The sequence below is a fragment of the Dermacentor variabilis genome, chromosome 4 (genome assembly GCF_050947875.1).
Source record: "Dermacentor variabilis isolate Ectoservices chromosome 4, ASM5094787v1, whole genome shotgun sequence".
Taxonomy (NCBI): Eukaryota; Metazoa; Arthropoda; class Arachnida; order Ixodida; family Ixodidae; genus Dermacentor; species Dermacentor variabilis.
Window position 1 is genome coordinate 140,877,400 of NC_134571.1, and position 60,948 is coordinate 140,938,347.

Below are 60,948 nucleotides of genomic sequence, written 5' to 3' on the forward strand. Positions count from 1 at the left end.
ATGAAGTTTCCATAGTGAGCGTTTAGTATATTCTAATTATCCCATGGATGCGCAGTTCTGAGTACTCACGGAGTGAATCTCGACCTATATATACAAGTGAAGCCAAGTTTAAACTCCTTCAAAATCAAGAAAATATAACTTCATTGTGGTGAACGGGCGCCAGCAGCTTACTAATAAAGCACAAAACAAGAACACATAGGTTAAAGGTATAGTGCTGGTCGATGTAACATGAAACATCTTGAGGTATAAGTGCGCACGCGACAGTATTCTAGAAAGAAGTCTCTCTGACTCTTTTCATGCTGCTTTTTGCTGCTACCTACGAACAGATAAAACAATGAATGAAAGCTGCGAGTTTATAATTGTGAAAACCGCGCACACGGATAAAAGCAGAGGTCGGAGTGTGCGTCGTTCTAACGATCTTGCGGAAGCGCAGGTTTGAAAAATGACTCAGTAGATCTGCCGTATAAGTAAAAATTAAACCAATAATAAAGCTCCTGCCTGATAAAGAGGACCTGATTGCGTCGATGTAAACGCGCGTCAATAGTTTCGAAGCAAGCAACAGAACATGAACGCATTGGTTAATAATACCGCTAGCCATCACAAACTAAAATTTCAGGAGTGTGAAGTCACTCGGAGTGAAGCACTGGTTGCTGAAGGCTGGTTCTGCAATATACAAATACTTCTGATGTTGAGGCAGCCAGTTTCTTTATTTGCTAATCTGAAAGTTTTCAAGCACCAAATCTTATATTTTCGTACCCAAAACAACTTGGTGCGATATAGTGTGGCCTTCTTACTTGAGATAGCACTCCAAGTATTGTTAACATGAAATTCAGTGTTGTGGTTTAAAACACACAAGACACTCGCGATAATGTTTTTCTGGTACCACCTTGAGAGTGAAGCCTGCTGTGATGTGAGAGGAGTTACGACAATAATTTGTCACATATTTGTTCTATGGATAGCACCTGCATCGCAAACAAAGATTGCAGGTTTAGGTGCAATGTGGCTTCTTCGGAACAAAAATAGACAGAGTACAAGGACGCAAAACACCACACTGTCACGCAAATTTAGCAAAAATTATTTGTAGTAATGCGTAAAGTGTGAAAAGTTTACAAAACTTTGTCAGTGCGGCGGGACACATTAACGGGGCCTTATCACTACCTTTGATGTCAGTGACGAAGGAACAATATGTGTCGATCCGCCGATAGTCACTGGCTATAAGCGACAAGGAATGCAACTGACATGTCCGAATGAGACAGAATGAGCTACTATGCTTTTCTCAACACGCGCTAGTGCAGTGTTTGTGTATCCTCACTATGACTGCTTGGAGAAATTTTTGTTGCTTACTTTGTGCATCTTCGGAATATGTGTAAATGAAGAAATTAGGCAGTTGTAATCATTACTATATTAGATAAGATTAGAAGGAGGGTTCCAAACGTTTTTGGTGCATGACAGAAATACTGCAGTAATCCCTACGCATGAGTGATGAGCATAGAGGGCTAAAGATAGAGGGCTAAAGACGTCCGTTCTAACTCGTTATCTTCCTTTCTCCTTTAGTGCATTGGGTTGAGTTATTGAAATGGATTACACATCCCTTATTGGATACAAATGCGTCTAACTACATAGTAACAGTAGCTTTGTTTAACTAAAAGATAGTTTTCTTCCTTTGAGTGTTTGGTTAATGTGACCTATATTGCGATATCGCTGTACTATTTAGGGATGTGCTTTCGTCCTTCCATCGTTTTGTTTTGCCTGAAGCTAAATTCCTGTTTTGTTTTTCTGCTTTCATGGTAACATATTGTTGCGGCTCATGATATCTTCAGCTTCCATTTGTATTTGCATGAATCATAGGTAACGGTAACGTAGGGGTGCTCACATAATGTATTTCTGTATTGAAATTGTATACAGCAATAGAAAGCATGCGCGCTTTTTTAATATTTAGTGATATTGAAACTACGATAAGAACTATTAGGATAATTAGGGGCAATGAAAAGTTTCTTTCCTACACACCTGAAATTCACTCTGAAATTACGTTCTATTCTCGACTTTTGAGGTAGCAAAACATAAAAAGTAATCAGAGTTCTCGTTTCCACATGGGGGGCATTTTCCGTGGAAATCAGAATACTGTAATCACTGTAGCTCATGTAGGCAGCCATTATCAAACACTTGTTTCAAACGAATAACAAAGGTCGAATCGAGTAAATTTTGGAAATTCACGCAACCACAGTGAGAAGATCAAGCCACATCGTGTGCCTGCATTTGCAGACACACTTCTCCCTTGCAGAAATGCAAATCTTGCATTTCTGCAAGGGACACAGTACGGTTCCGATTCTTGGCACGAGCACAAATACAACACTGAGGATAAATGAAATGCTCACTCTACGCCTCTGGTTTCAACACCCAATGCCATATTTCATTTGTATTTAAGGAGCTGACGACGAACCTTTCTGAGGAAGTAAAGCATAGAGGGAACCTCTCTAATGAAATCTGGAAGTCCCCCGATCCTGTGCAACCAGCCGTTGTTAATAATACAATCGGGCGAATATCGAATTTTGAAAATACGAACAGTAAGTATCGAATATCGAGTAGTCAAACGCAGGCGCATATATTTACTTAAGGAATGTTTATTTCACTTTAACTATACGTAACACGCTTGTACTGACTAGTGAAGGATAGACACCCAACAATCAAGGACAACGAAGATCAGTTTTAAACACAAGATCACCATAATTGTCATCAAGGTAACTGCACGATTGGCAGCTTGGAATTTTCAACGACTGGTTACAAATAAGCGCACGAAGAATGACGGGCTGGTGCACGAATAGCCTTCCTAAAACGATAAATGAATGGTTGTTGAAAAAAAAAATCAAATGCTGTCGAAATAAGAAAAAAAAAGCGGCTGAAGATTTGTCTGTAGTAAACACAATGAAGGGCCCGTTATAAAGAAAACATCACTGGCTATAGGGTAAAAGATAGGAACTGCTACATAAATAGACTCCATCAAACACAAATTTGCAGACCAGCAGTAAAGAATAAGGGGTTTTTGAATTTTAAGACTCATATGTGTATGTCTACACCCAGGTCGCTATGAGGGGCGTTGTAGGTGAAGGAACCGGAATGTACAATGCTGCAGAGAACTCGTTAAGCGGCAGTTTCCTCATGGGGCTTCCGCATGGCGTTTACGCAAGGTGGTAGTTGCGGACGGAAGTCGATCCCGCACCTTAGTGCTCAGCACAAGAATGAACGACGCCTATGAGGGCTCTCAATCACAGGTGCCACAGCGTACTCTTTAATTTAACCTGACCGTGGGGATACCCAGGCAGCACACCAGCAATGGTTCAAGCACGGTCCGATTCTGGCAGAAATTGATACCAATTCGCAACCAACCCTGGCATATTGGCAAATTGCTACCCAATCCAATGCTGGACCAGAGTTAAAGCTAAGATTGAACGAAAATTATGCCAATGCAGCAGCCATTGCGCTGCTAGCGTAGTACCAGCGCTGAGCCATATCGTTGCCATTATTAGTGTCAGTTTTGAGCCAATGCCCTTTCTTTGCATGACGAGTATTGTAAATACGCTCGCTCTAGTGTGCGCAGCCATTATTACTTCGAACCTTCTGCTAGCGGCATTTTTGATGGCACTTACCCTCATTAGCTACGAGAATTCGGAGTGGCACCCTCTCGCGAGTGACGTCACGGTCAGGACGCCGTTTGTTCCGGCTTGCTCGTTCCCTTCGTGTATGCTTAGGATATGGGTGACTCGAGCCGTACTTATTTAAGGATATGTCGGCTTCTTTCTGCTGCCATGGCTGAACCACAGTTCCTTCTTCCATAGCGCGCGAGTCGAGAAAATTTGCGGCTTGGATATCGCATGCTATGCAGTGTTGAAGGGGTCTACTGGTATTGCAACGCATATATTTGCAATGCCATAAATTTTGCGTAAAAGGAATGTATGCACATTTAACACGCGAAGTTGTGTATGATGCTTCGCTAAACGCTTAACATTCCCTTAGTACTTAGCTATGAGATAGATTGCACTTTACATGGAAGAAAAATCTTGGTAATTGGTGTCAACATGTTATCCTTGTTAGAAAGATGCTGCCCAGGGAAGCTGTGATAATGATCCTTATTACTCTGGTGAGTTGTTCTAGTTGAATGTGGCCACTTTATTAATGCGTAAAAGGAAGGGTTAGGCGCGCATTTCGTATGAAAAAGTTTGCTGCTACTTTCAACGCTCTCTAAAACAGGTCCACATAAAGTGAATTGCTCATGGCTGCTAAGACGATGGCGCGTCACGTAGAGAATTTACATAGTTCATTCACAAATAGCATAGTATCAATCAGCTGAAAGAAAACTTTCATGGTTAACATCGAGAGTCAATCAATTTCAAGCGATGAAATGCTTCATGGTGGCCCTCAGTAGCCTTTATCGACTAAATGGCACGTCCCCCATGCAGCGGTACCAACCGACTGTCGTTATGACGAGGCAGGAATTGTTCGCGAAACCAATCACTTCACTTCAACTTCGAATTTAAACCATGAAACAGTTTTGACAGCGCAAATTGCAATGCCTAAAGTATACTCGAGGTACTGCAGCGCAGCTTAGGCTGTCTATAAAACGAAAATTCAAGCGCCTTCTGCCTCACCATGTCTCGATCCAGCGTTGTTTAATTATACAAACGGAGAACTATTCGCTTCGTCGGTACATAAAAGAGAAGCTCGCAAACCTTCATGAGGAAGACACCACAAGCCTTGCATATTTCACTTGATTTTTGACTGTCCACCACATGATATCCTCCAATATGTCCCATACTACTAATGAATGACGCTTCGGCTTCTTTCTGGCTACAGCCATACGGTCCGAAAGGCATATCTCACAAGAAGATTGGGGCCGAGCAGCCTGTGTCAGTTCGCCAAATAGATTCATCATGTTTATTCCTCAAGCAACGAGCACCAATAAATTGCCCAAGTGAGTTGAACGTGTAGCACGGAAAAGGGAATATATATTGGTACAATCCTTTTCGTATTCTGCAACAGCTGTAAGCCTCAATTAGCTTTACTTCAAATTACCGCCATTTAAAATAAACAAGTGAAGAACCGCCCAATTTTGAGAAGCAGTTAAAGAAGCAAGTGGTGCTGGTAGAATTTAAACTGCAACGTTAGTCGAGTCCTCGTGTCACTGCCGGGCGTTTCTGTGAAGAAATGCCAAAAATTCGATGATACTATGAACTACTCGTAGTGAGCAAACCTGTTTAAGCGGATTAAAATCAAGTTAACTGTTGTAGAAGTCATATAAAGGCAGTGTTTATGTCATAATTGTTGCACCGCAGCAGGTATGGTATCATAACTGGATTCTTATGTGCTATGTTATTGCGGTAGTCGATCCGCGCACGAAAAACTCGCAATGGGCTGGTCTGAGCTCCTTCGGCTGGAACTGTAGCATCGCCTTTTTGAATGGTATTGTTGTCTAAGAAATGAGCTCTTTGAATAAATCTTCGTGAGCGAAGATGTCGTAAAAATATATTTGAGACACGAACTAACGAAAACACTGCAGAAGGCGCCCGGACACATCCCGAACTGCAGCAGACGACAGGCGCGAGACCGTGCCCTGAGATCACGCGAGCGGCGCTCGCGTGATGTCAGGGCACGGTCATGACAAAAATTATGACAAAGATTATGATTATGACAAAGATTATGGGGTGCGCGGGTTCGGGTAATTCACCATTTAGTGGCAAGAACTGAGAAAAATAAGCGCAAGTTTCACTAGAATAATGCAGACAGAACGATAATTCGACAAGAAAAATCAAGTTACAGCGCCATTTATTGCTTAAGTATGGTAAAAAAGAAAAAAAAACATACTTGTGTTCATTTCCTCCTTCTCGGGATTGCTGCTTCCTGCATGATTGACATGGTTTTCGACTCCTGAGCTCTCTACGCGGTTTATTACAATGCACACGCTCTGAAAGGAAAGGGTTGTATACGCATTTAAAATATTCACGCACAAAGATTCCATATAAAGGGTGTCCCATGTAATTTTAGCCAAGAATTTAAATATGAAAGGCGCGTGGAAGCGAATTGAACCGAACGCATACTATTCGCGATGTCCTATAGTAACTCAGGCAATTTATTGTTTTCCCCATAATGCAATAACTAATTAAGTTTAATTACTCAACTTTGTCTTATATGCCCATGCCTTATAAGCAGATTTGTGCAGCACCTTCAGAAACCGTTGATCGAGTTGTTTTCTGTACGATACGTCCCACGTAGTCTTTTTCTGGGTTGCGAAGAAAGCCCGCAAATTGGTATCGCTGTGGTATCGTGCTGCTCTCAAGCGTGCGTTCGGTGAACATGGTCGGCTGCATCATGACTGGCGACGGGGAAGCGGCAGGGCGTTATGATAGTTATGATAGTTGTAGGCAGCTAGGCCGGCGGCTCCCGTCGGATGACGGCGCAAAAGCATGCTGCTGGCTGAAAATTGCAGAGGAGATAAAGAACGCCCTGCCGATTCCCCGTAGGGATGGGCCAACTTTTAAATTTCGGGGTGGGCCAAAAAAAATTTTGTGTTAAGCCAAGTAGAAATTTAAGCGTGGGCTGAGTTGAAGTTTGGGGGGTGGGCCGACTTGAAATTTGGGGACTGGACCGAATTGACATTTGGGGTGAGCCGAATTGAAATTTGGGGGTGGGCAAACTTGAAGTTTAGAGGTCGACCAACTTGAAATTCGGGAGTATGCTTACGCACACTTAGGCAACTCCGCTGGAGCTTATGCATTATTTTTCAGTCGAATTTGTTTTGAATTGGGCTGCCACCTACGCATGAATAGGTTATTATTTGGTTTTCTCGCGGATACAGGCTATGTGCAGGGGGTGTTCACATGATTGCCCACGCTTGCTCGCACTGAAATTGCACAACCGTCCTATTCAGTTTAGCGACCACAGCAAGAAAGCTACTACACATTGAGAAGATAAACGCACGGACGGACGATGCACTCGCGACCAATTCATTACAAGAAGGCACGCTGAATATGATACCTGCAGTGCACATGCGCGCACAGGCAAGAAGAAAAAACCAAAACACAGAGGGTTGTGCCGCAACCAATACTAGAACAGATGGACTAGAATAAATCTTATCGTGTGGTAGAAAAAATGTCTGGAGTATAGAACGCGCCTCAAAGTTCCTTTTACATAAGTGTGTCCCATTCACACGGCTTTAAGAAGAAAAAAAAAACTGCTCATAAACATCACATTCAGCATCCTCGATGCTGCTATCACGATTCAAAAATTTTTGTACACCACTGTGGTGCGCAACTGATCCAAAATAATGCGCCTTCATCGAATACTGCGGCCAGGCTGCTGGAGCCAAGGAGGAAGAGCGTGCCGTGCGCAGTGCGCGCGGCTGGCGCGCGAAGAGAATCGAGGAGGAAAGCGCCGCGTGAAGGAGAGTGGCGCTACTGACAAATCATCGAAGGGTTTTAGCTGTTGGAAGAAAAGGCTACTCCATTTTGCACCCGAGTAACGCCGCCGTTAAGTGCCGTTAGCAGCTAGGGTGCCTCGATGTCCTCCTCCGCAACCGCTGCAGATTTTGGGAAGGAGCAAGTCGAGGCACGCTAGCTGCTAACGCCACTTAACAGCGAGGTTACTCGGCCGCAAAAGGGAGTAGCCTCTCCTTCTCTGGCTAGGCGTCGCCAGAGGGCGCGGACTTGTCGCGCGCCTGTCGGAACGCTCCGTGGAGCAGTCTTGCGGGGCTTTGGAGCGGGGCACCCGAACGGGCGAACTCGATCCTTCGAACGCGACACCGCTCGCGTGACTGTACACGCGATTAGGCGCTGGTGTCGAGTCTGGAGGCGAACATATTCGCTCAATATCCGGTCGCGGTGAGTCGGACTTCATCGATTCGTCCGGACCCATCGACATGTGCTATTGATAGTAAATCGGCTTAGTGGCATTGGTGTACGAAAGGTGCGATAAACGCACTTGTGATTATCTGCACTACTGTATTGTCGTTCCTTTTTCTGGAGTGCACGTTTGAGACCCCCCACAACATATAAAAAATGCATGACAATGAATGCGTGACCATTGTGGTGGATAAACAAACATTCCGTGATAGGATGAACGTAAAAAAAATTGTACGCATAACCCTCAATTTTAAAGCATTTAGTTCTGCACTATACGAAAGCTTCTCGTCACATAGATTCCAACGTGTGCGTTGGATGTGCATTTTGTTTTGTGAATCGCCTCTTGGCGATGTTTATCCCTACATAATGAATATTTCATATTGCTGTCATGAGATTTACCTCAACTTTGTTGATTACTCGCTTCAAAAACTACACGAGTTGCCCTTATTTATTTATCATGAGACTGTTCACTGAAGTAAAGAAAATTATGCGGATCCCACGCACTGTGGGAATCGATGTACGAGAAACTTTCTGTGCTGTTGGCTTTCATTGATGATAACTAGCAGTGATTTTGACGGCAAATGTTTTATTTTTTTCAATGTTTAGTCTAATGCGAGAGTGGCGAGCTTGTGTTGAACGTTACATTGCGTGCCCCACTACTGTTTGTCTGCGTCGTGCACAGAAGACACAGGGAGACGTGTTTGTTTGAGGCGCTGGTGTGCGCCATTGTTGATAACTTCTGAGAGGGTTGAGCATTGTCGTTGCCTCAGATGGCACATCGCATGGGGGCAGAAGTGCTAAAACGTTAATTGAATTATGGGGCTGTACGCGCCAAAACCACAATCGGATTATGAGGCATGCCGTGGTGGCGGACTCCGAATTAACATTGACACCCTGGTGTTCTTTAACGTGCGCCTAAATCTAATTACAGAAGCGGTTTTGTATTTCGCCCCCCCCCCCGTCGAAATGCGGCTGCCCCGGTAGGGATCGAACCCTCGATGTCGAGCGATGCCATAGCCGCAAAGTGCTGATTTGACGCGCGATCGCTTCCGTAGTGTTTTTGCGTCCGCGCACTCTCCGTCTGTTGTGTACTTGACAAATCTGCATGATGTTTATTTTTCAGAAATAGCAGAAACATACCTTCAGTTTTCCCGCAGCCGCTGTCAGGGCTGTAGTATAGTAGCGTTTCGTTTAGCTTCTCGTGTCACCTTTTTCCTCTCCCTCCCGCGACGCCTTCCCTATGTTTAGGAAGTGCGAGCAAAGAGTGGCAAGTTTTGCTATTTTTCGCGATGCGTCGGTCCTGCCCATTCTCTGCCTGCTCTCCCCGCCTCCACTCTACCATTCTATCTACCTCTCCTATGGACTTGCACCTTAGTAGATTGGTATGCCCTGCAGTTTTCTCAATGCTTTTTCGGAAGCTCACGGATAATTACAGCCGTCAATAGGCTAATGTAGCAACTCCCAGGGAGCTCCAGAGGGCATTGCGTGCATGTGACGCGATGGAAAGATTTAAACGAGTTTCTGGCATCGAATTTGCTCTCTGCCACGCTCCTTCCGTGTAGACACACTCTCTGAACCACTCCCCCCACCCCCGACGTGGCGTGCCAGACAGTAGCAGTGGTAGTAAGGAAGGCGAAGGAAAAGGCAAAGAAAGCTTCGCTTCAACTTTTGGGTGAACTGCGCGATGACGGGACAGAAAGGAAACAAATATAAGCGCAGACTATCGACTCATGATTTATTTGAAAACACACAGAGCATACATACTGACGCGAATGCGCACGTGGTCAGTCGGGGAATGAGTATCTGTTATTCAAGGTAGTCAAGCTGCTTATCTGTCAGCTCGATTGATGGGATTCTGACACATTTGTCTCTTCGGTGGATCGCGTGGGTCTCAAATATTTCGCGCGTTAGGCGATTCTTGTATGTCTTCAGTATAGTGCCGCGCGCAAACTCTCGTTTGCAACCGCTGCACGTCGTACGTGCAAAGCCAGACTGCTTCCTTGGCCGATTCTGATCGAGCATGAATGTTCTCTGAGGCGGTCACTAACGCAACGCCCATTCTGTTCGATATACGAGGGACCACATGACAGAGGAACGCTGTACACAACATCGCTACGGCAATCGATGAATTTCTTCACGTGTTTCTTCTTTCACCTTTCGGTCGTCGCATCGTCTCTGTTGATTAGGCTGCATAAACCTGTTATATTGTTGGCTACTGAGAAAACAAGCCACACCTCGGCCCTTCCAGCAATTTTATTGATGTGTTGTGAAATCTTATGAATGTACAGTCTGACCGGGATCTTCGTAATCGTAAATTGTTCGTAATAATTGCAATCGTAAATAGGTGTGTGTAAATCGTAAAGTACGAATTACACACAACCTACAGACAAGATCGCGTCGGATTGTAATTTGAATATACGAGAAAACATAATTATGTTACGGAAAAACTCAAACAAACCCCTTTGCCAGTGTTTCTAACATTCATAGACCGGCCACGGCGTTCGCCATTTGCGCACGCTGGTGCGTGAATATCTCGAAGTCCACGAAGCGGCGCGCCCGTCTCCTTGAAACACTTCCAGATGGCGCTCGCATCTGCCGCATCGCGGCCCACGCAAGAGGCCGCGTTTCTACCAGAAAGCCCACCTTCGTGCATAGCATTCGCCGCGAGCGTTTCCCGGTAAACATTACGTTTACATACGCTACCGCTGCCGGGAAGCTTGAGGAGCATTCACGGATCTTTGAATGCTAACGCGTTCCACTCTTAAAAGCGAAACTTAAGCGTCCTCCAAATTTTTGAAGGCATACAAGAATCACCTCAGGCGCGAAATATTTGAGGCCCACGCAATCCACCGAAGAGACAAATGCGTCAGCATCCCATCAATCGATCTGACGGATAAGTTTGACTACCCTGCACCGACTAACCACGTATGCATTTGCGTCAGTATATATGTTCTGTGTATTTTCAAATAAATCATGCGTTGATAGTGTGTGCTCTTGTTTCTTTCCTTTCTTGTCCCGTCCTCGCGCAGTACACCCGAAAGTTACTATGCACCAACAAACTCAGCTAAAAACATTTCTTTGTTTTACATACGTCGTGGAAGCTTGGCACGGCGGGATTCTAGGTACCTTATTGCGCTTAGTAGTCCACAACTACGGCCTTGGAAAGGCCGGACAGAATCGATCTAAATATAAAGCGCTTGCGATCTGCTAAACTGATAAAAGTAGGAATTCTCCGTGCAAATGGCACAATGGTCGCCTCACCTTGGCCACTGCGGACACCAAGAACAGGAAGCCTATTATTGGAAGCAGTTTGCCGGTCACAATGACGGCGTTCCTCAGGTCTTCCTATCAAGTGCAAAAAATAAATAAATAAACCTTCGTGCAGCATTAGTAGAATGGAGTCATCGCTATCAAGTCTAGCGAATGTGAGATGAATGAAAAATTTCATTTCGTTTGGAAACTCGACTAATCTCTCCGCCCAGTGGTGTAGAAGTTAATATTTTGGCAAAGCAGAAATCTCTGGTGCGAAGCCGGAACTATTGCAACAAATGCCAAAGAGGTGGAAAACAGAATAATAAAACTTTCTGAAATGCGCGAAGGTACACTTGAGTTGGAGAGTTCAAAGAAGTCACACTGAAAGCGTTAAGATTTGGTATTGTAGGCGCAGAATCTTAAGCACTGTACAGCGCAACTTGACACAGAAATAGAGACCAGATGCGCACAGTGTTGTCTGAACTAGTACAGCACGCTTGAAAATGAAAAGTATCTCATGATCACTTCGTGCGTACCGAACGTATCCCTCAGAAGAGATAAATAACAGTGCCTCGAATTGTGGCGGAAACATGCTAGGCTGCTTACCTCGCAGTCGGCTCTTTCGGGTGGAATGTCGGAGCGGACCTGAAAAGTGAGACAAAGAAAAATCATTCCGAGCAACATGTCGCTGCATTCTTGTCTTCGTTTTGGGCGAAAAATAAAAAGTTACCTTCCTCGGATTCATGTATATCGTCGTGGGTCTCGGATATTCATGTTGTACAAAACTAAACCAGAAATGATCTTCTAGAACCTTTTCCTCTAACCTAAAGCAAGACGCACGCGGCAGTTCGAGACAATGTTTTTTTGAGTTGTTGAGAAAATTGACACTACTTTAACTCAAAAAAACATTGTCGATAATGTTTGATATTTCTGGGAATCGGGAATTTGTTGCATTGTGTGTTTGCACAAATTAATTAAGGAAAACAGTTCTAAACACCAGTCGGGGCAGCTGCCATGGATCTTAGAAGGTTGACGAGGTTAGACTTGTTGTTGGTGTGCGACGATTTGGGAGTTGAGGCGGACGAACGGATGAAAACGCCAGCTATCATAAAGGCGATTAACGATAGTGGCAATGATGACAAAATCATTGAGCTTGCTTGGGAGGTGATACAGGAGCCACGGGAGCGTGAGCGTCGTGAACGTGCGCGTGAGCGTCGTGAACGTGAGAGTGAGCGTAAGCGTGAAGAGCGCGAGAATGAACGGAAGCGTGAGCTTCAAGAACTTACTCTTAGGCGTGAACGTCACGAACGTGAGAATGAACGCGAACGTGAGTATCAGGAGCGTGAGCAAAAGTATGAGAGAGAGAAGGCAGCACTGATCAAAGAGATACAGTATTGTGATCAGTTAATGGCACAGAGACAACGGCTGTGTGAGAATCCTGCAGGTAGTACAGAGCGAAAGAATGAGGCAGCATCGAGCGGATTTTCGCCAAAAGCCGACGAGAAGAGTAGTGCCTGTGAGATTGGCTGCAGATTCATAAGTGAAGGGAAAAGGCTAGCTGCTAACGATGCCTTAGTGGCAACAGAGGCCGTTAAAGGCCGCAGGGAGAGCGACGAGGTGCTGTGCCAACAGATGACTGTAGAGACAGCTAGGCCAGCTGCGAACAAATTGGCACAGTTACCGCGCGTGTGCGTCGCTTGTAATGTTAGTGAGGTTGCTAGCGAAGAAAAGGGTACTGCTGACCCGATAGACACGAGCACCCATGTAGAGCTAGATCTGCGTGCAGAAGTGAAGTGCGAGCTGAGCGATGCAGGTGAGGGTAATTCTCAGGATTGCGAGCTGCGTAGCTCAAGAAATACAACTGCATTGTTCAGGGATAGGTGCAGCTCTCCGCCAGTCTAGATAGCCTAGAGATGGACGATTTAATTAGGAATCATTCGGACCGTGCGCGTGAGACAGCGATCGAGACCGACGGGCTGTGTGTCGATGCACATCGTGAGTTGGGCAATGCAGTAGAGGGCAGTTCGCAAGAGTGCGAGTTGCATAACTCGAGTAAAGCGTGCTGCATTGTGCCAGAGTCGGTTGAGCTGTCCGCCAGTCGAGGCAGAGAGAGTGTTGATTTAAATGAGAATCACTCAGACTGTGCGGGTAAGAGACTGATCCGGGCCGACGAAATGTGTACCGGCCAGCACGAGGCACGAGAAGGCGACATGAAAGCGAGTGCAAAGAGAAAACGCCATAAAAAGAAGCGCGGTAAAGACCGAAAGACGGTAACTAATGTAGCGCCGCCAAAGATGGCGAGAAACCCAAAAGGGCAGGGCGCGAGGAAAAAGGTGCGGTCGTCACGGACGATGTTGACGCATCCAAAACGTTCGAGCCACCGGTCAAAAGGAGACCGAGAAGCATGTTCTGCACGCACGCGGACAAAGGGCACGGGGCTGTTAAACTCCTCGTCGTTCCGTAGTTCTTTTCATAGCTCAGCGTGCAGTACAAAGAAGCGCAAGGTGGCAGGACGAGACCAGGTGGGGAGTAGCGACGCGGTCAATCGAGTTTGTGAGGAAAGCGGGGCGCCAGGACACAAATTGGCAGGAGACCGTAACGTCTTGGGGGAGCTGATAGTGAGTCAGCCTTTTTGTTGTTCCTCGGCAGCCAGAGTAGCTTTCAAACCGCGACCACCTCGGGTACGACTCAAACTATGAGTCAGACGTAAGCATTTGGAAAGGGAGGCCAAGAGCGCTTCCGTAGAAATGAAGTGTTTTGCTTTTTATTTTGAGCATAGGAAAGTTTTCGCGAATTGAGACTAGGATTTCTTTCAATGTGTAAGGTTTAAGCTTTGTTTGTGTTTTTGTTTGAGAAGCTCGAGATTTGAAAGACGCGTTTTCTTTTGTAAACATGTAGTCTCGCGGGGAGCTCATTACTAAGTAGATCGGCTTTCTTTTTGAGTGTGTGAGTAACCCGAGGGTCAAGGTTATCGGTGAGAGGCCTATCATACCGCGCGTGTGTTTTAGTTAACCTTCTTTTTTTATATGTTTTTTGTTTTCTAAGGTTAACCGCGTGGGTTTTCAGTGAGTGCATGATTTGCACCGAGGAGCGTTCTTAGTTCCATTAGCGCGTGTCCTGTGTGGACGGAAGGAAGCAGATTTATGACTGGGTTGCTCGTGTGTTGAGGGAAGCCGTATTCTGACTTCTCTGATAAGTATGCGTGGAACGAGTTATTAAAAGACGCATTATTTTAAGGGTTTTGCGGAGTGTGTAAGTCCCGCAAGTTTAATTGCTCGTTTAAGTCACGTGTCCTGTAGGACTATCAGGGAAGAAACGTGAGTAAGCGTAAATGAAAAGTTTGCCTACAACGCAAGTACGCATTCTGTTTAGTGACCACAAGGCTAGCGTGCTTGTGATTACGTACTTGTGAGGTTGACCAGACTGTTCAGTGGCACCATTACGTGCGATAAGTACGCCACTGCGATAGATTGGAAACATGCTGTTCGTGTAGTTAGGCCACTTAAGTTATGTTCGGCTGTTTTCATTTGTTGTTTGCAACGTCGACGACCCTTTGTTTTGCAACAACAATAGTACTCTGGTCTTGTCGGCATTCGGGGACAAATGGATAGCTGTTTGGAGGGGTGGTTGGAACTGTTTTGTCAAAATTGGGGAAATAAAAGATCAGGGTTCATTTTGACTCAGTAATAGCGTGCGCTTACACGTGGTGCAGCGCTGTGTTGTTTTGTTTGTTTGACGTGTGTTCTCCAGGGCCCAGGATCCCGAAGTTCGCCAAACGAGGCTCGACACCAATACCCTGCAGGTTCTTTCAGCGTTCCTCATGGCCGGCGAATTCAGTTCACCGGCCATTCAGAACAACCGGGGCGAGGACGAGCTGTTAGATATGGGGCTGTTTCGGGCGCCTAGTTCGAGTTCCCCAGACCACATCGAATCGCAGCACAACTAATTGAGAAGCGCAGAAACGCGGAAAGCACATTCCAGAGGAGCGCTCGAACAAACAAGTTGAAGGCCCCCACTCCGTACCGCCGGGAGTAGGTGGGCCCTCGAACAATGGAGCCTAAGCGTGCCCCCCGTCCGCCTTTGAAGAAGGCATTTGCAAGCCAGCGGGGCCGTACCGCCGGGAGTAGGTGGGCCCTCGGACAGTGGAGACCAAGCGTCCCCCCCCGTCCGCCTTTGAAGAGCGCATTGCTAGTCAGCAAGGCAAGACCGCAGAGAGCCGCCGGGTGTGACACCGCCGCACGGGCGCCTACCATTGGCCGAAAATGGCGTCATCTGAGCGGACTCTCCCATTGGCCGAACATAACGCGACTTCCAGTCCTCGAAGGGTTTAAAAGAAGCATTCCAGAGATTCCTAGAGCATTCCCTGATTCTCCTCTCTCGAACTTCTTGCCGCGGGCCGCAGCGTCCGAGTTGCTGCCGGCCCGTAATGATTGCACGACTGTTCATTGACGTCTCAATGTATATAATGTAAAATAAACCTCCCAAGTATTTTTCATCTCGAAGTCCGTCCTTCAACCCCTACAACGTGTAGTAAAATGCAAGTCAACGAGATAACTGATAACGCTGAAAGTCGGGATGAAGATTGAACACATCCGGCCACTAGATAGTCCTAAACTTTCATGTTTAATTTTATTTTAGGGTAAACCATTTTTGGGTGTACACAGGCGGTTCTAACTTGCACAATCTGAACGAAAGTGATTTTGTCGGCTTACATGTCTATGCTATTATATGTATGTGCTCGTGCCACTTGATCAAACAGTAGGTTATGCAGGTTCGTAAGGAAGCCGTTGGCGATAATAACGGCCCATAAAAGGCTGCTATGCTTATGTTTGTGCAGGCTATAGAATGAGGGGTTCAAGAGCAAATTGTGGACATAACTGCTTCACGCGGCTTGTTTTCACGCCGCTTTACAATCAATGCCGAAGGAAATAGTGGATATAGAACTCACAAAAAGGTTTTTGCTCGCACTTTTATTTGAGGGTGTCAAAAAGTGACACTAAGAAGAATGTTGACAGATTTCAAAATTGGTCCTTTACAAGTACATATATGTATAGTCCAAAGTTCGACGAAAACCCATCAGGCGAGGGCGGTGAATTGATGCATGCGAACCGGCACTGGCCTAAGGTTCAAAAGGAAATGAAAAATATCTAAACACAAATAAACATAATCTCCCCGAGATATAGATGCTCACTTTGTGCCATCTATCACATAAGTAATAATAATAATATTTGGGGTTTTACGTGCCAAAACCACTTTCTGATTATGAGGCACGCCGTAGTGGAGGACTCCGGAAATTTTGACCACCTGGGTTTCTTTAACGTGCACCTAAATCTAAGCACACGGGTGTTTTCGCATTTCGCCCCCATCGATCACATAAGTAAGCGGCCACTGTTGCGCTCATCATCATTGTGAACAAGGGACCTGTAGCGGTCTCAAAACACCATTATATGCTTTATTTCCTTTTCAACTTTGCGAGTGCCGGTTTATTTGAAAAAATATATGTCTTTAAAAGAGTCCGGATTTCTTGATGAAAAGATCTGCTAAAAGAAGCCTCAGTAAGCGTAACACACGAAGGAGAAGATGGTATAGTAGTGGTGATGTCTACTAGGTGCTTAGAAAAAGCGGCAACCTCAATTTCTGCGGCTTGATGAAACAGTTTCGAGCGAAGTAGAAAGATTTGGCTCTGCCCTCGTACTTTTATCAATCAATAACCGCTGCCTATAATTGTGAATATTTCTCGCGGTGATGAGAAGAGATACATGCGAATTTATGGGATCAACTTCGGAAGTTGCATAGAACACCTTCCGAAGAACCTTTCGTTCAGATTCCCCGGGCTCAAATATACCTATAGGTAGCGCAGAAAAGTATTGCTTTTTAGGCAAACGCTCAACGAAATTTGAATGAAATTTGTTACATAAGATGCTGAATTCAAGTGTTAAAAGAAACAATTATTTCGCCTACGTTTATAACATTTTATACCTGAAACTAAGCGAAATTGTGAAATCTTAAAAATTTTAAGGAAGGACCTTGACGTCACAATACTGACTAAGCACAAACAGAATGTTGACCCCCACGGTTTCATTAAGGTGCACACAGACCAAATGTGTGGATAATATTGCGTTTCCCGGAAACCTTTCTGGCCAAAGAACACACCATCGTTGGAAATTAACGCTTTGAAACGAATAATAAAGAAAGAAGCTGACGAACAGTCTCAGCAATTGTCTAAGCTTAGAGTATCCTCCATACATGTTAGAAAAGTTTTCAAGCAGAAACGTTAAGCTGTTTTGCTTACATCAATTAAAAGATATATTGCACTGATTAAAAAAATGAAAATTTGTTATGACGTGAGTCCGGAAATTTCTCGAGGCCGTCCACGAAGCACCTAAACTCTAATCTACACTTATTCCAGTTCTGAAGCGCAGTTTATCGCGCCACGTGTCCTTTTCGTACACTCAGTATCTTGCAAAAGGTGTACGTCCCTCGGCAAGCGCAAACAAAGAAAGCCACCAATTAACACAAGTCTGAAATTTGCGTGGAGCTTTTAAAACACGTAAAACTTGAAAATTGAGTTTTAAAGGTCGCTGAATTTTTTTTTTTCGAATTATATGTTGATATTTGCGGTAGTCCTGAAGCGTAACTCTTTTTTGAATATATCACGAAAGTCAAAGGCTCAATTAAGACAAACTGAGTAATCTCCGGCAAAGCGCGTGAATCCACTACGATTTCACAATTCTGCCCAAGCGTGACCTTTGGCCGTGCCAAATATCACCATCAACGTTTAGCGCGCTAGCTACAGTGGTCCTTGAAGTGAATTTTCATCCATGATTGGAGGGGACAGTCTGCGTCACGTCTGGTTGCAATGCGAGCTTGACTGTAGTAAAACACTTCGCGTTGTCATGGAAATTAAATTGGCTGTGCAGGCTTTTGTGCTAACAGCCGCCTCGCACCGCTTACTACGTCGACAAACAGTATCGTCGCGAAATGATAGTTGTGAATGCATCTAAGTGCTGTATGGCCTTGACGTACCCATGTCCTGAGCATGAAGCTTGCCAAAGCAACTCCGACTTCAGCCAGGGTTAGGACTGCGAAGATGATGTCCAACTGCAGGAAGAGATATCACGGGTAAGGGTCAATGATTTAAAAAAAAATATGCGTGCTTGAAATCGCTCCGTCCGCGACCTGCTTGGTCAAACCAAGTGTCTAGAGGTTTCACGTAGGCTTTTCTAGGGAAATAACGGTTTTAATCATCATTATCATCAGCATCATTACCATAGTTTGTCTATGTCTACTTCTAGGATGAAGGCGTCTGCCAGTGATCTCCAATTTCAGCTGCCTGGCGCCAGCTGACCTGCGAATGCTTGCGAATTTTCCAATTTAATAATATCAGCCAATTTTCTGACCGTCCTCGACTGCGCTTCTCTTGGCGCCCATCCTGTAACAAGTAGACCACCAGTTGTCGACAGTACGCGTTAGACTACCGAATTGCCCCATTTTCTTTCTCTTAACGTCAACTGGAATGTCGACTGCTCCCGTTTGCTCTCTAGCCCACACCACTGTCTCCCTGTTTCTTAGCGTTATGCCTGGCATTTTTCGTTTCATTGGTCGTTGCACGGTCCCTAACTTCTCAGGCTTCTTTGTTACTTCCGGTAGAATCGAATGTTTGCACACTTTCTTTTTCGAGAATTGCGGTAAACGCACGTTCATGACTTCGGAATGCCTGCCGTACGCGCTCCAACCCATTTTTAACTTTTCATGTAAATTTTCTTCTATTAATTATGGTGCACTGCGAGTAATTGGCCTAGATAAACGTATTCTTGCGTGTACTTAGAGGCTGACTGCCAATCACGAATTATTGCTCTCGAAAATAAACGTATTGCAATTCAATTCCGAAGGTTTCTCAACCCATTCTGGCCGAGAGTAGATTTCCGGTAACCAAATTGAGATGCCATACAGAACCTCAGATCGAGAATCAGTCTCGTTGTCGAATTACCAACACGCACGCAATCAAACTTATTAAAATCTACTGCACTGGTGAGCCGAATTCATTAGTGTTGTTAACATGTTGTCGCTACATGACCCCCGGCTAAACTTTTGGAAGCGGATGGGCATGGTTGCTTTCCAATCGAAATAGTTACGGCCCTTCACTAGCGGCCGATCCTCGAGCTGTATAGTTTCGTTATGATGTAATAGCAGCGTCTGCTAGAATCCGCCTGAGTGAAGATGTCCTTTCCAAGCAAGACCTCATCGCACGACTCATAGGGGAGTGTTCCTGAAGCAGAGTGACTAGTTCTGTTGAGTCATATGATAAGAAGCCAACAAACACTGACATTAAGAACAACACAGGGGGAATTACTTGTGCTTAATAAATGAAATAAAAAAACGATAAATGAATGGAAATTAAAGCGTATGAAAAAACAACTTCCCGCAGGTGGGAACCTAACCCACAACCTTCGCATTTCGCGTGCGATGCTCTACCAATTGAGCTACCGCGGCGCCGTTTCTTCAGCCACTTTCTTGGGTATTTATGTGTCCTAGTAGAACCCTGGGAGTGTTTGCCAGCGCCGCCGCTCATAGACCTTGGCGGTGGACGTGGTTCAGCCATCATCTGATTTATGGGAAATACACGGGTTGGCATAAACCTCATCCTTCTGCCTTGAAATGGCTTCGTGGCTTTTTAGGCTCGTGATTTTCAAGAAAGTACTGCCTAATAAACAAATTATCACTACTTAAATTACCCAATGGCAGGATTCAAACACGGGACCTCTAGCACATAAGCCAGATATTGAAATCATTACGCCACGAACGCATGCATCGAGAGGGGACGCGAAACGCCTTTACGAATTCATCGCGCGCAAGCCATTGTCTTCGGTCGCTTGGCGCGTTTCGATTTGGCCAGCTCGACAGGCTGAATCGTCGCAATTAGTAGCGATTGTGCGTGTTCGCAGCTTCTGCTCTTCGAAGAGTATAGATTTCTATGAAGCATAAGAAGCTTCATAAACAAAGCCACAAGAACGTCTGAATGCGCAAGCACGAAGGTCCGACAAGTTCATGTACGTCTCTTATGGAGGAAGGAAAAATGTAGGAGGGAGCATTATGTGTCGCAGCCAGCCCGGTTGGCAAGCGAACACTCTGTCAGGCCACAGTGGTGGCCCAACACGTGAACTCTTTCATCGGGATCACGGAGCAAGAATCGAGATTTGCTGAGATGTTTGGTTCCCAGTATAGCTATGCCACTAGTTTTTATTCAGTGCGCGTTTGTGCGGCTGTCCTGCCGTGACTCTCTACCTGCAGAGCGCGAACACTAAAACCAACCGCGCACTTTGAAGTGCGATCCCGTGTTTGGCCGACAGGTTTGGCGTCAATCGCGGTGCGATATGCTTCCTCCTGTCTTTGTCCTTCCTTGACATCCAGTAAAATATGTTAACAATAATTGGTTTACACATGGGAATATTCTATGCAGCGGTATGTCGTGGTGATTTCAGCCATGTGTGACGGCAGATGTATAGTTTCTTCGTCGCGAGGCCCGAGAGTGAAATAGGCAGGAAACACGTCTTAATGTCGTTGCGGCTGACTAGTTATTAGGCGACAACATTTTCTGACTTCGTAGAAAAACAGATGCGAGAAGGAAATTCTGGTCGCTGAAAAGATTGTGCTACCAGTACAAAGTTTCTACTGAAAAACAAAATCTTATCAAATAGCTGCAGTTTTCAACAAGAGAGAGAGAGGGAAAAAGATCGAATCGAAGAAAAGGCATGCACAAAAATTAGGAATAGTAAATCCGGTTTTATGTTGTTAAGACAGCAGACCTCCATATGTCCGTACTTTTCAGAACAGAATCATGAGTGTTCTCAGCCAGTAGTACATAAAGCTGCTGCGTTAATATAGAGCCTGGATGATGATGGTGAACTTGCGTGGCAAATCTTCATTCTGCTATAAAGTATGAAGAGTAGACTGTTTTTGAACCTGCTGATTGTCTATAGGTTCCACGCTGTTTAAGTACGCGCCTTGCCAAGATACTCTGGGACATTTTCAGGGACACAAACACATTGAGTGCTAATATTAGTTATATGTAACTTTAAAAAAGTGCTAGCTAGAATTTAACCATGACAGCTCATTTGCCGTAAGAAACGTTGTTCAAGTAAACAACATAACTATACGTAAAGATATGTCAAGAGAGGACCCAAGAAAAATCCGAGCACAGCGAATGTTGGTACGTCAGTCAAACGGAGCTAGCACCAAACCGCGGCGCAACGATAACCAAACGAAACTATGACGGAGGGGGGGGGGGGTAGTGGCTTTGTGGGATACACTTACCGTTATGTGGGCACTCAAATCCAGCAGCAAATTCAGGATACCAAGAACGCCGGTCAAGGTGCACATGAAACCCAGCACCATGGTTGTGGCGGCCAGTCCCACCAGGTATTCCCGTCGCCCTTCCAGTTCCCAGTCCCGTCTTTCCACGATGCCAAGCACTTGGAGTCGTTCTCGAAGGCAGTACCCGAGCACGGCCACCAACAAACCGCTTCCCTGCATTGGTAATGAAGAACACACGCTTTGAGAAAAGGAAACGCCTGTTATCATTCTCAGCCCAAGTCTGCCACTTGAAATGAAGTTTCTCCGAGGGATCGCCTTCTGCCGCTGCCTCGAGTCCGCCTAATTTAATGAATCCATTTAAATGCCCTACCAACCTGTCATGCATAAAGGTATCGTGCTTTAGACGAGGAGGGCGTTGTCGCTTATAGTGTGAAAAAACAGTGCAGAAAACTTGCGGGTGCGCAAGCAAAGCAAAAATGGCCGACAAACATTGATTCTACCATTGAAGATTGCACCGCTCTGAACAGTAATATACAGGCAGAAACTTTCAAAAGTATGCCCCAAATAACAGGCCTTTTCTTCGAACATGGAGCATATCAGTTCTCATAATTGTACTCCCACAGAACCGTGCCAGTGTCTCATTCAATGAGCTCGGCTACCCTTTCTTTACCTCTGTACCAAAACTGACGGTAGCTGCGTCGCGTATTCTTGCCGTGATGTTCCGCAGCTGGAAGTGCTCACATAAGCGATAGTGACATGCCTGTTTCAGTGATGCTCTCCAAGTTTCGGAATGTCGTACAGAAGACGATGCGCCACTGGTTTCCAGATAAGCACAAAGAAAGAGAAATTTGCGGAGGTACTCGACGGGAAAGCGCTGTTCGTGCGCATAATGGGAAAAGGTCGTTGCTTTCGGTTTGCAAGGAGGTACACCACGGCGGTAGGAATAGAGAACCTGGGCCCGTATTTACAAAAAGTTCTTTCTCTGTCTTCTGACTACCATCTGTCTGTAAGAGCAGATGGTAGTCAACCGTGAAGTTGAGCGTACTGCTAGCGAAGGCGGCCGGCCAATGGCAAACACTCAAGAAAGAAAAAGAAAATTACACGGTCTCATAAGATCTCTCGTAAGAGGTGAACGGCGAAAGCCTGCTCATCATACCCTTATCATCCGCCTCTTTCTCTTTGCGTCTTCTCTTTCCATTCTTACAGGTCATTTCAGTCATTATTAGTAATTATTATTAGTAATTACTGGTCATTAGCATTTTTAGTAATCCAAATGAACTGTAGTCGTTACAAGTTGTCGTTAGACATATTGGTAATGTCGTAGTCATTACTGGTCATTGCAACTAATTTCATTCACTATTAGTCACTACTGCTCCCTACTAAGCATCTTCGATCATTTGTAATCAATTGTGGTCATTACAAGCCGTCGTTAGACATGTTGGTCATATCATGGTCATTAGTAGTCATTACAAGTCATTTCAGTGATTATTAGTAATTACTGGTAATTAGTAAACATTTTTACTCATTGCTAATGAATAGTAGTCGTTACAAGTTGTTAGCCGCATTGGCCATCTTATAGTCATTACTAGTCATTTCAGTCATTATTAGTCATTACTGCTCATGACAAGCATTTTAGTGATTTGTAATCAATTGTGGTCATTGCAAGCCGTCGTTAGACATATTGTCCATTTCGTAGTCATTAGTAGTCATTACAACTCATTTCAGTCATTAGTCATTACTGCTAATAGCGAAGCATTTTTAGTCCTTTGTAACCAATTGTGGTCATTGCAAGCCATCGTTAGACATATCCATGTTTTCGTAGTCATTAGTAGTCATTACATGTCATTAGCAGTCATATTATTCATTGCTACTCATTAGTCATTAATAGCCATTATTAGTCAGTAACCTCTGCCAATCTCTATTATAACGTTATGACTCACTTTAACGGCCACTATCAATCATTTTTCATTCATCAATCTGTGTTCATATGGCGTGATGACGCTTGGGCGGACACTCCGGCGGTCAGGTCTGATGACAAACTTCACCATGAGCCTAGAAAGGCTTTCGCCTTATTACACAATCGAGACAATATGGAAATTGAGCGCATCCCGCTCTTTTGTAACTTTTGTATAGGCTATTGTAACTTGTATTGTTCCTGAGGGCTTAATCGGAAGTCTTCTGGGAAGCCTGTTTGCAAGCATAAAAAAAAGGGTATATTCAGCATGTTCAGCATGCTTCAAAAGCCCGAATCAACATATATTTTACATGGTGGCAGAGAGAATCAGATAACTTCAGAGGGAAAAAATTTGGAACAGTTTTGAAGAACAAAGAAATTCAGATGCCATTTTTTATGCGACATCCAATTGCTAAAAAAATGCGCGTTTGATGCCCACTTGCCCATCGCCTTTATTTCCTCTAAGTTGCACGAATCCTGTGGTGCCGGCCATCTTCGTTGCAGTGATATTTTAGCAGTCCTTACGTGTCACGTAACGCTCTAGCGTGTCCCCAGCGTCAATCTCAGCAGACGGCACGTGAGCAGGGGCTACCATCCCTTTTGAAGCAGCGTATGGAGACAAACTATGACTCTGCTAGGCCGCCCAAGAGCGTACTTACTACCTACAGCCCCATAGCACTTAATAAATACCGAGTCTGCGCGTTCTGTAAGCGCGTCTGTACCGCGCATTGAGTTGACGTGTGGTAAAGAAAGTTTCCTGGGCACAAACTTCGACGCAATCCTTACTTGAACTGCAACGTTGTAGGCGACCAGTACAGTGCGGTGGTGTTCCCATTTGTGTCTGTTCGCGCGTATGGTTTCATAATTGAAAGTGCTAAAGCTTGCTCAGCAGCGCACGGAAAGGGCAGTTCAGCACGTGGTAAACGTCTGAATGCCAGTGCTGTCGTTGACGGGAGTGCGCCGAGTTATTATAGGCCTTCCCTTTCTTCATACCAACGATCGCCTGCGGTGGCACTGCAGGTACTGATACTGGCGAAGACCGGTGGTCGTGGCGCCAACGCTTAGGAGCTGGCATTTGGCGGCAACGAAAGCGATCGCCTGCTTCCTTTTTGCGACCGATTGCGCGCAAGGAAGCTGCTTGAAGCACACTTACCAGGGACACGGTGTGCGCAGACAGCTTGAGACAATGTCCTCTCTTCTTTACATGTTGGGTCAACATTTTTTCGAGGGACGGCATGAGTCTCGGCGCCTGGGCGAGCTGATCGAACTTACAACGGGCTACTTCTTCTGGACCGCACAAAGCAGGGCTGCGGCCCGCGGCTTCATTGTATCCGAAGGCGCACTGGGATTGATTTGCTGCGATAGGTTTCCACTCTACGGCCTCCTTTCCCATGAAGCCCTTGCTACGTTTTCAGTTACCTTCCAATCTCACTTGGTCCCAGCGGCCATGTAGATAAGCCTGCGACTGCGAATTGAGCTGTATCGCATCCAGTCTTCAAACGATGATTATCGAAGCGCGCAAAAAGCGAAAAAAAAAATATAATGAACGAAATGGTAAAGCGCGAACACGCATGACGCTAAAATATTTGTCATTCTGCCTCCATAAAGGTATAATCGTTGTGTGCTTTAGGAATAAAATGGAGTTGGAAAGTTTTCTTAACTGGAAGTTTGCAGTTTACAGAAGACGAGTAAAACGTATCGATTGTAGCAGCGAACCTCTGTTTTACCTAGATTCACTTTAACGTTCCTTTTTTGCCTAACGTAAAGCCTATTTGTGCACCATTTGTTTAACCATACCATCTAAGGCATTCATACACGTGCAGCGAAGGAACGCAGCAGACCAATAAAGCAGTGAATATAACCTGTCCGTTGTGCCCTCCCCTTCCACTTGACCTGGATACGCTCCTGCCCTGGGGGTCAAAATTAATCCAGTCGTCAACACGGCGTCTCTCATATTCAAACCTTCGTTTCGGTACTTAACATCCCAGGATTTAATTTTAATAATATCGCATTGGAGTGTCATGTCATGTCAACATGTGGCATGACATGTTGACATGACAACAGGCATGTCAGCAGGAAAAAAAATTCACCTACGATTACGATATTCCCTAATGCGAAACTTGTGCGCAACTGTATACGTGTTTTCATTTCGCAACATGTTGGCTGGCGCTGACGATAGACAGTCTTAGAATAGGGGCCCCAAACGTTTTGGGGCCCGAAACAAGCAGCGTCGAAGCCACTGCGCATGCGCGAGACGCAAACTTCGTTCGGGTTTATCGTTGTGAACGCTATTTCACCGATCTAGCGGGATCCCAAATGGCGGCCCCAAGAGCTTTGCGTCAACAAACATGGCGGCACCCATCGAAGAGACGGCTCTAAACTAGCACCAAACTGGGTTTGATTCGCGGTAACGCGTGAAGTACGCAAGCTAGAAGTGACTGCGGTTATCGCTTTCTCTCAACTAGCGTGTGTTATGAAGATTGAGTCATTTGACACCGCTGATTCCGAATTCAATTGTGGATTTTATGGCTCGTAGGCCTAACACGGCAAAGCTTGGCTGGTGAAGGCACGTAAAGTTGGTTTTGTTGCTCAAAACTAAGCGCTACTAATTGTTTGCTGCTTGAAGAATAACCTCTAAATTGTAATGAAACGCGAATACACGCAAATCAAAATTACTATTCCTATCATAAAATGGTATATTTTATTTATTTATTTCTAATAGTTTTTCTTTGACGCCGTAGTGGCGCTGTCAGCGCAAGACGCTATCCGCAAATGCAAAACCCTATTCTAAAACTCTTCACACCTGCGTTCCCCAACGCTAAGACCCGCAAAGCTCTATGGGGTCCCAAAATATTGGGGTTATTCCTATTCTAAAACTCTCTAATGTCTCGTACGGCACATAGCAAACGGAGCGAAGACTGGCGCGATGACTGCCTCGCTAGCCGGGAGATCGCGAGACGCAGTTCATGGGTGACGCGTGGGCGTGATTTACAGCCGCCGCTGCAGATAGACATCCGCTCATGCAGCGCTTTGTTTCCATATATGGTATATGGTTGACGCGCTCGCCGCATGCCATCGGTAAACAGACTGCGGCACGCTACTATGGCGCCATCTCGTAGCGGTCGTCGCCGCAGAGCCCGTCTTGCGCGGCACTACGCTTTCCTCCTCACACTTTGACCATACTCTCCTCCTCTGCTTTCCTCCTCGCGCTCTCTTTGCTATCGCCGTATTTCAGCCCACGCTGCGCTCCGCGTTCGCTCTTTGGTCCTTCGTTGGGCTCGTTCACTCGATTACGCCGAGGGAGGCTTAGTCACGCAGACGCTCAATGCAGGAATGGGCGCTTAGGAGCTGCGCTCTAAAGAAGCTAAAGACATACAATAACAACACAAAGAATGTTAAGAAGGAAAAGAGCTCCGCAATGAATGGCTTTCTTAGTTCACTAAGTGAAAATATTGTTAATGTGAACATGAACTTCGCCAATTACTGCATGATCAGCAATATTAAGGCATCTGGCTTCCTAGTTTATGTGGCAGTTTTATACCCGCGACAAGAATAGTTATGCATCCTTATTCAAGAGCTGAGTGGATTTGACCGCGAATCTTGATGCTAAACCTATGTTCCTAATTGTGCTGGCATAGTAATGCCGGTCCTATTTTGCCAGAGCTTTGAACGGGTACAGACAGAATAAATTGAAGCACTACGCTCAGAAGCCACACGTAAATCATAACACATACACTTGGAATGAACCGGAATGAACGGGAGGTATTTTGACATCACTTCTGAACAGTGTTTCAAAACGCTAGAGATGTTTTACTGTGTGGTTTCGTGACTTTGCATTTATAAATATTTTAAGACGCTTTCTCATATGATGAATAGAAGATACTGAAAATGCATGGGCCTCCGGCAACACTTGTCGGGTTGCCTGTTTTTCCAAGGACGCACTTGGGATGCGCATGTATGCTGAGAGGGCCATTTAAAGCCTCCAAAATGCAATAATCGCCTTCATCGTCCAACGATTTCCAACAAGTGGACCACACTGCGCTGCCACGAGTGAACAAAGCCATCTCGCACGCGCAGACATAAAAATCTGCAAGCTTTTTGTTTCTCCCGCCTGTTCGTACGGACCGATAGACTTAAGAGGCATGCTGCTTTGAAAAGAAAACCTGCGCCCCGCATCCTTTTGCAGCAACTTGCGCGCTGTACCGAGCTATGAGCCGTGGAAAGTTGGTCACTCGCTCTTCAGTTTTCGCGGCAAACTGCTAAAACAGCTGTTGTCGGTTGTGGCCTCTCGGTTCGCGCGTGGAGCGTGCGATCTGAAACCGTGCAAGGTGGAATGCGCGCGCATGCGCCAGCAGGACAAGACGGAGACGGCCAGGCCGGTTATGCAGGGGGTTCCGAGGCGGGGCATTGTCTCCGAGGAAAGGCAGAAGACGGTGGCGGATGGGTTGCAGCCGCCACCTTCCTGAGCAGGCCCACAGTTGCCTGCGTGTGCCTCGCGTTCTGCCCGACCCATAGAGTTTCTCACTATAACACCTAGAGGGTAATCTGGCGCCACCGTCTATGGGAGTTTCTTAAGGGGGCACCGTGCCGTCATGGGAATGACGGTATATGTGTCTGCGAGGCTCGTGTTGGCTGGTGTTGTAAGAGGCTTCGTCTAAAACGTGGATATGGCTACGCAAATAACGCGTTCTCAAAGTAAAATCTTCATAAAATCTTTCCATTCACGCATATTACATCTTTACTCACCCACGATGCATGACCAAGCGAAGAGAAAGCAAGAACAGACGACCAACTGTTTCAAAGCGAGCGCGAACCTTGTCGTCGGTCCTCCAACTTTAGTGGCCCGCTGATACTTTTTACGTAACATGTAGTCGTACACACAATAACAAGTTCTCATAGTTAAACAAAACATATTTTCGCGTAATAATAAAGCTAAAACAGTTTTTCACGTGCTCTTCTAGTAGAAAATGAATCATTGTGACAGACGGAACGGTACTTGCCAAGCGCGTCTTCAAGGTGTCCTGTCTCTACGAGAACGATGCCAATCCGAATCCACAATATACCGGCATTCCCATGCATACCACAGCGCAGCAGCGCCAGATTTCCCTCTAGGTAATGTAGTGAGAAACTCTATGGCCCGACCTAACGGTAGTGGGGCTGATTCCATGTGTTGCTTTTTTCCGTTTCCCCAAAAGGTATCATGTGCCACTGGATTTGACCGGGTTGACGTTCGTCCTGGTTGCCGTGACGCAGTAGCAAACACAAAACGCTTTTTCATCCCCGTCTCTTCGATTGCTTTATATCTGTTACTGTACCACAGGATGGGGCGTAAATCTCGGTCTATCTCATTCCGCACTCTTTGTGGCGGGAAGTATCTGATCGACGAAATGTATTTCCAACAAGCGAGCTCTCAGGCCTATCTTGGGAAAGGTACATGGTTCGAGGACGCATGCGCAAACTGTTCCCCTCCCTCGCTTCCGCCACACTCGCACACGCGCACGCACGCACGCACGCACGCACGCACGCACGCACGTGTACACACACACACACACACACGCACACGCACACACACACTGCAGGACATTGTTACAGTGACACACTTTGCAATTACGTGAACTTTTTGGTGGCTATGTCGCAAGAGGTGTGGTAATATTCTGATTACCCGCCGTGGTTGCTCAGATGGTGTTGTGCTGCTGAGTACGAGGTCATGGGATCGAATCCCGGCCACGGCGGCCGCATTTCCATAGGGGCGAAATGCAAAACACCCGTGTACTTAGATTTAGGTGCACGTTAAAGAACTCCAGGTGGTCAACAATTTCTGGAGTCCCCTACTACGGCTTGCCTCATAATCAGAAAGTTGTTTTCGCACGTAAAACGCCATAATTTTTAAAACTCTGATTCTCCTGTGCCATGCTTACGTCTGAGAGCTGATGGGCAGTGGGACCCTTATGTGCGTGTAAAACAAAACAAACTGAATTGAAACGTTTCAGATCACATTATTGCTGTACGTTTTACAGCGGAGCTGCCTATGGCTACCCTCCGCAAAAATCATGGCGGCGAACAAAAAACGCCTTGCGACAAAGCCAACATTTACGAGAATGCTCTGTAGCTCAATCTTATGTAGGTATCTTGGAAGCAAATAATACCGAAATTGGTCGCTTAGACGACCCTATCATTGTGTCGATTTTAATTTACTTGTCATTATTAGTTAGTTCACAGTGAAGTTCTAAACGTTACAGATTTCTCGTCTGCTTTCAGCACAGGGGCATCTAGGGAAGGAGTAGGGTTACAGGAAATGGCTGTAGCTCTTCTTTTATGAAAACTGTCCCGAAACAAATTATCTTAGAATTATCCACGAAGGCGACTGTAACATTACGCCGAGTTTCATTTAGTTTTCGTCATTACGTTTAGTTCACAGTGAAGTTGTAAATATTGGGGAATTTCCGTCTGCTGTCAATACATGGGCTTCTACGGGACGGAAACGGACAACCCCTAGTTTGTCAGTTACAGTAAAACTCTAGTCCTTCGAAGTTTCATTAAGCTAATTAGATAGGAAATCTTCTCAATCGCGATTGACAAACAAAAATTTTTTTTTCGTACACTCCCTCGAACTGCGCCCCGGTCAACGCATACGGTCACTGATGTCGAGGCTTGGTTTAACGGCCACCTGCGTCTAAACGGCACTCCTTCAGATGCGTCAACAACACATATGTCTTTAGAGCGGAAGCATAAAAACCCTTTGGTGGTCGCTGTGCGTATGAATGACGTAGTGCGTGACGTAGTGCACGCCTGAGATTTCTTTGTACTTCGCATTAACGACATACGCATAACTATATGTGTAGTTCCATACCAACGAAACTCTATGCTAACATAATTTATACCACCATAGCAGCTTCGCTGGTCAACCACCTTCACTGGGTGGAATGGCTCCTCATTTCTTTCTTTCTTTTCGATTGGGGACGCCCCAAACGAGGCGGGACAGGAAGCTACCTATACCTATAGATAAGTGTTTGGATTGCATTGATAAGATTCTTGATTTAGTTATCCAAATACACTTGCTCGGGGTGAAAGGGCTGCGATGAAGTGAAGGCTTCGCAGGTACACGCGAAAGGCGATGCGTTTGCGTGTGTGTAGATGAATCATCTACTGATTTAACAACTCGTTGTGTATGCGTGTCGTGTTTCGCGGCTCCCGTGAACGAAGCGGCAGACCGTACTTAAAACGTGCTTTACTGCATGACAGCCAAAGGATGCAAGGAAGGAATGCGCAGCCCAGTCGCCCAGCGTTGCGGTCAGTGCTACACCCACACAGTGGGCGAGAGGGATGTAATCGCGATATGGGCCGCGTGACGGAAGGGGGAAAGCGCCATCACGCGAGGACACGTGTACAGATACGCGAAAATGCGCTGCTTGGAAGTGTGTACGTGTATACTTGCGTGTGGCAAATAGGCTGCCGTGTGTCGAGATTGTGCTGCTTGAGTGAGAGAGTGAGTGAGTGAGTGAAGAACCTTTATTGCAGGTCCGGCGAGGACGCGAACTCGTCGCGCACCAGGCTAGTGCCACGTCGGGACCACCGGCCCGGCCGCGGGCAAGCCGGACAGCCAGGATTTGCTTTTCTAGAGCGGGGCTGCGCAGAAGCGCGTCCCACTCCTCCTTGATGAACTTGGGGCATGTCGACCCACACTCCCAGAGCGTGTGCGCTAGAGTGGTCATAACTCAATCAACTTAGCACCGCTATGACCGAACGCAAGGCACGTGACATATTCGTCTGAATGCAACGCGAGCGTCATGTAGAAATGTGCACGATGAACGCGGAGCACCTCAACTACTCTCATGCAAGACATGCGAGGCGCACAAGCAACAGGGAGCAAAAACTGCAATTACCGCTTCGTTGATCAATTTAACCGGTTTTACTGCACAATTTATTGTTTCCTTGTAATATTATTCATGGAGTTGTAGGGAAGCATAACAGTAGCTGTAATACCATGGAAACTAACTAATTTCTGTGATTTGAATTTGCACAAAAAGGGTATGTTGCATATTTGCAACAGTGTGCAAATAAAAAAGTTGAAAGTGAAATATAGACTTAGTGCGATTCACACTCAGATGTTTATTTACACGTGACAATCATTGGTGCACTTATGTTTTAGTGTGGAACAAACAGAAGCAATAGCACTTGCTTGTGCAGCACAGCTTGCTTCCACACTTCCTGCAGTACGTCATGCAGATTCCCGTGCAGCCAGGAAACAATGCAGTGTTTTTGCATTGTCGTCGAAATTTAGAACATAGACGCACGGACTTGGGGCTGTGAGCGTGACGACGCGATACGGCAGCGTTCGGATGCACCGCATCCTTTTGAAAAAAATTAAATAAAGGAAATTCGACCAAAAAAACATCTTCCACACATATTGAACCGAAACTAACTTACACTCGTGGTTGTCGTCACTTCCGGAAAGGTCGCTGCTTTCACTACCAGAATTAATTGCTCGGCTATAAAAGCGTTTAACAGCCATTTCACTTTTCCGAAGAAAATAAACCACGTCCACGTTGTTGCATTTGCGCAACATAGCAACGTTCCGTCGCCAGGGACTAACTATACCGAGATAACAATGATTTCCTTTTCTAATGGACAGGGTCAGGAGGATATGGATCTTAGCGTAAGAACTTTTCTTGCGCTTTTTCTTGTGGACAAATACATTCACAATTGGCAAAACTTACCTGCATCGCTTCTCGCGGCCAGGCGCAGCCTCCGCCACGTTTGTTTTGGTGGAAGATGCGAAGGGTGAGCACAGATGGCAGCACAAGGCGACGCCTTTTTTTAGACGAATGTTGCGGAAATGCAACGACGTGCACGGGCAGCTCTAAACGAACTTTGCTTCTGTTTTTAACGCCACTCATCGGTATGTTGCGCAAATGCAACAAGGTGCAGTAAAGGGCCAAGCCTGCTGCGCCGAAGAACCGGAATTGCAAGGCAGGACCACGACACGAATGAAGAGCTAGGCAACGCCAAGACAAGACGAGTGAGCAAGGGACGCAGTACGCCGCCCGTGCCCGCTCCAGCTCATTTCCACCTCTACGCGGAAGGTCGTGGTTTCCTTCACGAGAAAGAAGTAACAGCAAGGGATGGGAAGACGCAAGCAAGCCAGAGAAATAGAAGATAGAAAAAGCCCGAGTGCTAACTGAGGATTTATTGCACGTCATTTGAAATATATACCACACCATAACAGCAAACGAAAGGAGAGAAAGAGAGAGAAATGAATGTTTATTTCTGGGTTAGCGACAGAGAAAAAAGGATCTCTCTTCGTCCCCAGGTGGCCGGCTTCCTCATTCCAGGAATCCGCGTGCTCTTGCTGCTACCTTGCCGCGGTCCACCAACTCTCGCTGGGCATCCAGCCGAAAAAGAGATAATGTGAAAAGCCATGCTGTCTCACCTTCCCTCCCCCCCGCCCCCCCAAAAAAAATAAAGAAGAAAGAAAGAAAATAAGAAAAGAAGAGGCGATAAAGAGCGTCACACAACCAGATCAGCCGGGCAGTACACACACACAAAAAAAAAAGAACTGATTTTGCCGACAATGCCACCGACGGAGCGCTATGTCTCGTCATATTTGTCGACGTCTATGTGTGGTTTGCGTTGAACTGTACAAGAAACAGTAGGTGTAGTAGGAGGCGTTTGTCGTTTTAGAAAGTTGGTCCGCTCAACAGATCAGTGCGGCAGCAACCCAAGGAACATGAGTTGAAAGAGTGACCAGACTGGCCTAGTAGCAGTGCACCGGAAAGTTTTGCAAAGTATTAAGATGGCGACATGAAGTCTGTGGGAAAGAGTGGGGTTGGTGTGAAGCTGACGTAGTGGATGACAGCGGGTTGTTCTTTAAATGGACAACCCCCGGATCAGCGTAAGCGCCGTCGCTGCGTTATGCATAAGTGACATGACCCTGTGTCGTCGAGGTGCCGAAAAAAATATGCTGACGCTTGGTACCCTGGCACGTGTCGGTGGCGGTTAAAAAAAATTATAAGAATGAGAAAAGGAAAACAATAAAAGAAGCGGGGGAGGGCAGGTGTACATGGAAGAACGGCTCGTATGGTTGATCTATGCGTAGACGCCTGGAAGCAAAATATGTAATTGAATATTAGGGGAGGAGCAGGGAAAGCTTTAAAAGGAGGAATAAATGTGCTAAAAATTGAGGTTAACTGGTGGCATAATGTGTTTTTGTGCATTCTCCAATGATATGAAAATTTCTGAAGTCGCAACTTTTAGGCGATTCCAAGTTACCACGTGCCAAATTAGTTCCGGTTGAGTTAGGCACCCAAACTTGTGCAAGAGGTATGTATAATTCCGTGGTAGAAGGAAAACCGGTGGGTTTCCGGTGGCCCAGGTACTTGAACAGAATACCTCCCACATATGAGGCTGATGTTCTGCCACAAGGTCCATGTACCCGTGTAAGGGCCGCGCCCCCAACTTGGCAGCCCAAAATTTGGAAGAAAAAAAATATCAACGGAGAAGCAATCGCGTTCGGTGCAGCGATGACGCGCGCGCGCATCGGAGAATTTTTATCACGCTGTGTACTTCCGCGTGCAGCTACTAGATGGCGAGAGCTGCCTCTTGACCTGTGATGCAATGGTACGTCCGACACCATTTTGAGTTTTGTGAAAAGTGCGGCTCTTGCACGAGTCTATACGGTATATCAAGTCATGCATGTGCTTCAAGTTCAAACGCATCTCTGAATGGGGGTGGGGGAGTTCATTTTTCGTACAGACATTTGATGATGACTGGCAGGATCAATCAGGACCGGCGATATTCGAAGCACTCGTTTGTGTTTCGGAAAAAGTTTCATTGCAATAGCAATTCTACGGACATTTGAGGCACGTTTTCACCGTTGACTTTGTCGTGATGTCATGGTATCGACGTGTAGCGACGCAGCAAGCGCGTGGAGTGTAAGGTTTCCAGAAAAGCTCAGTGCGTTTGGCCAAGAGGCCAAAGCGGCCAAGCTAAGTGGACGCAACCTTACGCTGCACTCAACCACCTCTACTGGAGGAGCGTTTTAAAGGACTGACAACTGGCCAGAATGTGTTGTGAGACGTTTATGGAAGTGAAATGACCATGATCTTTAGTTATAGAATCCAGCGTGCTGTTCGCAATTTGAGTAGGGAGTACACTTATAAATTGGCAAAGAAAGTCTCAAAAACCAGTAAGTGGCGAGGCCTGGCGGTGACATCTCGGTACTTCGGATGCAGTCTATGACATTACTGCACGTAAGTTGGGCGTTAATAAGTACGACATAATTATTGCTTAAATTGCAGTTGCTAAATTACTAGGCACTTACAATTTGTTCTATGCTTCGGAAATCAAAAGCACATGCGCGGCTGCGGCAACACGCTTAACATGGTATCGCATGTAAAAGCGTCGTTTCGTTATCCATCCGATTGATTTCGTTTTGACTGGTTAAACAGTGAACAGTTGGACAGAAAACCACGAGAACACGAAGCTATAATTATCGCAGAAGTACTTTAACGCTCGAAAAAACATGAATCGCAGGAACATCGAGTGGAGAAACGAAATAATACTTTCTCACAGTTACGGCCGCGCTTGTCGTCTGCCTCCCATTAATGCCGGCGTTTAATCGCCATCGCGCTCGCCTATCATCGATTTCAGCATGCTTCTAGCTCACGACTACATCGAAAAACTCGGATAAAAAATGTTCCACGGCGTTTTCCGCCTTACCCCTTCGCGATCAGACACTGACCGGTATGCTTTCTGTTGCATTAAAAAAAAAAAAAAATAGGTACCCTGAAAACTGGTTGTCACTCGCTCCAACTTCCACTCCTGCAGGGTTAGTTTTGGGCGCACAACACATTAACGTTCACAGTGAGCAGCTGTGCGCATCCTACAGCGCATTGGTCTGAGCGGAACGAAAAGTAAACGGCGAGGTGAACTTATTCAATCCTTCCCATGGGCGCCGACGAAGGGCGGTGGTGCTTCTTCGGTCTCATCTCGTGCACCATCGAGATGCGACGGCAGCAACAGCGTCCGCGGTGCCCGCCCGTGAAACGTGCCGCACAGGTGAGCCAGCCACACCACACCATCTGCCACGGACATGTGCTGGCCTATCCTGACTGCGAAGGATCTGCCTTCCTGGGCTACGGAGAGCAGTCGTTACACTAAACCACTGGATCCTTCCAAGAGGGACCCGCTGCCCACCACGGTAGAGTGATATGCGACAGCTTGCTGCTCTACCTATTAAGAACAATTAACCTAATTTAGGCACATCGCCGGAAAAGCCACGGCGGTTGGCTTGAAATATATAAATACTTTCTTTTTTTCTAACCATAAACACGGTTCCCTCATGTTTCTTTGTCCTCATCACGGCTCCTTTCTGACACGCCTTATGTGCAACGCTAAACACTGATCTCGGTTTCAATGCTTGGACTTCGAGGAAACCGCAAATTTTCGTTTTTTTTAATCCTTACTCAAAAAGAGAATTCTTCACGACGGTGTTAGCTGGATATCAGTATTACTTAGAACAGCCTAGCCAAGTGAAGTTTGCTGAGATATTGCACCTACCTCATGAGGTGTACTTGACGGATCTTTAGAGCTTCCTTAAAGTTTTCATACCACCTTGGAAAATCGCCTAAAAAGCAGTTTTATATTTCTTTTGCGCTGTGTAGCTATTAACCGAAGTGCTAATAAATAACAAGGCTTTCGTAGAACACTTTTTTCTCTTTGGGAAAGTGTAGGAAACTGGAAGCATTAGACAAGGATCAGATTTGCGGCATTTTCCGACGACGGCTATAGGGATTTCCCACGAGTACTGTTTCCTAACACTCCATATTTGCGTTAGCTGAGATTCGAAAATACATTGGAAGCTAAATTATTTTGTGCATAATGGCAAGCACACGTGGAGCGCCAATCGCTACTATCTCTTGAAGGCGCGATGTTCCGGAGGGATCGTGACTGTCGTGTTAACTCAGTGCAAGTTTTGGCTCCCTAATCACTTCTGATAGAAATATGCGTTGCTTTATTTTTCCAATAATTTTTCGACATTAGTTGTGGCACCGAATTGCAGCCCACTGTCAAGATGCTGTGAGCAGCGCTCGTTTCGTGTTTATCACGACATATTTATTAGCAGCGAATCGCAGATGGACAACTTCCCCGAAAAGACGCCAAGAAAGACGTGCGCGCAAATATCTTCCTGCAAACTGCAATAAAATTATTCTAATTGCTGGTGGCTTGAACTCACATCACGCATCACTGGGCAGCCGTGAATAATCGTTTCTGTATTTTTTGTGTTCTGTTAAATTTCTTCCCGGACAGTTTCGACCTCTTCTAAACCTTCCATTTACGCGTCCTGAGGAGAGAGAGAGAATTTATTAGAGCACAGTGGAAGATAATGCCCTGAGCTAGTATGCCCTAACTTGCTACTCTGCACAGGAAAAAAAAAAGGAAACGGTACAAAAAAAAAAGAGTGATGTAACATGACTGTCTTTCTATTTTCTCTTAAGAGATTGAGGCATATGGGAGAAGCAGCGCTCACGTTCCAGTTTCTTTTTGTCTTGAGGTGGTATGCCCGCAACCATCTAGAAAGCTTCAAATGCGTTGTTTTGTTGACTGCCACTGATTTGAAGAATGTTTGCGGACCACTGTTGAGTCGCTGACTATTGGGAGCCATGAATGTATGACTCGCAATATTTGCTCTATTGGAGGCTTCGCCAAAGAAATCAGCATTCGAGGTGAAGGTGTGTAAAGACTACTTCTAGTAATTGTTGAAATGCGAAATAGTTACGGAACTGTAGGTGACAGGAAACCGCGTGTAAACATACAATGCATAATCAGTCGTCCAGGAGTTCAAACAAGTTCTTTGCAGGAACGTTAAAACGCATGGTATCCAAGCCAAAAAATAACTACAGTGCTCGAGACTTCCATTATCTTTCGGAGTCAAATAACAAGCGCGCTTTCTTTTCGTTCATGGAATAAAAAGAAATTGCGACACGTAAACGTAGCCGTAGAGTTGCTAGTGCTACCATTCAGTCAAATTGCTGACTATTTTGACGTGATTGCGAAAGGGTTGGGTACTCTGTTCACGACCTCTCTTCTTCTCTTCGGTGGCTTGGCTCCATATATGCTTTCGAAATGATTTCTTCAGTAGAATTATTCTCGGTTGTTTCATGTTTACATGCCACAGTCGCAAGTTCCGACGAAGTCACTACAAAGATGCTGGAAAATTTGTTTAGAGTCGTTCCTATCGTTTCGTTAACCACTGGTAATCGTTACATATCAGATAAAGGGATACTTAGTATGCGCACAATTTCTGAGGTGATTCTTCTGCTTGAACAAAGCGGGGAGTGCGGGCTAAGCAATACTCTGCCCATTTATAGGGTAATAAAAATGTTCTTGCACGCACGCACGATGAAGTGTGTTCTCGAAGGAGGATCGCCGAGCCCCTGAACCGCAGTTTGTCCATTGTACTGAGAAAAGCCAGCACTAGTCGATTTGGCATGCAGCGAGACATACTGATAATGATTTGCCGTATGTACATGTGTACTACCTACTTTGGACTCTGTATGTGTCGCATTCTGCGCGGAGGTCGCCTTGTAGGTAATCTGCGGCAAGTACAAAGAGTTGGCGAGTTGAGATGGCTGGTCGCTTCGTGGAAGCTGTCTTCCCGCGCGTCTGGTGTTGAAGGTCACGTAATCCCGAATTTTGGAGATTCGTTGAAAAGAGCGGCAGCACAAAGCATTATATCCCCTCTGTTTGTGCTCTTCATCACATCAGCGCTGAGAGAGCGAGTGTTCTCTTTCACCGAGTAAGGTCTGTTCATGTTCACCTGTGCGTGTGGGACACCATGCTTGTTAACTTATTTAGTAAGCGAAATGCATACTGAAATTTATAGGTCCAGGTGAAACTACAAACCTTAAAACAGTGGTTAGCAAGGCTTCTTGGTCCATGGACAAACTATTGCAAGCAGCGTGAGAACGGGACTAAGATTAAGGGAACACAGCACCTGCATAATGTGCTTCCTTAATATGAGTCCCGTTGTCGCGCTGTTTGCAATGGCAAGAACGTTACTTCGTGTAGTTTAGTTACTCATTTCCTATCGAAATCAATACATCGCTTTTCGGGAGAAAGTGTGACATTCTTGTACATGCTTCTCAATGAGAAGAAAAAGACAGAGAAAGAATATTTTCATTGCGTCTGAATTCATCTTTGCTTTCTTGGTCCCCGCACTTCACTCCGACATTCACGGCGGAATTCTTAGTCATAATTATAGACGTCTGCAAACTATACTTTTGCATACCAACAGCAGTAGAAACAAACGATCCATTACAGTAGTGCTTCTCTCTGCAGTAAAATACGTTGTGGGGCTAGTTGGTGCATACCTTTCAAAAATGAAGCGCCAACGGTAACGGCACGCTAAGAAGGAAAAAGCACCTTGTCCTGTCTTTTTATTCCTTCTTAGTGTGCCGTTACCGTTGGCGCTTCATTTTTTGAAAGCTTCTCCCTGACTGCATCCAGTCACTCACATATGATAGTTCTCATACGGCGTGGCGCCTCGTCATTTGCGTGCATTACGTGTCGCATGGATGCCTGGACGCAAAATTCAATTTTTACAGTGGAGCTGTTAGAACCTCGTTAGGTTTCTCTTGACGTCTGCAGCTTTGCCGAGCTGGGGAAGAGAGAGCTGAGAGAGAGTGAAAGCAGATTGTCAATATAGCATCGCGCAGCATAGCGACGCGGCGAGTGTGGGTCGAGCGTAGCGGTGGCGAAGGATCTGCGAGGCGGGGACACAGGTAGTGTGACGCCATTGCTCTCCGATAAAAACCCGCGCACTCGCTTCGGCGGATTTCACGAAGGAAGCAGGGTTCCTATAACGTAAAACTATTCCAATATGTTTTTATTCCAATCTCCTGACGTCAAATTTGCGTTATCGCCTACGAATGAATCGGGCGGTCACCCACAGGATTGTCTCAACATACCAATCAAACGCTCTCCTCCTTCATAGGAGATCACTTTTGTTTACTTCAAAAACAATTAACATTGCCTACACTGAGCGGCTTGTCTCATCTAATTTGCTCACAAGAGGCAAGGAGCACGCTCAAGTTGAGAGGAATTCGATGGGGCCGAGCCACTGCATTGAAAATCGATAACTGGATGAAGAGGGTGGTGCTGGCGTCTGTGATTGGTCCGCTTTCGCTTACTTAGCTTACGGTAGCCCGTCGACAATCGCGGCGGCATGCAACGTAAAAGGATCTTCAGCGAAGAAGAGTTGGCAGAACGAGGTTGTAAACGTGCCGAAAGTACTCGAAAACGTTACAGGGCCACACATAAAGATTTATCACACGCAAATAAACCCATCCTCTCAGGCAAGCGCGAGTAGCTAATGCGGGAGCTATCGGCGGCAGCCTTCTATTGTTTCTTTCGGAACGGGGCAGCCTGCGGCTATTCAGAAGAAAATTGAGTTTTGTTCGGCGTATTAATGCATCTTTAACGCGTACACGTCACTTTGACGTCACGTCGCCTGACAGGCAGGTGAAGTGGGGTGGTACAAGAATGTTTTCCACCAATCGCGGAGGGCTGGTTGCAGAATTTGAACAGAAAAGTTTGCAATAGTTTTATGTTATAGCGCCCAGGTACACGGGGTGAGAGCTTACGTGTAGCAGAGCTAATGCGCGGCGGTCGCAGCTTCGTCGGGTCGGTGCAGCGTCTGTCACACGACATCGACGTATATGGCGTTCAAACGAATCGCTTCTGTTACTACGGGCGCCCCAAATACCGCGCCTCCCAGCCGAAACCACCCACAGAGGAAGACGGTATGGATTTTTCTGAAGCCTTAACTTCACTCAACTGGACTGGTCTACTGGCTCCACTGGCGATAGCAGAATCACTCATAATTTTATTTACCTGGTGCTAAGTTTGACTTCCCTTGCGCACATTATTTTTTCTATCTTCAGGCGATAGATTACATCACTTCGGTCATGTTTCCTAAGTACACACAGTAAGTGTGTACACGTCTCAGAAGACACACGTCTCACATATCTTAAATTAAGTACTAACGCGATAGCGTTAAGCTCCCCGTGTCGCAAGAAGATACGGCGTCGGCGTCCCGCGTCCTGCGGCGTACATAATATCGGCAAAAAAAGAATTTCGAACCATGCACACCCAACCGCTCTTCTATCACCAAGGTTGCTCATGCCTTCCCTTTTATTCCAAACAAAATTATTCCTCGGAATTTTCTGATGACAACCAACAAGCAGATGTCATGAAAAAAAAAACCGACAGCGCATACCTATTATGTTAGATCTTCTCAGACTGGAGTATGAAAGTGTGGAACAATAAAAGGAGATCAGGGGCGGTATTCTTTAATAAGAGTCCACCTAGTGGACTGTCCATTTCAGCTGCAGCTGATTGGCTAGGGCCGCTCGTCTCCTCCTCGCTCGTACAGCTGCATCTAATCAGCAGCAGTCGAAATGGATAGTCTCCTAGGTGGACTCTTACAGAATACCCTCCCAGCTCACGGAAGAGGCCGCATTTCTACCAGAAAGCTCGCCTTATGCACAGCGTTCGCCGCTAGCCTTTCCCGGTAAACATTACGGTTACATAAGCTGCAGTTGTTTACGAGGCCTAAAAAGCAGCCAGGGATCTTTGAATGCTATCGCTCTGAAAGGCGAATCTTGAGCGTCTTCCAGTTTTAACCGGAGTACCAAACACGTACGTTTGAAGCTACATTGACGAGACGACAGTGTCGGGTAAGCCCCGCACACTTACAAACACATAAAGTGATGCGGGCTGGCTGTCTCTGCGTTTTGTCACAACTGCAATGAATTAGAAAGAATCGACCACTACTTGCTCTTTTGTCATCATTTCTCTTATTTGACGAAAATAACTTTGCAAATCTTGCTGCGACAGCTTGGCCTTCCCTGTAATTCTCCTGCCTGGATTCCTTTTGCAGCTATGGCACTGAGTCACAAAAGTGACTAATACCTGCAAAAAGCGGGCCATACTGCCCGGTACGCTTGTACAGATATTTTTTTGAACAGCTGAGACGGGCAGGCATCAATACAACGGCTTCCCTTAGTCGGGGATCCAGTTCGGTCAAAACAAAAAGCTGCCACAAACCCAACCCACGAAAGGATTCATTGCCATATGCATTAGCGGTATGTTCGGAAGCTTCCAATGGATAACTTCGAACAGGTACTGCCGTGACCTCTTTATTTTCCTGAAAACAGCACTCAATGAGATCCTTGTCTTCAACACTGCTTATCGCATCTCGATGTAACAGAGAATTACATTTTGAGATGAATTTGATTCAAACTATTATTCCAAGAAACAAAGAAAAAATGGGAAATTTCATGTGAACTTTTCACCTTCACACCTTTATTTTTTATTTCTCATTTAACGCCGCAGTGGCCTCTTCACGTATATCGCTCCAAAGCTCCATCACTGGCGATATTTCTTCTACCTTCTTTATCTCTTCTTCCAAGCGCCGGAGCTGTTCCCGTGAAAAGTACCTTTTCCACCCACCCACCTTGGCCTCTCTTACGAAGCAGTACTTCTTGCTGTCTCCGTTGTGCCCATCTTTGCAATTCTCGTCAAGGCGCCGCAGCACCTTGTCGATACCAGGATTTGAGTTTGTGCTGAGGTCCAAGACCATCGTTTCTTTCATGTGATCGGCCGAGCATCGTTCAAGCAACTCACTAAGCATCCGATTATCCTTTTCCAAATCTACTGCATAGCTCTCTCCCAAGAAGCGCGCAAGCTTCAGAACAGTGCCTCGGGTGTCTTTCGTCAAGTTCTCATATGTCACGAAAAACACGTTGGGTATGTCCTTGAGCTCATATCCGGGAACCACGTGATCGAAGTAGTTCCCGTAACCTGCGACATCTTCGCTCAGGAAAGCATCGAAGAACTGGTCGAATGTGCCATCTTGGAACCGGTAGGCGCTGAGACTGGTCACCATGTGGTAGAATGACACGCAGACGTCCCATGGGTTCCGCGCCACGTAGATGTACTTTGCCTCGCTGCTCATGAACTCATTTCTCAAGGGATAATGCGATGAGATCACACGCAGTGGCAGGCTTGGTTTCAAGTCGTCAGGGTGTGACACGCCTAGATATATCATGTTTTGCATGAACTCATCGTAACTTGTGATCGGTTGACCTTTCTTTAGAATAAGCTGCACAATATAAAGGACCCAGTGCATTCCGGCTTTGGGAAATGAAAGCTGGACTATATCGCCTTCTCGTGCGCGAAACTCCAACGCTCCTTTGAGGAGTTCAGGGTTGCAGTGTGGGTCTCTAGGGACACCATCAACGTTTTGAGTAAATGGCTTTGTTGTCGACATGACGTTGATTTGCACACTGTGGCTGCGAAAAATGAGCATGAAAAATATGTTAATTACGACACTTTCAGTAACAACATTGGCTTTATATCACGTCCTTACGCCATCAAGTTTATATTATCTTCTGCAGCATTTTTTTTTCAAGAATCCCCACTGGCATACTTCCTTGACCTGCATGAATTTGTGTCGGCAAATAGCAATTCACGTGAAGTGCACCAAAAGACAATATATTTCACGAATTTCACTCGAAACTATAAAAAAAAACGATCACAAGCAAGGTAAGGAAGATTTATGAACGGGAAAAATTCACCCACTCGACTGTAGCATATAGCTGCAAATGAAACCCGTCAGGGGTTTACAGAAGGAAAGCTCATCAGGCGAAGGAAAATACGTCCTGGTCCGGGTTTAAAACTTCGAAGCAGCGCCTGACCAAAGCGGTCACTATATTTTCCGACCCAACCGTCATGCTAGGGTGGTTTTTGTTAACTCAGAGTGTAGCTCAGATACATGAATAGCCTTTGACGCAGTCAAATGAGTGACAGGCATGCTCGGCCATTTTTCGGGCATCTGCTGTTTACGTTCGCAACGCGTGTCCGCCTCAAGAATGTGCACCCCCCACTCCCGCTGACCGAAAGACCGCATCATCGTTAGGAATCTTCCAAAATCCTGATCTCCGTCCGACAAAGTTGATTGTTACATCAGGCATGCAAGAGGAAAGAAAAAAAAATTCGGAAGGAAATAATAAATAATGTAAAAAGAGTGAAGAGGTTCAGGTCGGAATAAGATAAGAAAAAGAGTTGTCCGTGGACCGTCAGTTGAGGGAAGGGAAGAAAAAAAGTCCGCGTTGAAGACAGCTGACCTGAAAAGGGTAAGGTGTAAAGCAAAAAAAAATGGCTGAGGCTTAGCTTGGTTAAGCCTAGTCAGATGCGAAGCATATTGGTGGCTAAAGTTGGTAAAGAACGTTGTCGCCGAGCCGCATACTGAGCACGTTGCTTGGCCAGACGTTTATCCCGCTCTTCATCAGTCTCTGTAGCACGCCGCAACCTTCGCTTCTCATTCCAACGAGTAGCTCTGTCTCCAGGAGGCATCTCACCTCGTGAGTGTCTAGCAGAGGCAAGCGCAGCTGCTTATATACCGCCGCGACGCCGCGAGCGACGGCGCGAGTTGGAGCCCCGTTTCTCCTCTGTCGTGACGTCACGGTGTCACGTGGTCAGCCTTGAAGGTGACGCCGCGAGCGACGGCGCGAGTTGTAGCCCCGTTTCTCCTCTGTCGTGACGTCACGGTGTCACGTGGTATGGCATGGGGTCGCTAAAGGTCATTGAAGGCGACACCGCCGCGCCTGAGGAGCTGGGTTGAGCTCTAGTAATATGCTTCGCATAAAAGAAACACTGAGAGGTATCGTCAGAGAAAGTAAGAAAAAAAAAGACGGAAGTGAAAGTGCCACTTGTCCTCCCGTCGTAATCCCACAACCATGCTGAACGTTTGTTGACTTGAGTAAGAGGTACGACAGGTTGAACGCTACAAAAACTTATGCTAAGAGAAGTCCACATACGTCATAAGCTAGAGGTGAAGTCGGAAAAGTGAAAGAGATTTTGATAGGAGAGAAATTGGAAGAGCCCTCTTCCGTTTATCTCTTGATAGTGACTTGTACATGTCAGGGGTGACTTATACGGATGCATCATCCTTTAGAAATCATGCGGTAGACTATGTTAACGTGCAATCATTGAAATGATGTGCTGCGGAGTCGCAATAGTTTCCGCAAGCGCATGTGTTGGAAGATCAAAATTGAAAAAGGTGATAGTAAGATGTAAATAGAACTTGTGACGTTATGATGTGCATGAGTGGTAGAGGAGGTGGAAATAACGGCCGGATGGAATACGCACTGTTTGCACATAGATAGATATCTGTGTGAGAATGGTCCTTCGTTCAAGTTGCGTGCCGCTTTGTGTGTTAATTAGAGAATAAGCGGGAAAGAAAGGAGCTCAAAGATTAAAAACCGGTACAGGTCACATCCGAATAAGCTGCTGTTGAAGCAGCTGCATCATCATTTTTGTTGCCAGTGATAACATGGTATACGGGTATGAAATAAATAAACAGCCCGTGTGGCCGACATTTCAATAGGAATTAGTTGTATGGAGTCTACTTATGGGATTGGTTGTAGTATGTTGCGACAATGCTATTGAAGTGGGCAGACCGGTAGTGTAACCATGTAAACGTACCATGCCTGCTTTCCTTTGGGTGTATAGAAGACTCTCCAGTATTGCAGCACTTTCGGCTACCTACGAACTTGTTACTTGTGTAACGAAGACCGGCACTAAGCACGGAATTGGCGCTTGTGCACGGACTTGGTGTTTTGGTCTTACAGTCGCGTTAGCCGCTTCGAATTGTCGGCGAATAAACCTCATTACAATTAGTGGAGGTGAGGGGTACCTTCAAAGCGTCCCACTTGGCACTTCAATGCCTCACGCTACCACCAACCACACCCGACGATGCTCCTGAGGAGGTTCCTTCTGGATCCGTCATGTGCGCCGATGTGCTCCCCCAAAAGGACCCTGCTGTTTTCAGCGGCGCGGATGACAACGACGTAGGGGAGTGGATCTCGTCATACGGGAAAGTAAGCGCGTAACACATGGGACATGCCACAAAACTGAACAATGTGATTTTATATCGCGAAGGCGTGAGAGTCCTAGAACCATGAGACGGATTTCCAGACGTTCCAGACGTAGTCGGCGTTTAGGACCTCTTTTGTGGAGCTGTCTGGCAGACCTGCTGTTGGCAATTGTGCGCAGAGCAGTGTTCGCAGTAGCGAGCGCAGCTCGCTACTGCAAATTCTTGATCATTCGGATCATTCGCAAATTCCTGAAATTCGGATCATTCCTGATCTACATCGAAGACGTTCTGGTCTTGCTCAAGATAGTGAGTACGACCGTGTTGGAGTAATAAAGAATCACCAATGTTATGGAGGAAATGTAAGATGGTGTGTTTAATGTGCTGCTTACAAAGAGTCCACGTGCATTAGCAGAAACCATCACTCTGCGCGAAAGTTGCAATAAAATGCTCAGTCACCAATATTTGACATGTCGCGCTTCTCCACACGATGAACCGCGCGCTGGAGTGGCTGCCATTTCCAATCAATCGAAGTTTCTCGAACCGATAAAGGCGTCTGTGCGTGAGGAAGTTGCTTGCTAGCTCTCCTTAATGCCATTCGCTCAGCCGTAGCACATGCAGCAGCCTATTACGAATTTTAAGGCCACGCTCCGCCACGCCATTGAACAAGAAATCGCCGAGGTCCTGCCGGTGCACAGTGAACAGCTCCCTGCAACGGTGCCTGTTAATTATGCTGAAGCCGTCCAGAGGCCCCGACAACTCTCTGCAGTAGCAGCTCCGCCTCTCACTTACGGCGACGTCGTACGTAGGCCCGGACTACCAGCCGCCGTCCCGTTCTTTCATCAGGCGCCTGGTGCACCGCGTCCTGTGACCTAGATTAGACCTGCCGTCGCAAACTCGTGACGCACGTCAGATGACTGGCCTATATGCTTTCGTGTGGCTACGCCATTTATATCGTCGGCATTGTCGACACGCTCAATTGTCTGGTACCACATCGGCCGTGGCATCCTGTGATACAGCCGTGCCGGGTCCACTTTGAGGCTTCTATGACACTTATACCGTCGCGTCAGCAGCTGTTCGTCGCATGTCACTTGCCAATCATTCACGTTCTCCATGTCGCCATTCGCCATCGTCGATGCGGCCTCGTTCTGTGGTTTGAGAAGACGAAAATTGATTGTCGTTGTCCGCGAGGCAAGTCCTAGAAATTTCAGATGAAGGTGTTCGCGCATTCTGTCTCGTGGGCACTCGAACCACTGGATCTGATATGGACTAATAATGCTGTCGCTCGCTTCGCAAAGTCACCAATACACTTTCGGGCCAGTCCATTCGCACACCAAGCGCTGAGCATATTGACCTTTTAGCCACGTGAACGGCGCGTGTAGTCTCTGAGGACGTCCTGTATAACATCAAGTTTATTGTCATTTCTTCTTGCACTTATAACGTTATCCTCGGGTGCAATTTCCTCTGAGGCCATAACGCTGTCATTCATTGCGCACATGCAGAAGTTGAACTATCACCGATGTTTATCGTGACCTTGGCCGATGTTCCTCCCATTGGCTGTACATGACTGTAAACTTCTTATGAAGGAAGGCACGAACATTTCTCCAAGGGCTGAGCGCTTCGTCCGGTGTGCTGCAGCAGCGTCTATGATGTAATCACACTGTTCTCTCCATCTGTCCTGTTCATTAGGCGAAAAGCTTTTGCGCAACCTCTTGGTGCTGCGGACATTACGCAAGCCTGCTGAAAAATTGTTGCGTGCCCTCTGCCCTTTTCTGTGACACTGCTTTGAGCAGAATGCCTTGGCGATGAGGAATACATTGACGACGTGCAAGTCATGGACCCGTCGGATGATACAGCCTCCACCAGGTACCCTACCCTCAGTGAGTTGTCTACGTCGGAAACATTGTCCACAGAAGTGTTTAGTCTCTCCACCGCCAAAGGCCTCACACAGGTTAAGTATTCCTAGCTTCGGTGCGTCTCAGAAGAATTTCCTTATTTCGATTTCATATAAAGTTCTTCAGGTCGTACCCCCACTGTTACGCAACACATCGGTACCAGCTCGCACCAGCCATTGCCACAACGTCCGTATCGCGTATCTGCAACAGAGCATCATGTTATCAACTGGCATGTGCACTACATGCTTCACCGCCAAGTGATTCGACTTTCATACAGTCAATGGACGTCTCCTGGTGTTCTTGTTACGAAGAAGGATGGCTCTGTTCACTGCTGTGTAGATTACCGATGCTTTAACAACTTCACTCGCAAAGACGTCTATCCCCTGCTGCTAATAGATGACGCCATAGACTGCCTAACTAGAGCAGAATTCTTTCCCGAATAAGATTTGAGGTAGGGCTATTAGCACGTGTCAGTAAGAAGTTGATCGTCCAAAGACAGCATTTGTTACACTTGATGGTTTACATGAATTTAACGCCATTCCCTTTGGACTTTGTAATGCGCCCGTAACATTTGAGCGCATGATGGACAGACTCTTGCGTAGCTTGAAGTGGGACACGTGCCTATGCTATCTTGACCATATTATTTTTGCTCCGGACTTGACCACACACCTTCAACGGCTGAAATTTGTCCTGACAATGTCAACCACCGCTTACCACAATTGAAATTGAAAACGCGCTGCTTCGCAGCGAGATAGCTTATCATACTTGGTCATGTATCCAAGGACGTCCTCTTGCGCAAATTAGGCAACCTTCGTGCCATCGCTAAATTTTCCTAAAGCAACGTCCGCAACAGTACTACGCAGTTTCGCTTGACTTTTAGTACGGATGGCTCATTCAAAATTTTGCCGCAGCTATTTCACCCCTGACGAAACTACTCGAAAGCAAAGGCACTCTCTTTGTGGTCATAAAAGTGTTTGGACACTTTCAAGGATCTGTACGTTCTTACTTCACTTTCCATTTTCCAGGGGGCGTGGAAGCTAGCCGTATCAGCCTCGCCGCTGTTGATGCGCAAAACAAGCTCGAATTCGCTGAACATGCCGATGCAGACGAAACTCGAATACTGACAAAAGCAGTAACCAACCACAATTTAACACTGAAGGAATGCGTAGCCATCGTCTGGGTCCTTACTAAGCTCCGTCCTTATAGCTATGGCCGTCCATTCGATGTCGTCACAGACCATCATGCACTGTGGTGGCTTTCATCATTGACGTATCCCTCAGACCGCCTTACCCGCTGGGTAATCCGTCTTCAAGACTATGACATCGGCGTCGTGTACCAAAATGGACGCCAACATTCTGACGCCGATGCACTGTCACGCTCGCGCCTGCCCGCTGAAATTTCCTGTTCCTCAGCGTCTCATTGTACCGTTTCGTCCATTGAAACTGGCATGATCGGTCCTTAGAAGTGAAAGAAGCGCTGGATTGCTCCCTTAAAGGCTTTCTCGCCGATTGGTCAACACAACCGACCACTTACACAAATCACACAACCAAACACTTCTTTCTCAGAGTGCCACTAGTGGTTACTAAGACTTAAGTATACCTCGAAGTCTGCGTTCTGAAATCTGTCCTTTCTTATACACTGACCTGGAGCACACTCAGGAGTTTTACCATCTTCCCAGTGTCTTAGGTAGCGGTATTATTGGCGAGAGAATGTACATCTACGTTCAAAAGTTTGTTGGCTTTTGCTCCGATTGCCAATGCCAGATATGTTCACCCGAATTGTCGCCAGGCCTCTACATTGCCTGGCCAAGCCATTTGCGAATATCGGCGTGGATTTGTATCGGCCACTTCTCCTGATATGTGTTGCTAATCACTGCGCCATCGTCGCAATTGACCATCTTACGCGATACTGCGAAACCACCGCCCTCTCTTTAGCTAGAGAATGCGACGTTGCCTAGTTCCTCCTTCGTGGTTTTATCCTTCGTCACGGTCCACCCCAGGTACTGCTCATAGATCGCGGGCGTGTCTTCTTGCCCAAGGCCTTTGAGGCAGTCCTTGATCAGTGCAATTTTCTTCGTTGGATAACTACTTTGTACCTCTCTCAAATGGATGTCGCCTCTGACCACACAAGCTGGGACCTCATTCCGCCCTTTGACGGCCATGAATACAGCACTGCTACTGAGAGAACCCCTGATATTTCGACCTCCTTCCTATTTACAGTCACTATCGCCACAATTCTTACGTACGGGCTGGATACATCCGAGAATGTGCCCGTTTCTACAGCCGCGAATTATTCAGAGGCGCGCCGTGAATTTGCGCGGGTCTTAACTTTAACTGACCAGGAGCGCCAGAATAGCAACCGCGCCGAGACCAGAACACCTATTTTCCTTCTTTGTGGCCTTGCGTGGCTGTCAGTCCCTGACAATATACTTGGTCTCTCTTCGAAACTACTATCCGATATGAAGGTCCTTACCACATCATTGAGCGCACAGTTGTGAACTACGTCACCGAAACAGTGGTGCCGTCTTAGGACCTGTGCAGTCGCGGATGAAACATTTTACATCTGAGTCGCCTCAAGACGTACTATGACCCGCACATCATGGCGAGCTCTTAGCTCATCACGAGGGCTTCTTTTTCGTGCGGAAGTGTAATTGTAGCGAAGACGACGAACGCTGCATAATCAGAATCAAGGGTGGTGATGCGGGCTTGTTGGTACACCTTTGCGCAAAGTAGTTAAGCACAGGGAGACACGAGGACAAAAGAAGGTACATTAGACAAACTTGCTTACAATGCCTGTGCGTCTAATGTGCCTTTTTTGTCCTCGTGTTTCCCTGCGCTCAATCACGTTTAGTGCATACTTGATCATAACCACCAGCGCGAGTCATAGGATAGCCGCTTATGCTCGGTGTTCAGGTCTTACCGTTGCGTCAAACACTCTAAATTCCCAGTCAGTAAACCTCTTTACACTCTAACGAACCAGTAATGGCCAGATATTGTTAAAGTGTCGTGAAGACGACCATGATAACGGCTCCAAAGACAATGAAAATTCAAGACAGCCTCATTGGGCGTTCTCCCGTATCCGCTAGCGCTTTACATCTTTGTAAACACATCTTGTGAACAACTTTATAAGCGTAAGATTAGGGTATTTACACACAAAAGAAAACCTAGAATCACAAACGCAGGTTTGGCAGAGTGCGACTTGCGGGATGCTTCAGTAAACAAATAGTATCATCATCATCGTCGTCGTCGTCGTCGTCATCATCATCATCATCATCATCATCATCATCATCATCATCATCATCATCATCATTCCTGCTACTCCCACTGCAGGGCAAAAGCCTCTCCTATACTTCTTTAACTACCCCGGTCATGTGCTAATCGCGGCGATGTTGTCCCTGCAAACTTCTTGAGCTCATCAGCCCACCTAACTTTCTGCCGCCCCCTGCTACGCTTCTCTTCTCTTGGAATCCAGCCCATAACCCTTTATGACCATCGGTTATCTTCCCTCCTCATTACATGCCCTGCCCATGCGCATTTCTTTTTCACATTTCAACTAAGATGTCATTAACTCGTGTTCGTTCCCTCACACAATCTGCTTCTTTCTTGTCCCTTAACGTTACACCAATTATTGTTCTTTCCATAGCTCGTTGCGTCGTCTTCAATTTAAGTAGAACCCTTTTCGTAAGGCTCCAGGTTTCTGCCCCGTAGGTGAGTACTGGTAATACACTGCTCTTATTCACTTTTCTTTTGAGGGATAAGGGCAACCTGCTGTTCATGATCTGAAAATACCTGCCAAACATACCCCAGCCCATTCTTATTCTTCTGATTGCTTCAGTCTCATGATCCGGATCCGCGGTCACTATCTGCCCTAAGTAGATGTGTTCCCTTACCACTTCCAATACGTCGCTACCTATCGTAATCTGCTTTGTTCTGAGACTGTTAAACACTACTTTAGTTTTGTGCAGATTAATTTTAGACCCACCCATCTGCTTTGCTTCTCAATGCATGACCTGGCTTCTCCAGGTCGTGCATTGCAATTGGTCCCCTGAGTTACTAAGCAAGGCAGTATCATCAGCGAATAGCAAGTTACTAAGGCATTCTCCATTAACTCATATCCACAATTCTTCCCAATCCAGGTCCCTGAATACCTCCTGTAACGCTGTGAATAGCATTGGAGAGATCGTATCTCCCTGCCTGACGCCCTTGTTTATTGGGATTTTGTTGCTTTCTTTATGGAGGGCTACGGTGGCTGTGGAGCCGCTATAGATATCTTTCAGTATTTTACATACGGCTCGTCTACACCCTGATTCCGTAAAGCCTGCATGACTGCTGAGGTTTCGATCGAATCAAACGCTTCCTTCTAATCAATGAAAGCGATGTATAAGGATTGTTTATATTCCGCACATTTCTCTATCACCTGATTCACAGTGTGAATATGGTATATCGTCGAGTAGCCTTTACGAAATCTTGCTTGGTTTTTTGGCTAACAGAAATCTAAGGTGTTCCTGATTCTATTTGCGACTATCTTAGTAAATAATTTGTAGGCAACGGACAGTAAGCTGATCGGTCTATAATTTTGAAGTCTTTGGCGTCCACTTTCTTACGGATTAAGATTATGTTGGCGTTGTTCCAAGATTCCGGTACGCTCGAGGTCATGAGGGATTGTGTATACAGGGGGGCCAGTTCTTCTAGAACAATCTGCCCACCATCCTTCAACAAATCTGCTGTTACCTGATCCTCCCCAGCTGCCTTCCCCCTTTGCATAGCTCCCAAGGCTTTCTTTACTTCTTCCGGCTTTACTTGTGGGATGTGAAATTCCTCTAGAATATTCTCTTTTCCATTAGCGTCGTAGGTGCCACTGGTAATGTATAAATCTCTATAGAACTCCTCAGCCACTTGAACTATCTCATCCATATCAGTAATGATATTGCTGGCTTTGTCTCGTAGCGCATACATCTGATTCTTGCCTATTGCTAGTGTCTTATTCAATGCTTTTACGGTTCCTCCGTTCCCGAGAGCACGTTCAATTCTATCCATGTTATACTTCCTTATGTCAGCTGTCTTACGCTTGTTGATTAACTTGGAAAGTTATGCCACTTCTATCCAACTGTAGGGTTAGAGGCTTTCATACATTGGCGTTTCCTAACCAGATATTTCGTCTCCTGCGATAGCTCACCGTTATCCTGTCTAACGAAGTTACCACCGACTTCTACTGCACTCTCCTTAATGATGCCCATAAGATTGTCGTTCATTGCTTCAACGCTAAGGTTCTCTTCCTAAGTTAAAGCCGAATATCTGTTCTGTAGCTTCTTGCAGAATTCCTCTATTTTTGCTCTTACCGCTAAGTCATTCATCGGCTTCTTATGTGCCAATTTTTTCCGTTCCATCCTCAAGTCTAGGCTAATTCGAGTTCTTACCATCCTATGGTCACTGTAGCTCACCTTGCCGAACATGTCCGCATCTTGTATGATGACAGGGTTAGCGCAGAGTATGAAGTGTATTTCCTTTCTAGGATTTCCTTGCTGAAGAAGGTATTCATTTTCCGCATAGTATTCCGTTCTGCAAACTCTACTAATAACTCTCCCCGGCTATTCCTAAAACTTAGGCCATATTCCCCCACTGACTTGTCTCCAGCCTGCTTCCTGCCTACCCTGGCATCGAAGTCACCCATCAGTGTAGTGTATTTTGTTTTGATTTTACCCATCACCGATTCCACGTCTTCATAGAAGCTCTCGACTTCCTGGTCATCATGACTGGACGTAGGAGCGTAGACCTGGAAAACCTTCAATTTGTACCTCTTATTAAGTTTCACAACAAGACCTGCCACCCTCTCGTTAATGCTATAGAAATCCTGTATGTTACCAACTATATCCTTATTAATCATGGATCCGACTCCTAGTTCTCGTCTCTCCGCTAGGCCCCGATAGCACAGGACGTGCCCGCTTTTTAGCACTGTACATGCTTCTTTTGTCCTCCTAACCTTACTGAGCCCTATTATATCCCATTTACTGCCCACTAATTCCTCCACTAGCATTGCTAGACTCGCCTCACTAGGTAACGTTCTAGCGTTAAACGTTGCCAGGTTTAGATTCCAATGGAGGCCTGTCTGCACCCGGAGATTCTTAGCACCCTTGCACCCTTAGCACCAATGGTATACGGGTAGCGAAGTGAGGTGAAATTATGTGGCATATGTAAGATGTGTGAAATAGAAGGGTGTTCTTGGGTTGGGGCTTCCCGTCTAGGCATCTAAGGGCAGTTGTATGATTGAAGCTTGGTAAGTTTGGGTCCCGTAAAATGTATTTGATCTTGATGTCAAAAGTGCGAACGGTGCGTTGGTACGATCTAATTGAATGTGTATAGGTAACGTGCACGTATCATCGTACAATGAATCTATGCGTGCAGTTCTGGAAGCTCCTGTGATTGAAAGAACTAGCGTACGCTGGGTAGATGTAGTTGTTGATGTAAGTCGTGAGGTGGGGATATGTGTACCACCAAACAGGCGAAGCCTATGTTATGGAAGGTAGTAAAACCTTGTCGTAGAATTGTCTTACCTTCGTTAGAGAGCTGGAATAAAGAAGTATGAAAAGGCGTTAGTAGAAGTGATGCCGTGAGCTCGGCTATTGGGCAGAACGAAGAGAGTAAAAAAATGGCACAGCTGTAAGAAATTTACTGCGGTTACGTGTATGGCACAAAACTAAGGTGCAGCCTCGTTGTGACAAGCGTAGTGTTTTCACCCAAGGAATGCGTCCGAGTATGTCCATTTCAGTTTGTGCCAGAAATTTGAATGAATAAGTTTTCGCCGAGTGTTCTCGCACTGGATGGCGAGAAACATACTTCATAAGCAACTGCTGTCTGTTTCTTGAATAGCCTTGAGTCCACTAACATTTCAGTCTATTAATAACGCTTGAAATCCTTTTGTGTCGAAATGTAATGAATTGTGCTTTCGTAATGAGTGCAAAAACTTACTGTGGTGAGGAAGCACAGTAAATAATGCATGCACATTCTTTACGCAAATGTTTGACGCTGAAGCATTGCAGTCACTTACCGTGATAGCTGGACTAAAAGAGCATGTGCTAATGCGGGAAGGTTGAAAGGTACAATCGCATGCACGCTACAGCACCGAATATTGGGAAACAAAAGTGGTGTGCTGCGGATATGGACGGTTGTTACACCTACTGCTAGTGCAATTTTGTTACCGTGCCTCATTTTGTCCCGCTATCTAACAGCACGTCACTCTATTTGGCACGCAGCTGTTGCCTCAGGGACGTTTTAGTCATACACGCCTACCTACAAACCCCCGCCGCTTGGGAATCTTCCACTCCAGCGGAAATTATTGAAGCGCACATCAGCTCAGGTTGGAGGCGGCAAAAGAAGTATTCACGGGAGCTTAAAAGAATTTACCTTTCCACTTGCAATCCTTATCCTACTCATGGACCACGTGGGACAGCGTAGGGAGCAGCTGGGGATAAATGCTCCCCAAATGGGTCGCATTACCTCTCACCCGAAGCGCGATAAGACAAGATCAATTATAGGCGATAGGGTTCGAAATTCAAGGCACTACCAAAGGAATGTGTTGACTGGACGAGTACTTGCACACTCCAAATAAAATTCGGCAGCGCCCTTCTCCCGATTTGGCGGTAATGCGTTCTGCATTGAATCAATATAGCGACACAAAGCATCGCCACCGTCGGAACGAGTTACGCAGCCAGGACTCCTCTCTCGCGCTTCACTAAGAACACTCGGAGCATTCTAGTGGCGCCAAAATGCATGTCGTGCCGGTACGTGAGAAAGTATAGAGTCGCGTCAAGGCTGATTTGCATGATACGATTATCATTGCACTGGAAGCGCGATTTCGCTCGCATGCGACGGTCATTTTCGCTCTTCCCTCGGCGGCTTCGACCAAGCGGCTGGGGGCACGTCGCACGGATCGCACCGATCACTGCGATTTTTCGTCGAAATTGCTGAGAGACCCACGAGAGATATTTCGCTGTTTGTTTTGTCAGATGGCGTCAGTCGCTCATCACAAAGTGTATAGATACTATTTTCTTTATCTATAAATGTTGGTTCAACAACCCTTCAACATGCAAGTAATTGAGCGGCGTTGTGGATTGAGCAAGCGGTACGTACCGTCAGCACCGGCACGCGAGCAAGGCAGATAAAATATCGTAGGTCAGATTCGGTTCTTGGTGTTTTATGCGTTTGTCACGACGCGATGATGATCAATCGATGCTTTTTTTTTTACGTTGGCTTCTGTTGCTGTTAGTATGTATTTTTCCGTGACTTGCTGTTGTTCAGTCGCACTGCGATTTAAAAATACTATAAAGTGTCCCTCATGACAAAACGTGGCCTTCGGACGTCGTCCCAGTTTTCTTGTTTCTTGCGTACAAGCCAGTGGGGGTACACGAAAACGCCACAGATGCAGCGCGGTTTGCTTTTACGGACTTAGCAATATAAAGAATGTGCAACTACAGTCAAATGCTGTGTCGAGGAGATATGAGGTAAGAGCGTAATACTCAGCGTTTCAACATCTCGCTACGTGCGCCACAATTTAGTTGGATGAAGTCGGTTGGCTTCGGCTTGCACGCGTATTTTTCCCGGTCAGTTGTTTCATTTCAGGGTTCTGTAAATTCCTCTGCGTGACGCGACTGATTGTATGCATGGAATGAAACTACTAATGCAAGGTACAGCTGCCATACCTATTCCGACAGAAACAAATGACTTTAAAAGCCCCGGTATCGACACTTTAGGATTACAAACCTGAACGCGCGAAGTATAATAAATAAATTGGTTGAGTTAGAAAGCATAGCCTTAGAACATGAACCTGACATATTGTTACGCGCGGTCTTCGTTTTCTTTATGCGTAACAATATTGGTAGTCAAAAAAGCAACGTTTCATAAGGATAATTTAGATCCCGAAATTACTCTTCCCGACTATAAAATAGTCAGAAAAGGTCGAGAACACAAATGTAGGGGCATTGCGAAAATGATAAAAATACCCTAGCATTCTCTGCTTTGCCAGACGTAAATGGCATCGAAGCACTGTGGATAAAGACAAACTTACATGTCCACACAGTTTTCATTGTGGCTGTCTACAGAGCCCCAAAATGACCGGTGGACGTTCTGGCAAAGTTGCAATATTTTATGGACGCATATCTACCTCATGACAGTAAGATTCTCTTGCTTGGGGATTTTAATCTGCCTGGGATTGGCTGACCTTCAAAATTGCCTGGCACACGAGAGTTGGCACACACAAGTTGCGAACAGTTGTTAGATCATACCATATCCGTCATAAGTTATTTCAACTTGTAACTGACTACACAAGGATATGTGTTACGACATCACCCATTCTCGATTTGGTCTTTGTATCCGAGTGCCTAAAGTCACCCGTCCGCGAGTGCGAAGTACTCGACGGATTGTCGAAACACATGACAGTTTTGTTGTCGTCAGACGCATCACCAGAGACAACGAATACTCATTACCACACAACTTTCCCTAATTTTAGAGCTGCCGATGACGTTGCCGTTAATAGACTGTTTTCAGTATTCGATCTTTGATATTATGCTACTTTGCGACGCAGGTGCCGGTACAGGCCGATTATATAACTTCTTTTCTGAACTGACAGCATGGCGCATTACCAAGTTTATTTTAAAAAAAATTTAACGTACTAATAAAAGAAATTATTGGATCACTAGAGATATACGTCATCTTAAACGGAGACCAAAAGGTAAAAGGAAGGTGGTTTCACTAAACCCTGACCCCGAAAAGTATCTTCGCATTGACCGTATAAGCAGGCAAATGGAGCTCTTGCTAAAGGAATCCAAAGAAAGGTTTTATGACGTAGCACTAACGAAGTTTCTTCGTGAGTACCTTGGTAAATTTTGGCGTTACATTAATACGTCATGTGTTATGCACCTTGTTGGCGAAGAAGAGAATGGGTTAGAACGGTTTGAAAATTTTCTCTTATTTTTCATCCGTGTTCACACATGACAATGTATTACCGCCTTTTTATTGATGAAAATCTAAGACCGCATAACTCCGATTTAGAAATTGATGAACAAGGTATTCTGGACCACTTACTCCATGTTGACGTAAAAAAGAACCCGAGCCCGGATGGCATCCCAAACGAGTTTTTGTACTGGTACGCTGAATGGGTTTCTAAATATCTGAAAAAAAATTTCAGTCATCTATTAGTAGTGGATGCTTTGCAGGTGCTTGGAATCGAGCAAAAGTCATACTGGTTCACAAAAGTGGGAAATAACTTTCTGTTAACAATTACAGACCAATTTTTCTTCACCAGTACAACTTCCAAGTTACTTGAACGCACCATATCAAAACATCTCCTGCGCTAGCTAAATTAACATAACCTTATTTGCTGTCGCCAACATGGATTTCGAAAGGGATTTTCTACAGTTTCCCAGCTGTTAGAAATAGTTCACGATCTTGCTGAAACAATAAATTCACGCGGTCAAACAGGCATCATATGCCTGGATTTCGCGAAAGCATTTGATAAGGTGTCGCCCCCGAAAGTGTTACATAAGTTCAATACTGTTTTGAAAAATCAAAATCTAACAAAATGGTTCTACTTTTACCTTTCTTCTCGTGAATAATAAGTTGATTTGGTGGTTACCAGTCTAGCACCCTACGCGTCGTCTCAGGGGTACCACAAAGTAGTGTGTTAGGTCCGCTTTAATTTTTTATCTTTGTTAATGATATACTAAAAACCATTTCTGTGCCATTACGACTCTTCGCTGATGATTACGTGATCTACAGTAAAAAAATTCAATCCAAGATCAGAGTGAATTAAATTCCTGCCTTCAAAAAATGATGAAATGGTGTGAGGAATGGCAGATGGAGTTAAACCTTAAAAAGTCGGTGTTAATGATCAAAGCTAGGAAGACAAATATTCCTAATTACAATTATCAAATTATATGGCCATAGGCTTGAACGAGTGAATCAATATACATATGTAGGAGTAACATTTAGATCGGACCTACGATGGAATACCCATATACATGGTAGTGTCCAAAGCTTCCAAATTGCTGTGGTGCCTGACACGCACCATGCACAGTGCTACTCCCGATGTAAAGAGCCTCGCATACAAATCTTTCGTAAGTCTTATAGTAGAATACGCAAAAAAAAGTATGAAACACTTACACAGCAATCAACTGCCTCAAGCATGAAAAAATTCAACGCCTTGGCTCAAGATTCATAATTAATAAATACTGCCACATCTACTCCCCAACCCAGCTGTGCGAACAAGCTCAACTCTAACCCTTGAAGCAAGAACAAGATATGAGAGATTTAAATTCCTATACCTTGTTATCCACAACTACATTAGGATAAAAAAATCAGAGTATTTCAAAATCAAAACTAAGGAAACATCCAGACATCGCCGCAGTAAGTTTATTCCATTAGCAGTTCTAAGAAACGACTGGTTTGTGTTCAATTATTTTCCCCGCACTTACAAAGATTTGAACAGTCTCCCAGACTCCGCTGTTTCATCTACCACATTGATCGAATACTTCCATAATACTGAAAATATTTTGTTTGCTACTGAGACCGAGCACTAGGACTGTATTGCCTGTGTGACCTGATGTTTTTTAGCCTTTATCATGTTCCGTTGTTTTGATTTGTGCCAAGGGATTGTACTCACCAACGTCTCTGCGTACATTCATATTCAGTTGAATTTGTGCCCATCTTTCCATTTTGTACTGTGTATTATGTTCAAATTTGTCCTCTCGCACTCCGGTTTAGTCCCTCTGGGACAGACAGCATAAAGAAAGGAGGTACAAGGCATTACACATTTCGCGTGACAGGAGTAGGGAGTTCGCCAAAGAACGCTTACGTATTAAAAAGCAAGTGTCTGCTGATGTCCTGGATCGCGTTATAAATTACCTTTTCAAGGACACAGTGGAAAATGCGTTTTGATTTGAAAATGAACCCTTATCTTGGATAATTTCCGGCGGGACACGCTTCGCGGTAACCGTCGACGCCGAAGTGCGTCGCTCTTGCTTTTCGCTGTGCGCCAGTCTGCATGTATGCGTACTACGTACCAGCTGGCGGATGCGGTTTCGCCCTTGCTGAGCGACAACCGCTGCCCCTTCGTTCTTTATTGAAAAGATATACACGGATCTGAAGGCTTAGGAACACATGCTGGGCCCATGGTCATGAATGCACCCTTTCTAACGCAGGTTAGTTATTTACCGCACAACTGTATTGCGACGGTTTCTGTATCAACCGGTGTGTGCGTTTTGTATCAATGCTTATGTTACCTCACTCCTGTTGATGCTATCGGGAGACATTGAACTGAACCCCGGACCCACTCTTGACTCCATTGCCAATACACTGTCACGTCTGGAAACAAGCCAAAATACTGTATTGACAGAGCTCAGTCTCATTCATTCAGCTCAGTGTAACATAGAGAATCTTGTTGGCCGCCCTTCCAGCCGCGTTGACGCGCTGGGTAAAAATGTCGAGGCTAATAGGAAGCGAGAACCTGCATCTCATGCTGGGTCTAATGACGACATTTCCAAACATTTATATGAAATTAACGCACTAACGGAAAAATATGACCACACCGAAAACCGTCTCCGTCGATGCAACCTGCTGTTTTTTTGGGGTACAAGACGCAAAAGGTGAAACGTAGGCTCAGTCCGGGTCGCACATACTTTCTTTTTGCAAGGAAAAGCTTGATGTTCCACTCCAACCCAACACTACTGAAAGAGAGCATAGGGTTGGCAGCTTCTACAGCGGTAGAATTCGTTCCATATTTGTTAAGCTTGCGCAGTATCGAAACTTAAGGGTTCCTAGTTTTCAATACGCGACGACTACTCTGCGCGTGTGTGGCAAGCGAGAAGCAAACTTTACTTGTAGGCTCAACAGAAAAAGGTTTCCTTCAAAATCCGGTTCGATAGGCTCCTCATTGAGAAGAAGCAGTTTATCTAAAATGCCGACACTTACTCAGTCACTGAATTGGAGCCATAGCTATTGCATATTCTTGCTGCAGCACGCTCTCTGCCTTCCTTGCCAACGCCCACCCTGGTCACTTCACTACGTTATCTCAGCATTTCTTGCATGCTAACAAATTGCCACAGCTATCTGCCTAAAAAAGATGTCGAAGACTTCGTCAAGGACAGTAGCACTGATATAGCCGTGATAACCGAATCGTGGCTTAATCCGCAAATAGCCAACAATGAACCTTTGCACGATACATCACATTTTACCGCTTGCAGGCTTGGCAGAAGGGGGCGCACAGGTGATGGTGTTTTGCTCTTCATAAAATTTAACTTGCCTTTTTATATATTCACGTTTCATTGTAACCACGAAATTATTTGCGTTAAACTGTCCGATGACTCGATCAAACTTACACTAGTAGCCATTTACCGCCCACTTGAATCCAATTCCTCTTTATTCGACGAGCTGCAGTCTGTGTTACTGGAACTGTTTTCTCACTTTCCTCGTGCCGAATACATTCTTTGCGTGACTTTAACCTGCCTGATATTGACTGGAACAATTTAACTGCAGCATCACGGCTGCCTAAAGACTTTCTTGATCTCATCCAAATGTTCAATTTTACCCAGTCTGTTAACACACCAACTCGCGGTAATAACACACTTGAACTATTCGTTGTTTCCAAGCCAGAGTCAGTTCATTCAGTGCCTTGTGTCGATGGTATTAGGGACCACAGGATTGTATTGTTCAACAATAC

General features: G+C 45.7%; 2 protein-coding genes across 2 annotated transcripts; both read right to left on the bottom strand.

Moving 5' to 3' along the window:
• Positions 1 to 5,789: 5,789 nt before the first annotated feature.
• LOC142577986 (uncharacterized) lies at positions 5,790 to 24,691 on the bottom strand. The gene is made up of 6 exons (XM_075687411.1): positions 24,563 to 24,691; positions 21,456 to 21,668; positions 18,168 to 18,242; positions 11,748 to 11,786; positions 11,151 to 11,234; positions 5,790 to 5,956 (listed from the first exon to the last, which is right to left on the bottom strand). Exons 1-6 carry the CDS (start codon positions 24,644 to 24,646, stop codon positions 5,825 to 5,827), a joined length of 627 nt encoding a protein of 208 aa, XP_075543526.1. The 5' UTR covers positions 24,647 to 24,691; the 3' UTR covers positions 5,790 to 5,824.
• A 16,004-nt stretch (positions 24,692 to 40,695) lies between these two features.
• Positions 40,696 to 42,520, bottom strand: LOC142578364 (sulfotransferase 4A1-like). The gene is made up of 2 exons (XM_075687760.1): positions 41,927 to 42,520; positions 40,696 to 40,710 (listed from the first exon to the last, which is right to left on the bottom strand). The coding sequence occupies exons 1-2, from the start codon at positions 42,518 to 42,520 to the stop codon at positions 40,696 to 40,698; spliced, it is 609 nt and encodes a 202-aa protein (XP_075543875.1).
• Between the last annotated feature and the right edge of the window lie 18,428 nt (positions 42,521 to 60,948).

Coding starts and splice junctions, on each gene's coding strand:
- LOC142577986 (XM_075687411.1), bottom strand. CDS start 24,646: ATGCCGTCCCTCGAAAAAATGTTGACCCAACATGTAAAGAAGAGAGGA. Junction 21,669..24,562: donor CTGCGCACACCGTGTCCCTG/GTAAGTGTGCTT, acceptor TTACCAATGCAG/GGAAGCGGTTTGTTGGTGGC. Junction 11,235..11,747: donor CCGAAAGAGCCGACTGCGAG/GTAAGCAGCCTA, acceptor TGCACTTGATAG/GAAGACCTGAGGAACGCCGT.
- LOC142578364 (XM_075687760.1), bottom strand. CDS start 42,520: ATGATATATCTAGGCGTGTCACACCCTGACGACTTGAAACCAAGCCTG.